Raw genomic sequence first — 66955 nt, 5'->3', positions numbered from 1 at the left:
CAGTCATCCTTCGGGAGAGCGGGGAGCTTCTACCAAAATAACCATGAAAGTAAGTTCAGATTTGTCGTCTGCTTTTAATGTCTCAGATGGTCGAAATAACCAGTTAGTAAAATCCAGTCTTTGCGACTTTTCGAGCCGCGGAAAGCTCAGCATGTGTGACGGCTGGATGAAAAGATAGAGGTCAGCAGCATTGAAATGACAGCTCAAGGGGAAGTGAATCTATCAATGAATCCTGTGTAGTTGCTTCACACCTACACGTACATTTCTCACATCAGCATCTGGCAGGAGCTCTGCACAATACAAGCTTCCACTCTTGGGAAGCTGCGCGGCTATATTGCTTTGCATGCAGTTTGGATCTCTGGGTTGAATGTGGTCACTGACCTTCATATGAGAACAGAAGTCTGTTTCCCACGATCTGCTGTTAAACATTCATCTGATTTATGCCACATTTCTTTTTTTTTTTTCATTTTCAGGCTTCTCCTTTGACAGAGATCCCCAGCTATTCTTTGATGATACCTGTGTGGTCCCCGAAAGATTAGAAGGTAAGACTAAAAAAAACCACTTTCAATAGAAAACCATGGCTGGAACAAAAGAACTAGATATCGTATGCCCCTAAAGTGGGCTACTGTGAGCTTTTTGAGGCAGACTTCAGTCCTTTTGCTGCACATGGTACATAAAGAACAGCAAGTCCACTTCACAGTCTCCATCTGGCAGGAATGTCTCACCACACTGTGGCCGTGGTGGAGTACAGTGCTGACTGACACTTCTGCCTCTTCGTCCCTGTCTGTCCTCTCTTCTCCCGCTCTTTCCTTCCTCTCCCGCCAACAGGCAAAGTGAAACAGGAACCCTCTGTCTATCGCGACGGTCCTCCCTACCAGCGCCGCGGCTCCCTGCAGCTCTGGCAGTTCCTGGTCACTTTGCTGGATGACCCGGCCAACGGCCACTTCATAGCCTGGACTGGTCGTGGCATGGAGTTCAAGCTCATCGAGCCTGAGGAGGTTAGTCCCCGCTTAGCGCAGCTGGACTCTCAACTTCTGTCTGGGTTTTTATTTTTATTTTTGCACTTAAAACATTTGAGATTTCCACTGTAGATTTTGTAATTCGTGGATTCTCTCTCCACAGGTTGCTCGTCGCTGGGGCATCCAGAAGAACAGACCGGCGATGAACTACGACAAGCTGAGCCGCTCGCTGCGTTACTACTACGAGAAGGGCATCATGCAGAAGGTAAAGGCACGTTCACCCTTTTCTTTTCTCTCCAACCACCCTCTTCCCCCAGCAACGGTGTGCTGTTCTGGGGGCGAAAGTGGTGGTGTTTGATTACAGCCGGGGGGGGGATACTAGCCTGCAGGCCACATCTCTTCTTCTACTAATCATATAAGTCTATTAATGTTTGGCGTTTGCTGCCTCAGAGTTCAGCCAGATCAAAATCAAGAGAATGTGTCTTAAGCTTGATCGGACTGGATCAGTCAGGGTGATGTCCTGGAATCGCACTACTTTACCTGCAAGTCCAGAGCCTGTAAAGGAAATTACACACGTGTCATGCATGTGCATCGATAAGAAGTAATACTCGGGAGGTTTCAAATGTGAGTCAAATATGTGTGTTGTCTTGTTTCTCAGGTGGCTGGAGAGAGGTACGTGTACAAGTTCGTGTGTGACCCCGAGGCTCTCTTCTCGATGGCCTTCCCCGACAACCAGAGGCCCAACCTGAAGGCCGACCCGGACAGCCTGCCGGGGCTGGACGACGACACCGTGCCCCTCACCCATTACGACGAAACCGCTCCCTACCTGCTGGACGCTGGGGAGCAGTGTGTGGCAGGCCTGCCCTTCCCAGACGGCTACGGCTACTAGCAAGCCGCGGGGTCCTGACGCACGACACACACGTACACGCAAACACTCCCAAAGTCTCTCGACGCCCACTCTTAAAATCCAGAGCTGGACCTGCTGAGCCGCTTGGAAGGGAAACCTTGCGCTCTGCTCCCTTATGGTTCCCTCTCCTGCTCCCTGGAAAACCTTCATAAAACTCTGTAAGCTCCCCAGCTAAGAAAGAATGAGGGAAAAACCTGCGACAGCTCTTCTACTGCAACATCGTATGAACGAGGGAGAGAGAGGAAGGGAGAGGCTTGTGAAAACCGGCGAGGGTGAACTGGACTCGGTAGCTCTGCCCACCTTACAAGCTTCCCAAAGTACGGCAAGGGGGTGCTGTTGCTATGGAGACCAAACAAAGCGCGGCCACTGCCCGCTAACTTTAAATGAACCGACAGCCCCCCCCACTTTGTACAAGACTGCAAGAGTTGTTACGTTTCCGGTTTTGTGACAATCTGCTTTTCTTAGAAACAATCGAATAACCAACAGAGTAAAATCATTGAAAATCTAATGAGATATTCGAAATGCAGCATTATTCTATAGTTGCCTTTTTGGGTCCCCCCCCATTTCCATGTCACCACGTCTGAACTACAAATCCGTGAAAGGGCTTTAATTTGCAGAAACGGATCAACAAAACACACTACATATTCTAAACCCACAAATTGGCTTGTTTTCTGTAGATAGGAATACTTTTTTTTTCTTTTCTTTTCTTTTCTTTATTTGTATTAAGCCAGCTGTTCTACAGTTTTGTTGAGACTTTTGAGACCCAGAACTCTCAGGTTTCTGGGGCGTTGCTGTATTTCAGGCTAGTTGTTTGGGCTGCTCTCTTGTGTAAATGTTAATGTTCTTTAATCGTTCTGCCCTCGTAAGAGATTGTATCTGCTTCCCTTTAGAGACTGCACCCCACAATAGGAGCCCACAGTCTGTACAGTACACTCCTCTCATCTCTGTTCATCGCTGCTGGGTCTTGTAATCGCTCAAGTTTAGAGATGGTTAGCACTCCCAGCTCATCCATTTCAAAAGGGATACGTAACACAAGTACATATTTTCCCAGAAAGCGTTGGTAATTCATAAAAGCCTAAGAATTTATTCTGTACGATAACTGGTCACATTGCTCCTTTTATTTTATTTTTTTGTTGTTTTTTTTTGGTTTTTTTTGTATTTCTGTCTGGGTGCTTAATGTTTCCTTGGCACTGTACTAGTTCCTCTGATGCACCAGTATGGCAGGAGCATCAGGATGTTGCATGCAAAAAAAAAAAATTAAAAAATAAAAATAAAAAAAAGAAGAAGAAGAAAGGGGTGAAATTTTGACACCTTCTTTTGGACACATCTCTGCCAATCACAAGCTGTCAACAGGAGACCTCTGCTTCTCTTTGCATGGTGTAATCAGTCGAGACTGTGTGTCCACTAACATATCGCTTTACTGTCTTTGGACAAAGAAGATATTTGTGATATTCTCTGCATTTTTTTTTGTGTGTTCATTATCTCTGTTTCTGAATGGGGGCAAAGACAAACTTATATAAAGTATATATTTTTGCTATAAGGCTGCATTTGTTTTGATTTTAATGTATAAGCTGTATAGTTCTGGCTCTAATAGACATGTACCTTTTTAAAAACCAATCTCGATACTTACGATGCTACTACTGCAGACTGTTTCTTTAAGAGGCCTCTGTATTGGGATGGAGAATGGATGAAAAGATGTTATTATCATGCCTGTAGAGGTGTGTGTGTGTGTGTGTGTGTGTGTGTGTGTGTGTGTGTGTGTGTGTGTGTGTGTGTGTGTGTGTGTGTGTGTGTGTGTGTGTGTGTGTGTGTAAAGGCCAGAGTTCCAGCAAAGGCCACAGTGAGGACACACATCATTGTGGGATCCACCCCAGGCACAAGGGTTGTCTGCACTTGTATAGGCTTCAATCCACTCCCCTCACAATGTGTTTCTTACACTGCTGAGTTTATAATAATCTGTACTGGGTACAATAAACGGTCCTCTATGCTTCACTGCCTGCAGTCCTGGTGTGTTTCATCATTTTCTCTCCCACCCCCTCCCAACTCCTGCTTGCAGTCAGTCAGTCAGCTGACCAGCTGCTGTGGTCTGGCACTAACTGTACTTGACCTGGCTGATTTCTGAGTCACATGCTTCTCCTGACTCTTTCGAATACGTTTCTGGGTAAATGATTACTCTTTTTTAACTTGCTGGAAATGTGCTTGAGCAACATCTGGGTAGCTGTGTACAAGAGGGGGGAAAAAAACACTCATTCCATGTGTTTGATGTTTCTTGGCACTGTAACTGGTGAGCATTTTGACAGTCAATAGGTAGTTTTTTTTTAAATGAATCCACATGATGACAAGATTTAATTTACACCAGCTACATACTTGTACTTTGGGAAATAAAGCCACAATATGTTCAGTGCTTTTGTCTGCTGTCAACACACAAGTGTAAGAGAACAAGAATGACATCTATTCAGTATTTTAATATTTATGGATTAGTTACACGTTTATGTTTTCATGGACATGAATCCTCAGTAAATAACTCAGTTTGACATTAAAACCTAGCGTGAGCTCCAAAAGTATGTTGCAGTGGAAGACATTTTTGACGCCGTCGTTCGGTGCTTGTTTGAGTCTGTAGAATTATTCATGAGCTCAAGCCTTAGACTTGACTGAGAGCACAGAGTAAGCCATAAATATTAAAACATGCAATACATGCACTCTCCCTGTACAATGATTATGAGGTTAAAGTGTAATCTACAAGCCGAGACAACACCACGATAAATGACTATAGGTACAGTATATGACTTTACATCTAAAGTTGTCATAAATGAAAGTTGTTCAACATTCTCACATTTTACACTTACATGGTGCATACTGCTAAATTAATATCACTATTACATATCACTGCATTCAGTGCATCCAGAAAGTATTCAGACCCTTTACTCAGTACGTAGTTGAAGCGCCTTTGGCAGCCATTACAGCCTCGAGTCTTCTTGGGTTTGACGCGACAAGCTTTGGATTTGGGGGTTTTCTGCCGTTCCTCTCTGCAGATCCTCTCAAGCTCTCTCAGTTGGGATGGGGGACCGTCGGTGGACAGCCATTTTAAGGTCTCTCCAGAGATGTTGGATTGGGTTCAAGTCAGGGCTGGGCCACTCAAGGATATTCACAGAGTTGTCCCTAAACTACTCCTGCGTTGTCTTGGCTGTGTGCTTAGGGTCATTTTCGTCTTGGCCCAGTCTGAGGTCCTGAGCGCTTGGGACCAGGTTTTCATTAAGGATATTGCCGTACTTTGCTTTGTTCAGCTTTCCCTCCACCCTGACCAGTCCTTCCGTCTTCGCAGCTGAAAAATAACCCCACATCATGATGCTGCCAACACCATGCTTCACCGGTGAGATGATATTAGGCGGGTGATGAAGGTGCCTGGTTTCTTCCAGACATGACACTTAGGACTGAGGCCAAACAGTTCAATCTTGGTTCATCAGACAAGACGGTCTGAGAGTCCTTTAGGTGCTTTTTTGCAAACTCCAAGCGGCCTTCGTGTGTCTCTCACTGAGGAGAGGCTTCTGTCTGGCCACTCTGCCATAAAGCCCAGATCGATGGACTGCTGCAGTGATGGTTTGTCCTTCTGGAAGTTTCTCCAATCCTCACACAGGAACTCTGGATCTCAGCCAGAGCGACCATCAGGTTCTTGGTCACCTCTCTTACAAAGGCCTTTCTCCATCGATTGCTTGGTTTGGCTGGGCGGCCCGCTCTCGAAATAGTCCTGGTTGTTCCAAACACTTTTTCCATTTAAGAATCATGGAGGCCACTTTGCTCTTAAGAGCCTTCAATGCAGCAGATTTTTTTTTTTTTTGTAGCCGTCCCCAGATCTATGCCTCCACACAATCCTGTCTCTGAGCTCTGCAGGCAGGTCCTTCGACCTCGTGGGTTGGTTGCCGCTCTGATGTGCATTGTCAGCTCTGAGACCTTTATATAGACAGGTGTCTTTCCAAATCAAGTCCAGTCAATTGAATTTACCAAGGGTGGAATCCAATCAAGGTGTAAAAGACATCTCAAAGATGATGAAGAGAAAGGGGAGGCGCCTGGGCTAAATATCTAGTGTCATAGCGAAGGGTCTGAATACTTATGTCAGTGTGATATTTCAGTTTTTCCCTTTTTAACAAATTTGCAAAAATGTGTAAAATTCTGCTCTTGCTTTTTCTTCATGGGGTATTGAGTGTAGATGCATGAGGGAAAAAGTGAACTTAAACAATACGAAACTTAAAATGTGTCACTGTCCAAATACTTATGTACCTGACTGTATCTTGCGATGTTTGTTTTGTTTTAACGACTCATTGAAGATTTCCCAACGTCTGAAGTGCTTCCCCGAGCCATGTCTTTTTACGGTGTCTGGCTTGTAATATCACTTGGGTGTTAAATTTGTCTCGAACTGAAATACGCGGCACAATGGTATCTGATATGTGATAAAACTGTGAAGCTTTAGACTCAGGCCAGCAGCACTCTGCCTGTTGTTGAGTCAGAGCCTTATCAAACCACAGAGTGTAAAAGCCAGCCGCTGGTCTCCAGTAACACAGCCTGGCAGGCAACTTTCCATTGATTGAGAGAGCAGAGTGCCTTTGAATGCTATGAAAAGCCTTTTAGTGTGCTCATGGGAGGTGCCCTGCCCTGATATTGTGTGTGTGAGCTAGAGTATGGAGTACGCCAGCATTCATAACAGATGTTTTCTGTTTTTCGTTTCGTTCTCCTCTTTGTTTTTTCCTCTTTCACTGAAAGCAGTTGGCAGAGGTGTATGGGTGGCCTGGAACATGACACATTTAGAAAAGTCCACGTCAGATTGACAACCATGAATAGTGTTGATATTGTCAGTCGCGTCAGTTTTGTTTTTTTATATCACTGCAGCACTGTGGCAGAAATTCAAGCATGTTATGCCCCTTCATCCGCTGCATTCAAAACTTCAGAAAAACCTATCTCCTCTCCTCTCCTGATCATTTATTTATTGAGCAGTGTCTGATGGATAAACAGCAAAAGTGCAAATTATTTTAAAAATCAAAATATGAATATTCGCACCTTCGCTGTGAAAGTCCTCTCGTCCGGATTGAACAGCAGGTCGCTGTCCCGAACGCACTTTGAGACTGTTCAGTATCCTGACTCTGAAAGTTCATTCCTGACCTTCCGAACAGTAGTTTGGCGAAAATCTTAACTTCAAGCCCACCTTCCAGCTTTTTCAACTCAAGGTTTATTCACCCACTTTTTCCAGAGTAAATACACTTAGCACTAATATTTTTTGTCGTATGTCCAGTATCTCTGCATTGTCGCACCCTTAGCAATCACTGTAGGTTGTAGCGCAGTCCCTGATTGAACAATAGTCTACAGCCATGCTAGCAGCTCTGTAAGGCTGTGCTCAAAGCTAACATGCTCACAATAACAATGCTAACATACTAATGTTTAGCAGGCATAATGTGTACTGTGTTCACCGTCTTAGCTTAGCACATTAGCATTCAGACATTGGGTAAAGATAAACTCGCCCACAGCGGAGGAGGAAGGCAATGTCATTATTTTGGCTACAAATCAAAGTATTGCGCAAATTAAAACCTGATAGTGGCACTGGAAAAAGAAAACAAAGGGCGTCACCAAATTCAAACCATTAAAATGAATCCAGAGGGGAACATAAATGCTAACACCAAATTTCATGGCAATGCATCCAATAGTCGTTGAGATCTTTGACCCAAAACCAAATGTCCAAATGTCAACCTCATGGTGACACTAGAGGGAAAGTGTGAGGATCATCAAAGTCAGTAAGCTTTATCCTCCGGGAAACACCAACGCCTGCACAAAATTTCATGGCCATCCGTGGGACAGTTTTGTAGATATTTCTGTCTGGACCAGCTAAACCCATCGACTGACACTGCCATGCCTAAAGCCTTGCCGCTAGCGTGGCTAAAAATGACCACCTCCATCCTTCATATCTCCCTCTGTATACGCCCCACCCCATCTAGAGATGAGATTAAGCCATGAGCCCAATATAATGATCCCGATCCATCTAACAGGAACAAGTGAGGCTATGGAAATGTCCCGTCACCTTTCTCAAACACTCCATCACCAACAGAGAATGCCTCCCCCTTGTCCAGCACCACTCTTTGACCTGCCAAAGGTTAACAGTGAGGTATGGACAGAATGTATACCTGTTGGAGAGATGATTTAGGGCTCCACACATATGAAACAAACAAGGCTGCATCATAAACATCGCTCTAAATCGATGCATACACTATTATAGAGTACTCGATACATGGCCCCCGGGGCTCGAGCAGGGAGAAAAAGTGGGCAAAAACCAAATGGGTAGTCCTTCAACATACATTACACCGCGTGACCACTAGCTGCGTCCGAGTAAATTATTGATCCGGATACAAGACAAGGCAGCTCAAGCATCATACGGTTTCCTCTTTAAATCTTAAGACCGTGGCAGGCACTCACACACAAAGCCTCCGTCCGCCGTAGTTTTCACTCTGTTCTGGCTACGGCTACAAGAAATGTGGGTCACGCTGCTGGGAAGGGAACAGCACAGATTTTTCACATTATTTGGCCAACACGCTGTGTTCGCACTGCGCTAATTACCATGGTGAAACCTTGCTCCTAAAACTCTGTTACATAACTGATTTCTCACAAACAAACACACACACACACACACACACCACCCACAAGTCATTATTTATGCCAGAGCTCCTATGTATTTTAAACTAAGCGTGGCTGCCCTCTAGTGCATGCATACCTTAACTACCGGAGCACGAGCACCGGGCTGTCCTGCCTTGGCTGTAAAACAAAGGGGATAACAGGCTCAAACGGCACAGTTTACCTTAGAAAATGTCACTGAAGACCATGCCAGTTTTAAAGAGAAGATTTTGTTTTTGTTATTTTTTTTGTTGTATTTTGTTTGTTCATTTATTGACCTGTTGTGATCCTGTTTCTTCATGTGGCACCGCGTTCTGATAAGGCCCCTTTTTATAAAGGGTTTATAAGCTGTCAGTGTTTAATAACTGTTACTAAATCATTTACTAATGCTTTACAGATCGATTATAAGCCATTAATAAGAACAGCTTTTGGGTCGCCAGGTTGTGGAAAATCCTCCTTCAGCACAACACTGTTTGTCTTTTCAGCTCTTTTCGTAGTTAGTGCGATTTCTCCTGCGGACTGTTTGAACACATACCTTCTGGGAAACAGCTGCAGGACATCTGGGACTGTAAACATTTACAACTGCAAATGCATTATGGTATAAAATGTGAAATTGTGACGGTAAGGGCAGTTTCTATCACAAGAGAAGTCGCCGGTCTGTTGATCAGATAAAGACTCTCTTGCATCACTGTGCTCTGTTTAAATCTAACATTTTGGTAATAACTTGGCTTTGTGTTTCCTTTCAGTTCCTTTAGCTAGAAATGTTGGTAAACTATCTCACTTTCTAATAAGCCGTCAGGTTATACGTGTTAGTGTGTTAGGGCCCCCGGGTTTCCAGATTTCTAATGAGCCACTAGCAAAAATCACTCAGTCGCCTTTAATTATAAATGCTGATAAATCATTTGAGAGAGGGTTCTGTAGTGCAGTTGCTCTTCCTGAGCCCCCCCCGCTCCTTTTGTCCTGTTGAATTTTGTTTTTTGCCTCATCGGAATCGAGGGTCTGAGGATCGAGTTTGTCATTTGCTGTAAAGATTGTAAAGTCCTTTGGGGCAAGTTTGTGATTTTTGATTCAGGGTTATCTAAACACAATTTACCGACTTAAAACTGGTATTAGTAATGTATCCGACCCAGTCCGGTGAGATAATACAAACCAAAACTGCTTTTGGTCCAACAAGAAAAATGTATTCGAAAAGCCCACAATGTTTTTTTTCCCTTTTGTTGAGAGGAACCTGCGAAACTAAGGTGAGATGTTACGGAATCATCCTCCCCGGATAATCAGCTTTATTTTTGCCAACACATTTCAACAAGAAGCACTCATTGCCGTGGGGCTTTTTGCACTGCACGTCCCCGAGGTTGTGTTGTCAAAGTACAGCCAGTGCTGTGAGCCAGCTGTGTGAGCCTTTTTTTTTTTTTTTTTGTTTGTTTGTTTTCGGGATTTTCAGCTGATGGAGTTTGAGTTTCATCATGTGATGCTCCTCAGTCATGGCAACTATCACTAGTTACCAACCGACCCAGTAACTGTTTTGTTTATTCCACAAACAGCATGTTTACAGCACCACCCGTGTGCTTGATGATTTTCCTGCATTAACGACTGTACTGTATAGTGTGTTCTCGTCAGATGCCATGAAACAACGCCATCGTGCGCTATGCATTCCTGTGGAGGGCATTAGGGACCACTGTTTGCTCACTCCTGTGTATCGGCTGATTGGACATCAGTCACAGGGCTGGTTGTCAGCCGCTGCCTCCCTCTGTCAAAATGTTAAAGTGTCCGTGACTGAGCCGGACACTGACCCCCCGAAAAGACGCCCAACGTGTCATGCGTAGGGCAGAAAATGTACGTTGCTTTGGACGAAAGTGTCTGCCCATTAAATGTAATGTAAGGTACAGGGGTATTTGTAGTGCAAGGAATCGCTTTTTCTGGATTTAGATGTCACGTAGAAATGATTCTTTCAGCATAAAAATCTCATTTTGAGTGAAGTTCTCCTGCTCTCTTCCAGCAGGCTTTTGCTGAGCCCATTCACATCTGGTGCGACAGAGGTGGCAGCCGTACCAAAAACGGCGATGATAACAATGGCAGTGAGCTGTTTTTGCAGAGCATGCTGATAAAACGGAGATATAACAGCAGCCTGGAATATAAAAGGCTGAGATATGCAGAACCCATTGTGATGCCGATGTTAATGTTGAGTGTGAAACGCTGGGGACATCGCAGTCTTCCTCAGCGGTCATGGTTTTTGCACGGTTGTCGTGGAATTGTAAATATCGGTTGGTTTGTTTCTTTTTCCGAGCGCTTACAGGAATTCTCATCCTTGAAAAGTGCGTCGGACTTTCAATTGAAGGTTTCCGGGAAAATTCATTTGATTCTTGAGCTTGAACGAGACAATCACACGACCTTCCTCTTTCTCAGAACAGCCACTAAATATTCTAAACTGAATGAGCTGAATGTATTTCAGCATCTGGGTTTTGGGACTGGATACATATCACTAAACAGATCATTTCCCACTAAATGTAACAGATACACAAGGGGACAATCTGCACAGGTCCATCAACGCTGAATTATGTCATCAGCCAAGTATGAAAAGTACTTCATTGTTTTGAGTTTTTTGTCACTTCTGAATCAGTTTAATAGCTCCCCCACTACTACTGCAGCGGCAAGCAGAACTGTAGCCTCTTACTGCCGATGACTGTTGTACAGAGAGCCGAGGAATAGTGTTACAACTGTCAACGACACGTTGCGATGGATGGACAAACTGTTCCCGATTGCAGCTGAATTCCTCACAGGCTGCGGCTTTTTCTCTGTCGTTCTTTTCCTGTCTGTAAAAGGTGGGTGTAGTGTGGGAGCTGAGCACAGAAGCTTTTGTAATATGTGCTTTTGTTTTTTTTTTTGTTTTTTTCACTCCTAGCCACACATTGAATTTCCCCCGACAGTACAGCAAAGGTGCTGCGCCGAACTGAACTGCACAAAACAAAACGTAGCACTCGCCAGTCCGGGAGGGACACGAATATGCCCTGGTGGCCACCGACAATACTGTCACTTTACCGAATCCTCCGGCCTTTAAACACGCTGACGTCAGTGTTATATAATCGTCTTCCCTGTGGCTGCTGGGAGAGAACTCAACAACAGGCTCCTTTAATGGTGCACACAGGCACTGAGCACTAACAATAAGCCTATGGAGACTGAAACTGTACTACTGACTTACTTCATCCCACGTATGACCTTCCTTTTCTAGCGAGCTAAATATTATTGAAGCTCATATTTGCACTGATTTTTGAATGTTTATTACGACGTATACTCTTCATTGTGTCCATTCAGTGTGTTTATACACGTGTTCTTAAATAACACCGTCAAAGTGAGTGGCACTGCGTCATAACTGCTAGTCATTTCACCACCACTGGCCTGCGTTCATTTCCTGGAAATTACTGGCAAACAAACTAATGCATTGAGTTTGGTGTCATCTAAATTCTGTAAAAAAAAAAAAAATGTTTTGTGTATTTTCTGTTTGGCAGAAAATACCCTAAATGTATTCTCAATTGCTAAACTTCATTTAAAATCAGTGAAAATATTGAATGTTTGGTGTCCGGTGTCTTTTTTTTAAATTGCATGCTACAGAGATTTTAAGAGAAAAAAAATTTAGGATCTAGCATTTTGTGTTACTGTAAGAGTTTTGTGTTGAAGCTTTGTTGTGAACATTGGGTCGGATCAGTAATATGCCGTAAAACAGGGTGTTCCGCAGCACACAGCTGAGGCTACAGCAAGAAGGGTCTTATAGGAAGACTAAAATAAAGAAGGAAAAAGTTGGAGACATTTTTCTTGTAAATCAGGAACTACTTGAGGACATTTTCAGTTGGGCTGAAACTGTGAACAGTGAAATGATAGGAGACGCTAAAATACATTTAGTCTACGAAACCTGAATAAAAAGTGATAAATAATAGAGGAAGAAAATACACTTGTTATCAATCATTCAAAGTTTTATATTGCAACTTTCATAACAGTCAAATGCAAGTCAAAGTTCTTTACAAGTCACTGACAAACGGACAGGATGGACTGGGAGACTAATAAGCACCAAGATACAAAAAACAGATGAATAAAAAAATAATATGAACCACTGCACTAAAACTGTACAACATAAAACTAAATACATCAAATTATAGACAGCTATAATTTTTTACAGGATGTTGTTACAACTTAAAAGAGCCAAAAAAATAAAACGAAATAAATCAGGAAAATACTCCAGACAACAATGGGATATGAAAGAAATATTAGTACAAATGCTAAAGACGGACGGACTGTTTTGTTCCAAAGGGAGTGAGTTTAGGTTGAACAAACTACTACGGACATTAAAAAGGACATTGTGAATGAAGAGGCAGCTGTGGCAGTACTTCTTGATATGTAAAAGACACAGGATGTGCTGCGGAAGGTGGGGTTAATGATAAAAATGTATAATACTGATAGTGAGGGGAAGATTTGTGACTGAATCGGAAACGTCTTGTGTGAGCAGACTCTTCGGGTTAGAGCGGGGAACTCCCCGTCTGATGAGGTCCTCCTGGAAAACTAGGTCAATGTCATTAAGCCCTTATTTAATATTCTGTTCAGTGGTTTGTTTAGTGGAGTTGGAGGAGAGCGGGGGTTTCCCCCCGTTTTAGTGGATAATGGGCCTGCGACAAAACAGGGACAGAACTTTTTAGTCAAGTGGCCCCAAGAACAGGGTGTTCAAATATACTGGAATATTTCTATTATAGTATTAAAATATAGAATATTTTACTTTGCTTTAGTAAAAGACCTTAATATTTAGTTGAATTCGAATATAAGACCTTTGTAATACGACAAAAAAATGTAAATTAATCACAATCATGAAAGTATGATGGAAAGGAACATGACCAAGAATTATAATAATAATAATAATTATTATTATTATTATGATCATTATTATTAGGTCACTTTTTTTTTCATTACGTCCCTTTAAAGAGTCGATGATTGTAAATAAATGAATAAATCAGTAGCGTAGTGTTAGAGCTCCACAAATGACAGTGGCCGGGAAACTTGGACAGGTTAAGCCAAAAATAATTACCCGGCTGTACTGGATACCATTAGACGGGAGGGGGGGGGGGTTAATTTGGTTGAACTGGTCCTTTAAACGCCACAAGAAACCAACAAGTTGTCGATTAATTTCATTAGCAGAGGTCCACGTAGCCCCCTCCCCCCCCCAACGGCTAACTGAAGCCCGCTTTTTGTTTAATATGTAATAAATATGTATTTTTTTCTCTTTTTGTAAAGAAAATTGCAGCAGGTAACAAGCGTTTAACATTCAGGTAAAAGGCTTATTTTTTTAGATAAAGTGGTCGCATTCCTTCGTGCTGTGATGTGTGCTAGCTTTCGTTAGCTAGCTGGCTAACGTTCATCTCCTCAGTCGTAATGGAGTCGCGCCGTGTCGCCGACCTCGGTGACCGCTCATTTCGACTTCTGGAGGACTGCTCAACCCGCGGCTGCCTCTCAGACGGTCGTGGCCTCGCTTTTTCGCTCACCTTACCCTGCGAGGTGACGGCTCCCGGGCCTCCGTACGTGGCCGGCGGCTACGCGGCCGCGGCGGTGGCCACACCCCGCTTTTACTGTACGGTGATTGGGAAGCGAAGTCCGGGTCCCCGGAGAGATTCCCATACAAAAACAACGCGTCTGCGAAAGGTTAGATCCAACGGCGCAGTGAGGTTAAGTCCTTATTTTTAGGTCGAAGGTACAATGGCAGGCTACAAGGTCACCGTGGTCTCTTCAGGGGACTTTGAATGGGTGAAATTGTGTCTGGCTGGGCTGCAGATTTCCTCGCAGTCACCGCACGTTTTAACGCCTAAGGCCTCGGTCACCAATGTTGAGCGGGGCCTCGGGGTTGCCGTTGACGTTCGTTCATCTCACTGTGGTTTCTACGCAGCTACACATCGAGTAACATCGCTGCAAATACACGTGTATAATCTGCACCGGTCGCCATTTCTTTCCGTCGAACAGGTTCAACGTTGGAGTTGGCGGCTGCTCATCCCTGCCTGGCGCCAACCGACCCAAACGGGGCCGGGCCGGTGCCTCTGTTTGTCTCCGCAGGACAGAAAGATCACAGGAGGTGTGTTTCCGAGGGCACAACTTAATGTCACACAAAATGTGTTGGATGAAAGACATAATAGATATAGATAGGTAAAGAGATGGAGTAGATAAATACTTTGTTAATGCAGAGTGAAATTTAGGCATCTAGTGGCTTATTCACCACAGACGAAACAACTGAAGTGAGAACAAGTAAGGCGATAAAAAGGCCGTGATAATTAATAACAAGCAGAGAAATAGCTAAATAAAACAAGCAGGAAATATGAAGTTAGATTAATGACAAGCAGATGAAACACGACACACTGACCACCCTAACAATTAAATGGGATCTGTACACGAGTGTGCGGGAGGTTAAGTGCAAGTGGGGGTCGCGCAAGGAGAGGTAAGGTTCAAACGCCCAGCTAACCATTCCTGTAAAAGAGTCTGAGGTTAAAGAAGAAGAAGAAAGTCCAGCACAGTAGCCCGGGCCGGCAAGGCTCCTCCTCCTGCGTACGGGAGAAGCATTTCCTCAGGCTTTTTATGGAGCAGGTCGGCAATGGCAGCCTGGCACTGACCGTACCTTCCCTGGCCGACCAGTGTGCTGTGCCCGGAGTGGTTTGCATTGCCCATTACGTACAGGAGTTAGTTCACGGCTATACACAACAGCAGTCACACACAGAAAAAGAAAAAAAAGGACATAGTGTTTACTGGACATTTCCCATTGGGACTGTGAAAGCGTGAAGGGCTGATCACAACTTTACAGCGACAATAAATAAAAAACAGAACACAAAAATAAAACGGTTACAGATTGAGATAATCGTGGCCCATTATATTGAAAGAAGCGCTAATGTGCGTTTGAATGCAGACACACCAGTTGGCTTGACACAATGCCAAGTCCCTGTTTTGTGTTTATGGGAAAATCTAGGCTTCCTGAATGTCTGTGTACAGTCAACACACGTACGTGTATGACCCTGTGTTATATCTAATATGGGAATATGGGAGTGGAATGGGGCAAAAGGGATGAAGGATAAGAAATAAAAAAGTTCTCAAGTGTGAGTTTAGATTCAAGCTATTTCAGTGTCATCATCTTTCTCTCTCTCTTAGATGAAGGAGGGTTTCACCGGTTTCTGCTGTTAAAGTCCGATAAGATGCTATAACCTTCTAATAGCTGAGCACACATTACGATCAAACAATGACATTTTTTTTTAATGACAAATGCAGATAACATTGGAAGTGGCAGTCCTGTATCCAGCCAACCATGACAGCCAACAAGCACAAGTGACGTGCAGAATAAGACGTGCAGATTTGGTAACTTGCAGATCTCACACACGCACGGTGGTGCTCCTGTTTTATGTCAAATTTTTAAAAGCGAAACAGAGTTATGAGGTTCTAAATGAATCGGCTTGTCAGAGAGAGACTGGGGCTAACCCTTCTAATTAAAACACAGAGGCTTTGTGTGGAAAGCTGATAGCGCTCTGTTCCACAGATCACCGTCCGCCGCCTTTCAGTCTCCCAACATCAGTATCGCTACCAGTGAGAAACATGTAACACCCTATGTCAAGAAATAGTTTCACTTAACAATTTTTTCTGTGGGTGAGACATTTACTGGACTGTAACAGAAATCTATGACTCATGTGACATGTCTACAACTAAATCCTTGTGTCTAGACATTGTACTACCAAGATGAATAAACAACATGTAGAAATCAATGAAAAACATTTTAGTCTAGAACAAGGCTTATTTCTTGTCTGGGAAACTGCTCCCTAATCTAATGAAGTAAGATTTTTAGTAGACAGTTACATTAAAACCTAACTTTCATACTAGAGGAGCTTCAGCTTAACAGTGCTTGTTTGTTCGGGCCCATTCACATTTAGAGTCGGAGATGCTTCACAACAATGTGAGGGAGGACGTAACCCTAAGAGCGGGGATGGATATCAAAAGCAGCCACATGAGGAAATCTGCCCCACCGAACAGCTGATCCACCCGCAAGACAGCTTCCATACAGCCGTCAACCGCCCCATCACTGCTCCATACGTGCTGAAATCAGTCCATTATATTTGTTCATTTAATTCAGTGTAGACTCGACCATCCTGGTTAAATTAAATTTTAAGTATACATTTCTGGAAATTATAAATTGTCATTGTAATTAATCACCTTGAAACCTAGTTTAAAACTGATGCGTAGATGGACCTGAGCAAACCACATCATACTACTAAGATATTTTATTTATTTTAACCTAATGCCAAAGCTCTGGTTTGTCCATTTCGTAGTTGAATAGCTTTTAGTTAATAAAAGCTGTAAAATTAGTAAAAACTTGGATATCAACTGTTACATGTCTGTATTTGACATCAAGGACGAGTTTTAAGTGAGATCTGTCCATATGTAAATGTACATTTTTGGTGGAACTTTTCATGTCTGTTTTGTGTTTCATCTCATTGTGAAATATGAATACATATTAATGTGAGCAATACTGTTTCATGTTACAGGTCAGAATGGTCAACAATTGAAAAAGAGTCTCCTTCTGAGTATTACAGCTTTGACGGTATCGAAATGGATGGTAGAGAGTACAATGACAGGGGCGTTATCCAGGCAGCGCATCTAGAACCGGTCAGCTGTCCTCTGGGCCCGGTTGAGGGAACCGGGACAAAAGAAGGGTGCCAGGATTACGTGGTCTGTGGAGATGAGTACACCGTAGACAATGATGAAGCTAGCTTAAGCCTCGCTAATCAGAATGACCACGTCCATAGCCTCATGGAGGAGGATGAGAGCATCCTCGTCTGCCTGGCCAGCGAAGGACTGAAGGCACGTAATAATGGCGTTCACTTGGGCCCGGTCACCATTAATAGTGAAGCACTGGCAGACACCACTGAGACCGTGAAGTCTGCTCAGTCTCTCACGAAGATGAGCACTTCAGAAAAGTACACCTCCCCTCTGCCCAGCGTTCCCAGCTGTGACCTTATGGTCGGCAGTGAGCTGGCTCCACGTGCTTCAGCTCTAACCCGTCCTCTGGATCCAGAAACTGCTGACAAGCACGTCATTACTGAAGTTCACATGGCAGATCTGGACTATCTTGCCGAGGTAAGGTTGAAACCGGAGATCTGTAATTATAAAAGCTCCAGAAAAAAAGTCAGCAACTGCTTTTCAACATTTCAGGAATTTATCAAACTCAGGACGGCTCAAAAGGAACAGAGAGAGCGAAAAGAGAAAATGAAAAGGTGAAGTACCAGATACAGGCAGTCCTACAGTAAACTTGTTAATATATTTTGCCCCGAAGGAGTTTCCATGGCAGTTGTTGGACTGATATCTTTCATCATATTATTTTTTCCAGGTCAGGTTGTAAATTGAGCGAGGAATGTGGCTGTATCCAGCGTGCTCAGCAGGCAGAGTTGGGCCTCCTGGCCCTGCAGTACAGCGTGTGCAGACAGCACTGCTGGAGACTCTACTATACCTCTGCTGAGGGAGAGCAGCTCACCGCACTGCGTGGAGATATGGATCAATACTGGTCAGTTGTTAAGCTCTGTTTCAAAGTATCAAGGTTGTTCTCTCACTGCTGCAGTTAATGGGTGTTAAACTCTAATGTAATCTGTTATCCAGGTTGATGTTTCTAATGCAGATCAACAGTGCAGAAGGAGGCCAGCTGTTTGAGCCGACCACTACTAAATTTTATTATTCCCCCGTCTCTTCAGGCCAAAGGACCCTCCTGCAAACATTTTAAGTGTTCTGCAAAAACTGGAATCTGACTATAATCAGATGAGGGATGAGATCCTGGAAGGGGTTCCCCTGGAGCAACTTAAGCCTCTGTCTGTTGACTCTGAGAAGATAATCATAGGAGCAAGTTACATCCCTGCGCAGGTAAGACTCAGCCGACCAACCAAGTAATGTCAGAACACTTAAAACTGATTTCATATGTTTTAACCACGGGTGTAACAGCAATGGTCTAATGTTGTCCCTGCTTAGATCACGGGTGGTGTGCAGGGAAATCTTCCTTCTTGGTATGTTAGAAAGTATATGCGTGTGTGTCTGATGTCATTCAGTTACAGCAGTTTAGCAGACTAGGCATTTGCCTTTGTAGACACTGTAATGTTGTCTTGCCTGATCCTAAGGTGCTCCCTGGAGCCACAGGAGTGTCCTACATCAGGTGAAGAAAGTGGATGTCCCGGTGATCCAAACAGCAATGGCTGCCAGGTATGCTTACAGACCGAGATGTAAAAAATCCTTGAGCTGCGCGTTGATGCTTCACTGCTGCTAACTGGGCCCAATTTGGCATCCAGTCCTCATCAGTTTTAAGAGCTTTAGCGTGTGGTTCATTTGTCTCCCAGGACAGTCGGAGACTGGAAAAACAGGACAAGATGGAGAACAGCAACTCAAGAAGAGCAGTCTCCGGTGTCCCCCAGGACAGAGGTGCTAATTGTGATGCACACAAGCCGGAAGACAAGCAGACAAGTACGCAAAGGCATCTCTCTCACATTTTTAAATAATTACCTGGAAGTAGCTGATTAAATCAAAGATGTGCCATTCTCTGTGTGGACAGGTGCCGCACGCAAAGAGCTAAGCACGAGCGAGGAATGGTACGATGCAGAAGAAGACCTGGAGCCTGCAGGACCTGCAGTAACTGCTGAGACGGGACAGGACCCAACAGTGATTGCACAAGATAGGACCAATGGTAAGTGGTCAGTGAATGTAGCTTAAGCTCAACAGCTGTGAATGTGGGGGGGTTTCAAATTTATTTTGGATCAGATCCTTAGCGTTGAATTTGATGTAACCACAGAGTCTGCGAGTGAGGAGGCCAAGAGCTCAGTACTCTGTGTTTCCAACCTACCCAGTAATGTGACCGAGGTGAGTGTGTACATTTCTGCTGCGTGCTGCTAAAAAATAACCACCTAGAAGTAATAATCAAGAGAATAAGTGCCACCATAGTTCCGATATGCGATTCAAAGGGCAATTCTAATATGGTAATGTACATTTCTTTTAACCGCAGTGCATGGTATGGTGCCATTGTGGCCAGCAGAGGGCAGTACAGGCTTTAACTAAAACTTTGTCTTTGCCAGAGTGATGTGATGCTGTGGTTGGAGAAATACCAGGCCTCTGACGTTAGTATCTCTGTTTTAAAGAATGACTTGAGGTGAGCTACGTGAGACCGTCTATTGTTAGCACACATTACTTGCGACATTACTCCCACCGCTCTGTCCGTGTATTATCTGAGCCAAACTCTCCATGCAGCTGCTGTAGCAGAAGGTTCTAATGTCAAAGCAGCAATTTGTTTCCCAAATTGACTCATTATGGTCAGCGTAATGACTTTCTGTCTCGCTGGCTGCGATCTCTAGAGTTGCCATAGCGATGGTAGGTGGCCCCCAATATGCAGAGGCTGCAGCGAGAGAGCTGAGTGGCTTCAGCGTGGAAGGCCATACTTTAAATGTGGAGCACATCGGTGGGGCTGTAGTCGGGGGCCGGGGCCGGGGCCAGACCTCAGCGTCCATTAGTGAGGCTGAGTCCTCACGGGATGCCACCAAACCGCAACCGCCCAAGACTGACCCCAGTGGCACTGAAAGGAAGGTGAGAACACGGGAGGGAAAAGTACGAGCTCTTCTCCGTGTAGCGGAGTGGTGGGCATAGTGGAGGTGATGAAGTAAAAAGTCTGGCATCTTGGAATGGGCCCCTTGAAACTGTTTACTTTACATGCTGTGTTATCAGCTGTAGCGTTTTTAAGTCTGCACTTGGAGCTGTCAAGCAGATACAGCTGTTTTATATCTATCCAGAAAACCCAGGACCACTGACAGCTCTTGCCGTCTGACAAACGCTATATAAAGCATATCTGAAATAATTGATATATAGAAAATCAATCTGCAACTATTGAAATAATTCATTTGAGTCAATTTTCAAATAAAAATGCCAGAAATTCTCTGATTTCAGCTCCTCACATGTGAGGATCTGTCATATATGAAAGTGAACTGAATATCTGTAGGCTTAGACAAGCGGTCAAATAAAACAAAGACTCAGTTTTCACTATTTTCTGACATTTTATAGACAAAACAATTCATCAATTTATTAGGAAAAAATAATTAGCAGATGAATCAATAAAGAACAATAATCATCAGTTGCAGCCTTGAAATTAAATATAATTACCTTTGGATTATTATTATATTAATCTTACACAATCCTGGAAATTTTAAAGAGCTGTTTGCTCTTTTTTATGCTTTGGAGTTGATCATGTCCTGCTCATCGTTTTGTCGTGAAAAATATATTCTCTGTCTCTCTCCAGTCGATGTCTCGGCCGCCTCGTAGCTCCAGCATCAAGAACAGGAAGGTGGTCTGCATCTCGCCCACGGCGAAGGGAACCTGCGTGCCCCAACACTACGGCACCATGGGCAGCTTTGATACCCTGATGGCGGAGCTGACGCAGCGCCACCCGGGTATCGGGAGGAAGAGGATTGTGGATGCCCTGTCGGAGCTGAGGGCCAAGCACCGGGGCGTCCTAAGCGGCCTGCCCCTCAGGACCATCGGGGAGATGGCGTCCGAGCTCCTGACCAGGCCAGCGAGCGCCACACAGTCATGAGGAAGCGCGGCTCAGTCATTGAGAATTTAAGTCTTACCAGTGATTTGTTGTTGCAAGTTTTTGTTAGAATAGAATCACAACCCCTCAACCCCTTTTCCTTACAACTCAAATATTCCAAAGAAGGGAGAAGCAATTAATCTAAAAGCAGTAAGATGTTAACCTCAGCTGAAAAAGTTAAGATTGCCTTAAAAAGTAGTTGTAAAACTTTGTCGCAGTTTTCCATCGTGTCCGTGTTCATTCCAGGTAGCATCAGATTGGTTTCAGATTTTTGGTTGATTAGGAGGTCGGGGTTTGTTGTAGCAGTCAGCTGATACATCTGGAGTTTGAGGGTTTCACGCAGCACCTCCTCGGCCAGTTATTGGTCAGTTAAATTAGTTTTAAAGAAAAGAGTTCAAAGAGACTTTCTAAAATGGTGTTTAGGTTTCAGTGGAGTTGTATTTTACATCCAGTATCAATAAAAAGGACACGCATTGAAGTATTTTCTTAACTTTTGTCGTCTTCCCTGCGAGCCCCTCTCTGTGTTTCTTTGACTAATAGTCCTACCTGGATTGACCAGTCTACTGGGGCTCAGTTAACAAGGAAAGCCAGGTGGAGACGGCTCCCTCTGACCCCCAGATCTTGGTTTGGACGAGGACCCGTCCCGTACATTGACTCCTGTACCATCTGTGAGCACCTGATCACCGTTTCTCTGACCTGCCTCCTAAGGCTTTTTCATGCAGCCAGTGAAAGGAGAAAAACGAGGAAAAGAGAACCGGTCGTGTTGCAACCAATCCGTGGCACCAGGACGGGTTCTGGGACCGATCCCTTGGGGAGCCGCCACTAGGTGTGCGAGCCGAGTGCGGGCCGCCCTGCGCGGGGGTCAACCACACTGCGCCGCCGACGCGTCAGCGGAGCCACGAACGGGTTAATGTAATCCCCAGTCTGGGAGTGGGCGGAGATTGCAGCTGGGAAGCGAACCGGCCGAGCAACGCTCAAATCCGAGAGGCCAAGTCGCCGTCGGGAGTCGTGGGCTTTCGTCCGTGTATCTTCTTCCCCGCCCCCGCTTGTTGGCCTTTTGCGCATATTTTGATCGCACCGGACCGACGAGTGCCATGAAACCGACGGAGAGGCTCTGTGGTCGCGGTCAGCCGCGGGAAAAGTAGCCGAGGCGTGGAAGGCTGCAGAGGGGTCCGAACGAGAAAACTCGGACGCGGACTTGAGTTCGAGGAGCAGAGCAGCAGGACGGTCGGTGTGGGGAGCTCGCTTTCTGCACGCCTTTGGACGATGGAAAAGTCCCCCTCCTCACACGGATCCTTCATCATGAGCCGAGAATAGGCGCGTCGGTGGATCGAGGATGGTCTAGACGCACTTCGCTGTTATGGTGTTCACAGATCAACAGGGCTAAATCCAGTGGGAAAGTAATCAATCGGCGCCCGCCGCGAGTAGAGATACAGAGCTGGCACACAGACCGGAAAGCGTTGAATAAACGCGCTGGGTGACACCATGTGGACCCCGGGGACGTGGATGTGGCGGGCGGCTCTTTGCTGCGTGCTTCTGGAAACATTACTGCACGCCGCCAGAGGTAGGACAAAGCTGGCTGGTCCGCTTTGCAGTAAATTCTCGGTTATCGGCCATCAGCCTGTTTTTTTGTTTGTTTGTTTAGCAACAGCAACATCGCCCAGTGATCCCGTGTTCGGAGCGTACACACCGGGAGCCTCTGTAAACTGCTGCCGCATGGAGGGGGAGGGAAACGACAACATTTGGTTGTTTATGTTTACCGGAGGTTTACAGCACAGTTGGCAGTGGCAGAGATGTGAGGAGGGGGGGAAGTGAAAATGCATTCAAAACCCCTTCCTGAAAAACAAACCAAACGTAGTTTGGCTTTTCTTTTTCTTAAATATACCACACACGCACCTATAGGCTTTAATATTAAATGAATATGACAGTTATCAAATGCCGCCAATTATGAAAATGTCACCATTGTGTACCACAGACACGTTATACACTGACCACAAAAATGGAAACACTTGTGCAACCTCGGGCATGTTCTTCCTTTGTGAATTCCTGATGATTAGTTGTCGTCGACACTGTGCCACAACAATGGTATTCGATTTCTGGCTTTGATTTTGTTTTTTGGGGGGGGGGGGGTAGAAATACTGGAAGCGTCCATCTGTATAACACAATCCAATGCAACACCACAAACTACAGCTTCAGACATTACCATAGAGCTGAATAAACACCGCCGAGACACGTTGCCAACAAAAACTAAAACCATAACAGTCGCATAGTAAGTATTGGACTGGACCGCATTACTGCGCACAGGGGTTTCTGTTTGTCCGGTCCCTAATATTAGAAAAAGTCCTTACCGAAATACATTTGTGACCGTTTTCCCATTTCTCTCTGTGGTCTCTTTCCCACCCTTTCCCAGGTCTCAACGTGTGTATGAGTGGCAGTGCCACGTCCTGCGAAGAATGTCTCCTGATTCACCCCAGTTGCGCCTGGTGCGCGCAAGAGGTACAGCTCACCTGCTGCGCTTTTTCTCGGGACTTACGCGGTGTGCGGGTACAGAGTGGGTGCAATGCGCGAGCGTATGTCAAGGCTCTCTCTGGGTATCAGCAGTTCCCGCAGTTTCCGTGATCGCGGCTCACGTGTCATTACATTTAAACGTTCACCGTTCTTTCACGAGTTACAACAGTGAGTGATGCAGGGTTCATCTGTCCTTCAGGATTTTGGAAGGGGGCGCACTCTTACGTCGAGGTGCGATTTTAGTCCAAACCTGCAGAAGAGGGGCTGCGCCGCTCAGTTCATTGAGTACCCCACCAGCAGCATCTCGGTCCTGCAAAACATGATGCTGAGTTCCAAAGGGTCCGGGGCCACCCAGTACGACGTCGTCCAGATTATGCCCCAGAGAATCTCCCTCAGCTTGCGGCCAGGTAAGTAAGAAAACCGCTGCACAGGCATGAGAAGAATTTAAAAAAAAGAGAGGTTTTTATGAGGAAACCAGCTAACAGATTCTGTCCACCTGCACCCGCCAGGAGACCAGACGTGGTTTGGACTGCAGGTGCGGCAGGTGGAGGACTACCCGGTGGATCTCTACTATCTGATGGACCTCTCTCTTTCCATGAAAGATGACCTGGACACCATCCGTAACCTGGGCACCAAGCTGGCCCAGGAGATGGGAAAGCTTACCAGCAACTTCAGGCTGGGCTTTGGCTCCTTTGTGGACAAAAACATGTCCCCCTTCTCCTACACAGCCCCCAAGTATCAAGAGAATCCTTGCAATGGGTGGGTAGTGGACGCGGGGTTTACCGCATGTTTAAATTGGGATTGTGCTTCTGGACTAAAATTCAGATGGAGAGACAGATACTTTTATGCAAATCCAGTTTAGAAGTAGTGGGATCTCATATTGTAGCTCTACTAACTAATAATTAGATTGACGAGACTAAGAACTGCTCTTAGGCGACGTGAATGATGCAGTAGATGAAAGGGAAATCCTGAAATAATGATTTACTCTAAGCCAAGGAATTCTGTTTTTGGACCTTCGTGAATCATGCACCGTTGCAAGAATGAGAGATTTTTTCATATTTGAAAAAGCCGAGTGAATACGCAGTCCCTCAAAATGGCCCCTCTCCTCCCACGCTCCTCTGGGTTCTTGATGAGGACAGCCTGAAAGGGAACAGAATAGATAAAGGGTAAAAAAGCTGTGGCACACGATGTTTGCCCTGGAGGTGAGGCTGCACTGTGCTAACTCGCTGCCCGCCGTCGCGCATCACTTCCCATCTAGGTTATGGCCTGGGTTGTGTGTGTGTGTCTGTGTGTGTGTGTCAGTCACACACACACAGTCCAGCACGGCAGGGAAATGTTAAAGGGATAGATGACAACATTTTGACCCCTAATAACCTGTCTCACTCCTGCCATTGCTCATCCCCATTAATACAAGACAAGAAAAATTACTTACTTTTTAAGACTTGATGCAAAGTTTCCATTTATCTCGTTCAAATCAAGTCAGCTTCACCATGTTTATTTTAAATAAATATGCATGAATAAAGACAGATAAAACATGGCCGAACCTTTTGTGCCGCTTTGAGTATTGTCCCGTTGTGACGTTCCGAGGAAATACCTGGATCTCCGCTTCTCTCACCCTGCACAGATACAAACTGTTCCCCAACTGTGTCCCCACCTTCGGTTTCCGCCACATCCTCTCGCTGACGGACAAAGTGGACCGTTTCAACGAGGAGGTGCAGAAGCAGATGGTATCTCGCAACCGGGACGCACCGGAGGGCGGATTTGACGCCATCCTGCAGGCCGCTGTTTGTAAGGTGACGAATGTCTCATTTCTTAATCTCTTTTTCCAAAAGGGGCTCAAATTCATCCGCTGTTTAGTGCCCTTTTGAGATTCTGTGAATGCTCCCTGTCAATGAACCCCGCCTTGGCCGCATTTAGTGACGGCACGCATTTGGTTTAGATGGAGGGGAAAGCCGCTGTGAAACCAGGGAGATGCCCCCGTGACAAGCGCCTGGCCTATTTGCTTGTTAATTAAAAGCACCATGGGGGATAGACAGGAAGTGCAGTCTGGTGCAGCTGGTTAAACATGAGGACGAGTCGCTCACAGGCCCAGTCTTATCCCCGTTTTCCTCTCCAAATGTAATTGTTTTCTACAGGAAGAGAATGACTCCCCGCAAATAGCTGCTGCCTTGTAATTTACTCGGGCTGCACTATTTCAAACACACTGGTTAGGCGACCGGGCTGATCCAGTTTCATTCAGTGTTGGTCAGGTCAGACATTTGACGTGAAGATAATTTCAACATAAATATATGACTTTAAGTAGTAACATTGGGTCTAAAATGGCCATGAATGCGTGGATCTTACTGAGGGAAATGCTAGAAGCAGACAAATGTTAGATTTTTCATCTCTTATAATGTAAAATTCCCGCTGGACATTTTTATAACTTCAGTTTTCACTTGGCTGGGATGGGTTTTTTTTTTTTTTTTTTTTGGTGGTGTTTGTTTGTTTTAATACACATGCCTTGTCCATGAGTTGGACACAGTTTATTTTTCTTGCAACATAATTGTTTCCTTTTTTACCGCAACAACAGGAAAAAGTCATCAGTCTGCGTCGCGCCTAGATGCAAAAGCTAGGCCTTCTCTCACAGCATGTTTTCTGTTTTGCTAAAAAGTGTCTACAGTTTACTCCTCAAAGAGGCCTCTGATAGGAGCACAGCTCTGGTGTGTACTGTACAGGCCAAGTAATGCACAAAAGGATTACAAAAGCCCTCTTCTCTCACTGGTGGAAATGTTGTGTTTCTTTAGTGTCGTGCATTAGTCAGCACTCTGTTGAGCGCTCACTCTGCTGGTGCCTGTTGTTTCCTACTGATAATGGCCAGACCTTGGCCTGCCACAGAAAACTCTGGCTGTTGTTACACTCTCACTGTTGTTGTGCGGTTGTTTTTTATTGTTGGTTCTCAAGCTTCTGGAAAGTTATATGGTATCCATAATAAGTTTTTAGTTACGTGACCGTGGCTGTAGAACCCAGGATATAAATCCATTCACTAATGTGTTGATATCTGTACTGAAATGTACTTCACACACAAAGGCTGCAATGACTTCTGCAAACCATATTTAGGTGTAGTCCTAATAATAAAAACAAAACAAAACCATAGTAGAATAGTAGCACCGTTAGATTTTAATCACCCCACACAAGCAAGAAAGATGCAAAAAAACATCTCTCGTGGGTCCTAACGTGCTGCACCCCGTTAACAGGAGAAAATAGGTTGGAGGAAGGAGGCCTACCACCTGCTGGTGTTCGCCACAGACGACGTACCTCACCTTGCCCTGGACGGCAGGCTGGGAGGCCTCGTCCAGCCCCACGACGGACAGTGTCACCTCAATGACAAGAACGAGTACAGCGCCTCCACGAAGATGGTAAGAAGAGCCGCTCATTCTGCCGTTTGTCTCACAAAGAAAGCAGTGTTCAGGGTTTGGCGCAGTACTTCATATCAGAGGTAGGCAGACTCAGCCCAAATAAAGACACCTCTCCTATCTCTTTTTTTTTTCCTAATCTTTCAAAAAAACAAAACAAAGGGACACAAAAATGTTGTTTGGTGTTCCAGTACGCACAAATGATACTTCAGGGAACAGCTTAACAACATTAACAACAGCAGCTCCCACCACCCTCCACCTGCTAGCACAGGAAAATAAAAGAGAGAGTAAATCAACAACAAAATAACTGAAACACTATTGACAATGGAAAACTGAGGGAGAACAAACCAAGCAAACAGAAAACCTGTAGCAATGTGTTGTCACGACACATCACATCTTTTACCATGAATGTCTTCTTGCAACAAATATACCGTTGTCGGTTTTGCTGCGCATTTCAGAAATATTCACATCCAGACCCGATCGTGCTCAAAATGCAGCCTTCTTCATTGGTGATGAACGGCTCCCAGGCCTTTTTTTATAAAACTAAACATCTAAATTGCTGTAACTGAATAAAAACTTTGTTTTCCGTGGAGTTCTGATCCAGTGCATACGGATGTTTCGTCCCTCTGCTTAAGAAGAATCCGTCCACTATCATTTCAGAAAATTGAAAGACCTTTATGAAAGAAAACACCGCAGTAACCTTAAGAAAAAGCAATGATATTTGAGAAGAATTCAACCTGAATATCAGTCAGGTGTAACTACTAGCTATTCATTTTAGCCCGAGGGAAATGATCTCCGATCTTGCAGCAGCAAATTCACCCTACGGCTTTTTCATCCCCTAAGAAACTTAAAACCTGTAATTCACTGTAATACAGTACAAATCAGCAATGTTCAATAAAAACCTCAGGTACATTTCCTTTCAAAATCCAGCTGTGAATGGATGTTGGAATTTCCAGTGTTTACTCAGAGAATGACTAGAAGATACGCCTGATGCCCTCTTTAATAACAAGGGGTTTTTCTATGATCGTACGCTAACCTGTTTAAGCATTTCTGGCTCCACGTGGCTCTCATCCACGTCTAGGTTAGGGATTTGATTTCCTTTTATTTCCAATGTGTTAGCTAAAACCGTCCTCATTCCAAAGAAAAACTTGAGTGAATTCAGTTGGAGTAAGATGGGGCATTTTTAAAATGCTTATTTAATCACGGAACCTGAGTGAGAACACATGCCTACGACAGCCTGTGATGGTAATTGCCGAGAGGAGGGCAAGTACACGCTTCCAAACCTGGAGGCTACGATTAACAAACCACAGAGTAGACTGTCGACTTGTAAATGCACAGCTCAACAACATGTAATCGTTCAAAAATGTAAAAACATTTCCCTTTGGCATCTCTGGCTAGCAGCTCTTCCAACTGACCAGATATCACGGATCAGTTTTGATATGAGTTATGCCAATCAAGAGCCAATGGATATTTTTAAAATTAAATTAAGGAAAAGAACACAAAGAAAGTCTTTCAATAATCATAAGTTAGTAGAGTGTTGGGAAATGCCAGGGGACTAACGCTATGAAAGATGGACCAATATCATGTGAATGGTACTCTGCTCTCATTTAAAAGGGGATTTTTTTTTCATTTGTTTTCCTGGTTTATTTTCCTCTAAAAGCAGAATTTCAAAGGACAAATTGATAGCCATGTTTATCATATAAGAGCTACAGCTTAGGACTACTTTTGTAAAAGGAAGGGATTTATCTTGAACACGCTTTTATCTTTGATTTAATTCCTATTACGCCTTAAACAAGTTCGAATGATTTCTCTTTATGTTTGTGGGTCACATTGGTTCACAGTTTCTAGTAAGAGCATTGGATTGGTAATTGACAACAAACCAACAAATGTTTTTGGTTTTTTTTTTCTCAAATAGAAACCTCTAAAGGGACTATATTGCATCCAGCGAAAATAACCATATCTCAAAGTGCGATCTGGAATGCTCAGACTCTTTATTTGTGATACTGTAATGTGATAACACAGGCTTTTCTCAAGAAATAACACACAAAATGACACACAATAACACAAAACTGGGGTCAAAAGAGCGTCAACATCCGTTAGCTAACTTCAGTACAGCAGTATAGTATGTGTAGACAGAAATGCACAAATTGCCTCTTGCCATCTCTCTCTCCACAGGACTATCCGTCTCTGGCTCTTCTGGGGGAGAAACTGGCAGAAAATAACATCTTTCTCATCTTTGCAGTCACTAAACGGCTGTACGTTATTTATAAGGTACTCTGAATTTGCCCTTTTATCTTCCGTCAATTGAGGACAACAAACTTTTTGCGTTCCTTTTTATATTAAAGCAACTAATGCTGTCTCCTATGTGTAACTTTGCAAAGAATTTTACCGCACTCATACCTGGAACCACAGTTGAAATCCTGGATCAGGACTCCAAGAATGTCATTCAGCTGATCATCACAGCCTACAATGTAAGTAAAGAAAAGTCTGTGCTGCTACGACTGTCGGCGTGGTATTTCCTGTTAGTGTGTTGTTTGAGAGTCAAGTAACAATGCGGAGGGATTTGAGAAGAAAGATAAGAAGAGGGGGCAGAGGAAAATTCTCTAAGTCTTCCCACTGCAGCGACACAGTTAAGTCAGCCTTTCCCTAAAATGTTTTTCCTGTGTGGGTGTACGGATTTTTCCTCGCCTCAGCCAGGAGGAGCAGCATCTTGTTTTGGCCCATGGCAGTCTATTCTCTGCGACAGACACTTGTGTCAAACGCAGACTTGCCATGCTCAGTGTGTGGGAGCGAGCTTGAATGAAGTGCTTTGACTAACGATCTTATTAACATTCCAGCTGCCACGTTATATCCACCCCTCTGGGGTCGTTAGATGGATAGGCTTTGCCAAACACTGTGAGGTTGTGTTGTGTAACCAACTCATTTTTCCTCAAGTTTGACTGTGGCGCAAAGCTGTTGCTTGCTGTGATTGTGTTAAGGGTCATAAAGGTGTAAGTATGTGTGAGAGAGAGCGAATGATGATCGCATGATCGCCCCGGTGCACCAAGTACGATTCTGATTTAGCCTTGGCGCAGTTAAATCACAGTAAATGTCCATGAATGACTACAGACGGGGTCCTGCGAATGTTGCACGGAGGCAGATGCAGCTGGCATCGCAAACAGCCGTAGTATTTCACATCCACAAACGTACAACCTGCATCCATGCATATAACTTGTGGTTGTGGTAAGATTAACGATAGAAATGAGCCCAACCAGGGCAATGCATTTCCCCCGTGTTTCACTCTTTTCCACTCTGTTACTCTACCAGAGTTACAGCCATGAAAAGAGAGACTGAGGCGGTTTTAATAAGTGTCTGTGTGGGAGGTTTCATGTTAATGTTGCTCCAGTTTCAGGACATGGGAAAGTGTTTATGTGCACACTGGCAACTGCTAGAAATCCTCCCTGCCTTGTTACAGAGAGATCCTGTAAGGATTTATTTTACTATGCAAGAAAAGTGATCTGTTTCAAGCCCCTGGTTTACCAACCACCTATCAGCAACCTCTGTGTGCTCTTCTCAGAACATCCGTTCTAAGGTGGAGTTGACGGTATGGGACCACCCAGAGGACATCAGCCTATCCTTCACCGCCACCTGCCAGGATGGAAAACCGCTGCCAGGCCTCAGGAAGTGTGCAGACTTGAAGATAGGAGACACTGTGAGTACCTGTCCAAACTTCCCTCTCCCACTCACCTCACATTTTAAATGTTTCATGCATCCTGCCGGCTGAGGAAAATTGCAGTATTCTAGCAGACTGCTTGTCTTCACCGACCTCATTTAATGTTCTTTTGAGTTATGAAAAAATGATCAGTGGCTTTAAGATCTCATGTCATCTTCAGGATGCCTGTTTCTGAATGAATCTGACTTTCTATGACCGGATTTTGCTAAATGATCTTCTGAAAGCAGCGGCCTGGTTTTCAGTTTTCGATTTTGACCTATGAGCCGTTCAGGGTATAGCTCTGTCCTGGAACGCATACACTTATGTGACATTTTTTTTTTTGTGAATAATGATGCCGTTTGCGTGTAAATAAGTTTGCTTGTAGTATTGTCAGTGCATAAGGTAATTGGCTCCATTCTATAAAGGTATTTTCGCAGCAAACCTAAGCACCAGTGCAATGGAGTTTGTGTTTGTGGCATGAAAAAACATCAAGACACAGGATAAAAAGTCCCTGGCTTGTTCTGCTGTGGATCAAATCAGCGTTTGTATTAAAACTGGAAAACCACCGTTTGAAAGGTTGAAGGATTCAAGCAGTTGGAGGTGGCGACTTGCATTTCTGCTAGAAAAATATTTATTCATGTATTTTTGAACGAATTAATTCTTTAAGGTTGGTACTCTTGTTGCTACGTTCATATGCAGATACACAGTATATTTTCCCACATGCTTACAGCAAGTTATGTAAAAGAGATGTGTGTGTGAATTCAATAAATTGCTCTTGATCTTAGGATTGAGGTAATGTGTTTCGGTTGGTGTTGCTACTGTTGATTAAAAAGGTCTAACCCTTACTGCTTTAGAGGTCAGCAAACTGTCTTTCTGCTTGGTGAAGGCTAAAGATGTTAGGTTAGGTGTATGTGTGTGTGTGTGTGTGTGTGTGTGTGTGTGTGTGTGTGTGTGTGTGTGTGTGTGTGTGTATATATAATATAATATAATAAAAAAAACTGGGTATAGCTATGACAACCAGCATGTTCAGCCATCCAGTCAGCCCAGAGTCCAGTCAGAAGACCACAATCTTTAACAGTTCATACTGTAATCAGAAGTGAACAACAAAAGAGAGATTTTCCCACTGATGTATTTAAGAATAGTTAATTGTTACAAGGGTAAATCTGAAGATTCATTCCAATTTCGATTTTTTTTTGGTTGTATCATTCAGCCTCAATCTTTCTTCCCTGCTCACAGTGAAATTTGGAATCAAAGCCATGACTAAAGAAAGTAAGTTGTGACTTGGCAGTCTTGGGCAAACACCTTCTGACCTTTCAATCCTCTTAGAGTGAGTTCCTCTCTGATGAAATCAAACTGAGATGGAGGGGGAGGGAGGTTTATATTGCTTCTCACAGCAACCAAAGAGACACCTGTGAAGAAAAGGGGCCACAGTAATGAAAGTCACTCCGACTGGCTGAGTTTCTGACACTGTCTCGTTTACTCCAGGACACTAATTTAACTGGTTTATAAATTGTGTTTTAGTTCCTAGATAATACTTATGTTCTATATCTAAGAGAAGGAAAGATCCATCTGTCATCACACACCTCTCTTGGCAGAGACTGTTAATTTCTCAGGGAATATTTGATCTTTTGCCTTTCAGCCAGATTCAATCAAAAGTGGATATAGTTGTAGCAAAAGCTTTACGCCTCAGCCACTGTTCTTAGAGCGTGTTCGCACCGACAGCAGCGCTGCAACAAAAGATGCGTGGTCATCCGGGAAAAACGTTAAACCCGACTGACCTTTTGCCTCATAATCATCAAGGTCGAGATTAAAGTCGATTTACCTCTGTGATCATTTTCCAGACACGTCCCATAGTATCTCTGCTGTGCAGTGCTTTTTGTGTCTGATAAGCCTCCAAGCTCACACATGTGTTACTCAACCTGACTTTTCTGGATATTGTCATCAGTACCTGAAGCAACATGCCCATGTTAACACACACCCTTGCATTTATTAAGCACAGTTTTTATTTTCAGGCCGAACGTGTCCTTAGAGTTGTCACAGGACTTTGTCCTTTTGCCTGGCGCGCTCTTTAAATCTGCTTCAGTCGCTCAGTTTGGGATTGGGATTGTGGTGTTGTAAATGTAGTTGGTGGCAAGACAGGAAGTGAGGCCAGAGGTAGATGACCATACGAACCTGGATCAAAAACGTCTGAACAACCTGATTATCAAATGATCAACCTCTTACATACATTTGGCTTTTCCCTAACGCAACCCCAGAGTTGACTGAGCCAGTTCATAACCAGCTTCATGATCCCAGCTATCCGGGATCACCTTTGTCAGGCTTAGTGAGGCCACGTGGTCCAAAGAGAGCCAGACTAAGTTGAACTTGCCTGTGATACATGCCCCTTTTTTTTCTGAGATCCCAACCTGGGTATTACTACTTTTACATTCAGATGGCTTTTCTGGGTGGTACTCAGTGGTGGTACTGATGGATGAGAGAGTGAGAGAGAGAACACAGGAGCAGGTAGAGTACATCTTGTACATGATGATGATGATAATGTCTGCATGTCTGTTAGCATCATCTGCATTCAACCCAGCTGGAAAGATTTCTCTCTCGCCGTCTCACTGAACAAAAGCAAAGATCAGGTGGAACAGGATGACGGCACATCTCAATTGCTTTGAATGTAGCACAGACCTCTCCCTGGTGGTCCCTTTGTATTCTATACAGACCTCAATTAAAATTTGTATCAAGCCCTGAATCCATTGAAAATGCTAGTAGGGGGCAGCTTCATACATGCTGTTGCATAGTGAGCTTCAGCGCAGTGGTATTCTTCTGCCAACCCCCGCCCCCATGCTCTTCTCTCAGCTGCTTTCTTTTCGTTGGATGGTTTGGGGATGGGAATGGGTGGTGGAGGAGTTGAGGGTAGTTGAGGCAGAATAACACCGGGGAATGAAAGGGGGCTCATGGGTTGTGGGCCTTGCTCATGTCTTTTATCCTCAGCACTGAAAGGAGGTGGAGGACAGCAGCTCAGTCTGCTGGGTGCCAAGCTTCTCAGTTTTTTGCTGAGGATATGGCTCAGTCCACAGCCCAGGTGTCAGTCACTGCGTCCGTGTGAGCTTGCCATGGAGCCCGATGCTGCATCTCAATGACCTCACACAAAAGTTGGCGGGAGGAGGCCTGTGAAACTGCAAGCCATGAAAGGAATAAACTGGCAGGAGGAGAAATGCCTGCTGCGAGTGTATATAGTTCAGCCGTCATCCTTTTCACTGTAACACTCACGGAACTGTATGACTACTGAATAGGCTCATGCATATGAATAAAAGCAGCTCTGCACTAACATACCAGAAGTCCTTTTATAAGGGAAAAAAGAGAGAAGCAGAAGCATTTGAATTAGGTTATGTGTTGTTTTGTTTGACCTTCTCAATGGATTTTGTCCCAGTTAATTGAATTTCAGGCAGTCATAAGAATTCCATCATCCAAAATAGATTGTCCATGGTAACGCAGATTTTTTTTTTTGTCTTTCATGAAGAAAATCTTTGTGAAAGCCTGTGTGAAACACAGTTCTCAAAGTGTTTAGACTCATTGATGTTATTCTACTGTCTACAAGTTGTCCCACCTCCTTCACCATGCCATAGTACACACCATAGTGTTTGTCTCTTATCCTTCCTCGATCTGATTCTCGTTGAATTACATTACTTGCCCATCTGTGTGTCATAGCATTTTCTCAAAGAGGTTGATCTCCTCACTCCTTCATCCCCCAACCCCCCCCAAGTGTCCTCTACTACGACTTCCTCCCAACTTTTTCCCCCCTCTGTTTTTTCCACAACCTCATAGTTGTCCTAACTAGCCACATGATTGGGTGAACCGGCCTCCCCGTGACTCACATTTACAGTAAATTTAATTATGTCCCTTCGTTAACTGGTTTCCCGCGCAGAAGTGGGGAGGGGGGCAAAGTGATGTAGGCTTTTTTCCTGTATCGTGAATCATCTTGTGTTGTATGTGGCACTGAGGTAAAAACGAATGCCCCACATAAGTGCCCTGTCCTGTGATACTGAGCTAAAATAGATTGATGCATTAGGAGGGTTTTTTAAGCAACATCTAAAACAGTCCATACTGCAGATTGAGCTAATGTCCATGGCTGGTATAGAGGCTGTTTCAGAACCTTTTGGGCCACAGCTATGAAAGTTGGGCGCCCTTGGTTTTGAGTTTGACTGGGAGACAGACAGCAAGCTCTGCAAAAGTCTCAAGAGTAGGGATTTCAGAGTTCATGAATACATCTGGGGCCAGATTGTGTTGAGGTTTTTAGCCATTTCACTGGCGGCCAATAGAGTGAAGACAGGATTGGGAGGTGTGAGTTCTGTTGCATAAGAGTCTTGCGTCAGGATTCTGGACCAGCTGCGTTTCCGTCACTGATGATCTACTTAAGCGGGTAGTCAATGAATTACAGTAGTGCAGGATGAGAGAAGAGGGGGCATGACGTTGGGTCATAGTATGATGAACAACTCCGGCCCCCATTAGAGGTTGTGATGTTTTGCATCGATGCATGACTGAGAACAGGTCAGTGGTATTTTTACCCCTCTATTTAACTTCTGTTTCTCTGTTAGAGTTAATTTACACAGACTATAACAGTGGAGGTTTTACCCAACTTCCATTATTTACAGCTTGGTGTCGGTCCAGTTCATATGATGTATTTATAGTGTGATATTTCCTGGAATGATTAGTTGATTAAAACTTACGGCTGCCAAGGGTTCACTGGCATAGGACAGGCCCTGCCCAGGTTATGACACGTTTGGTCCTTAATTGTAGGAGATTGCAGGGGATAAGGGGGTTGCTCTTTACTTAGCAGATCCAGATCCAAACGCACAAATGTTCTCGCCAACAACAGCAGGTGCTGTGAGGTGTCAGGTGCTTTTGGTTCGAGAGGTCAGTTTGTCTTCTGAGGGTCAAGTGCTTCTAGTCAGATCTTCAAAGCGTAGAGTGTTGCCTCCCCCTCTGTGACAGTTTTGATCTCTGAACCAAAAAAGATATTCAACCTCACTGCCTGCCTGTTTCTGTGTCTTTGTCTGTGTCGATCCAAAAATCACAAGGGTGTGTATAAAAATTGTTTATCTCATATGGATAATAAACCCATAAAGTTTAAATCTGGCCCTTTTAACCTAATAATTATTGTTTCATTTCCAATCCGGTGAGCTGAGTGTACAGAGCCGAACCAGTCGGACACGTGTCACTGTCCACTGTGTGCTTTTCTTGTCAGCGCCCTGTCATACTCTCACACAATATGTGGTGTTGAGTTGAAAACTAAGGTTCTTTCATTATCCAGATTATGCAGGTTCATAGCAGCATAATGTCACCTGTTGTGGTCAAGGCAACATCGAAGAAAAAAAGCACGAGCTCTGCCTTCAACGAACAGTATTAAGGATGGTCGCTGTGATTGAGTAAATATGAGGAAAATACCAGAAGAACAGCAGGAGAGACTTCCTTCCTCAGAGCAATCAAATGGGTGTAGGGGCTTATGTCATCTCCCACGTTTTTTTTCTGAGCAGGCAAAGCCACGTCGGCTGCACACTGTACACTCCTCTTGGGGTTAAATAAGCCCACTGATGTTGACATAACAACACAGGGTCATGTGTAGTTCACGCCGACAGACTAGCTGGCAGCTGCCACGCATTTGTGGGGTGGTTGTGTTTGCTTAAATGAAAAGATGTAGGGTGGGATCAGGTCTCTTGAGAAATATAGGAAACAAAAGATGTCTCAAGATATTGTGGTTCAAAGACTATCTGATGTTGCTGCTGTTTTAAAACTTTAAACTTTTACTTCTCATCTGATCATCTGAACTTGACACGAACCCTTCTTAATGAACAAACAGGGGGGCACTGTGCCAGTTTTTGTCCTTTTTGCTTTGTAATTACACGACGCCGCCTTTTTCTGTGCAGGTTTCGTTCAACGTGAGTGTGGAGGCAAGGAGCTGTCCTCCCCGTGGCGGTGAGCAGAGCTTCACCATCAAGCCGGTGGGGTTCAAGGACCGTCTGGAGGTGGCTGTGGATTATCGCTGCGACTGCGGCTGCAGCCGGACGGCACAAATCAACAGCAGCATTTGCAGCTCCATAGGTAGCTCTGCTTGCAATACATATTTTTTTTTTCGTTTATTTCTGGATATCTTATGTGGATTTACGGGGAGCTAAATGTTAAAACAATAATAAGAATAATAGGCCGATCATATTAGACAAAGCCTTTTTAGCTTTTATATGCTTGTAGGGTAAATTAGCAATGTAAGGTTTATTTTCTTTTTCCCCTGAGATCATGCCAGGAACTTATCTTGAGTGATTCTGAATATTTAAGAATGCTGAAAAAGAGATGTAATTAATCAATGACATTAAAATTTGGGCGAAAACCAGATTTTAGAGCTGGTACTTGCTGCACGGACAATTTGTAGTTTACAATTAATTGTGTGTCTGTTTGTTTTGTTGCGTTAGTTTTATTTGTTTTTCTTTTTACATCAAGGGACTAAGCTCATTTGTGTTTTCCCCTTTTTTTTTTTCTCTTCACTTTCAGTTGTTAAACAGTTATTGGAAAGTTCTTGCAGCTGTAAACACATTCCTGGTCTTTTGGTCTTTTTTTGGTGAAAATTGGTCAAAAAACAAAACAAAACAAGAATGAATGGCCTTTGTGAATTATGTAGGACAGAAAACCGCCCCTGCGCTGCTTCCTGTGGGTTGAAACTCTGATCCAGGTTCTACACTTCAATCAGTGATGTCAGACCTGGTATTTTGCCTCTAATAACTGAGGAGAACTCCTACTTTTCTTAATTGGCTACTTTTTTTTTTTTTTTTTCTTTTTTTCTGCCATGATTATGGAGAGCCTCTCACTTGTGGTTGTTTTTTGAGTTAATGACGGCAATAAAACCTATTTTTAAAGCTTGAGATATATAGACGTTTGAATTAACGAAGCTTTGGAGTTACATCAGTTATAATCCCGTTTTTTGGCAGGAATGCATTAAATAACTTTTGTACACGTTTTAGCTGTAGCGAGTGCCTTAAATGACTAAGGGGGAAAGTGCAACACAAGCGTAAGCTGACCTGAAACATTTCAGATTCGGGAATTACTTAAGGCTCTGGAAGGCTTGAAATGATCATAGGGGCTAGACACTGAATTTGATAGGTGCAGCTTAGTAACCCTGTAGACTAAATTAAGAGGTACACATGGACATTCGTGATCAGTCAGTAGAATAAAGTTAACCCCTTGCTCCTGCAGGTACCTATAACTGTGGGACTTGTCGCTGTGAGCCGGGCTACCTGGGCGCCCGCTGTGAGTGCCAGGAGGGTGAGGCCAGCAGCATGTACCTCAGCGCCTGCCGGGAAGCCGAAGGCAAGCAGATCTGCAGCGGGCGAGGAGAGTGCAGCTGTAACCAGTGTCTGTGCTACGAATCGGAGTTTGGCAAGATTTACGGCAGCTTCTGCGAGTGTGACGACTTCTCCTGTGCCCGACACAAAGGCATCCTCTGCTCAGGTAGGAATATCGTCCACAGACTGCATACTTTTTATTTCCACTGAGGCCGAGTTGGCCTGAGTTGTGTATTTGAATTCTGCTCTCAGGGTGATGTTAAGAGAATACTTGTGTGGTGGCGGTTTGGACTACAGCTGTTGGGAGGCCGCACCCCCTAATGGGCATTGAACCTAATGAGAATACAAGCCGACATCAAACACTCTGTAAACTTTCATGATGTTGAGTCATGTCCCATACCTGCTCTGGGTGGGTCTTTGTACTTTGGCCCTCTCCTGACTCCGCTACAATCACCCCGGGTTTTATTTTTCTGATTGAGCTGAAATGGTCACCTGCAGGGCTGCTGGCTTCGCTCCCAAAAGAAGCTCAGAGGAGCAGCTGCAAAAGTAGTTGTTCAGATGTTCAGCTCGTGCTTTGTTCTGTGTCTGCCTCGGAGGGCATGTTTTGATATTATACTCATCTTAGAACGATTGAAGACCTGAGGGGGGTGGAGAGGTTTATTTGCTGGAAGAGGAAGCAAAGTAAATATCCAGGATGAGACAGATTTAGCATAAGAGATGTGACACATTAAAAACCAACAACACTGAGATTATATAGTAATCCTCAAAGCTCGAGCTGGAGCTCCATTCTGCTGCTCTGTTATGCCACACAGACATAAATATGCTCTGTTTATCAGTGAATCATGTGCCGATGCCAACTTGAAAACCTTGTCCTCTCGCTGAGCCGTCCCTGCTTTATTACGAAGCCCAAAGAGCACCGAGGTTTGGTATGAAAAGGATTGGCAGGTTCAGCTGAGTGTCTCTGCTCAGCTGAACCGAAGAGGCCAAAGCTGTTGTGTTCCCAGAACATCGAGTCCAAGACTCCGCATTCTGGTGCGAGACCTCCTGACTGAGGGGGGGCCCACTGGCTCGTCCCCAAGCCAACAACTGTTCCTGTGAAACCACAGTGAGTGCTTTGTGACAGTGGGGCCAGCTTTGGCGCGATCCCATAACACAATGCCTGCCTCTATTTATTTATACCCAGTAGAAACAGAAGTCTTTCGTTTAGTCAGGAGCAGGGCTGGACACACTGAATGCACAAATGCAGGATGGCTGTTTGCTTGTGCCGATCATCCATAAGCAGTCATTAAATCTTAACAGTCCACTACCTTCTGCTGCTCTTCTCTTCTCTTCTCTCCTCCTTTCTCATCATGGCTGTCCAGACCAAACAACCCCCCCCCCCCTTCCTCTTAATCTGTCGATTAATTAATGTGGAGTGCTGTAAAAACTAATCTGTGCCGGGACGTTTCTAAAAACCCACGGGAAATATTATAAAGGTCTGTTTCAAGCCCCTTTGCTTTCAAAAATATCTTGTAATTGCATCGTGCTCCAACTGAATTCATCATGCTCCACTGAGAGCTGCTGATTTGTAATCTTTTGTCGGGGAAAATCTGGAGTGTTCAGACTGATAAACCGCCTGAAGGCGCAGCAGGTATTATTAAAAAGGAAATCAGCTGGCATGAAATCCTCGGAGATTAGTTTTTCCTTTTTAATCACTCTTCGTCTCCTCGAATGTCTGAAAGTAGTTTTCTCATGGAGCCCATTAAGGTGTAGCGATCATCCTGTAAATCTGAAATGCTGGTCGGAGAGTGCGCCTGGGTCACAGCGATCAGGTTCAGTTCATGACATTTTGATATTTCTTGTAATATTCCCGTCTGGGCCACTCATTAACTCAAAGGCAGACAGTGTGCACTTCTGTCAATGTGACTGGATACATTGAGAAAATAATCAATATAAAAATATATTGTCACACAGTCCCTTGTGATTCGGCATTTCTGCTCTCTGGAGGTTAAAATATTTCGTCATGTATGACCGTTGAAATTGAAATATTGGCACACGTGCTCATGTTGCTTCGTCTGCATGGTAAAAGCGCTCTGAGCTTCATCTGTTTAGTCTTCCCCTCAGCATATGTCAACAGTGTTTTATATGTTTTTGGGTGAAATGCTGTGTAGTTTCTTCCGTTTTATTGCTATATTGTCATTCTGTCAGAGCTGTACTGTTCTCCCCCTCCTCTTCCTCCTCTCCCCCCCCCTCCTCCTCCTCCTATGTTTTGCCTGAGCAGTATTGAACCGTACTTTGCTTCAGTTTAAATCTCAAACTTCTACGGAGTGAAATTGAGTCGTCATGGCTGACCGGCCTCATTTAATTGCGTCGCACACATCACTTTGCTTCATTTTTCACTTTTAATTGATTCCTTTTTCAAACCTCAGGAAACTAAGTTGACAAGACAATCTAAGCTCAAAGTCTACCAACTACCTTTTTTTTTTTTTTCACAGAGCTTTTAGCCGTATCACATGGTCTTCATCACTGGATAGACTTTTCCCCGTTGGTGATATGCTTACACCAAAACTCAGTAGCTGTTGCGATCGTATCAACGGCACTTTGAGGACTTCTCTCAACGGTGAAGCCTTCTGGTCAGTTCTTGACCTTGGAGATAGTAGTTTGACAAAGCAGTACCAATGCAAGGGCCAGTGAGTAGCTTTTCCAGAGCTTAACCTATCAAGGGGAAGGATCTGTACACACAGGAGCTTGAGGAAAAAGATAGTGATCTTACCAGGACTTGATGCTGTTTTGTCAAAGCACATCTCTTATGCTTTTCTTAATCTTTGTGGTATTTGAACAGAGTTCATCATCTTAACACTGTTAAAAGGTCATTAAAGTGTAGTCAGATGAACAACTTGTTACTTTTATTTAAGTGAAATATGGTACCAACAATTTAATTCTTTTCACACAAGGTCTCAGTAAAAACCCAAAGTTCTTCTACACTAAATTGTAGTCCAGTTTCCACTCTTGGAAATCTGCTTAGTTGTCCAATCAGAGTTGAGGACAGAGTGCCAGAAGCGGGCAGCACTCCACGCACCTAGCTGAGGCACACACCTGGGCAGACTGCAGAGGTATAATGTGTGTGTGTGTGTGTGTGTGTGTGTGTGTGTGTGTGTGTGTGTGTGTGTGTGTGTGTGAGTGTGACACGACGCAGCCTAACCAGCCAAAACCACTAGAACACGCCGCTCAATGGTGTGCCTGTCTGAGTTTTATGCTGGTGTAACAGCAGCGTTGCTGCAGGACTGGGAAAAGACAGCCAAAAAATGATTGCAGCATTTTATATATACGGGCGTTCTTTTTTCACTTCCAAGTGAAACGTGACACAGTAAAACTTGATACACCTCAATTTTATTTATACAGCTAAAAATCATAACAGAGGTTATCTCAGGGCACTTTCCATGTAGAGCAGGTCTAGACCGGACTCTCTATAGTTATATATACAGAGACCCAACATTCCCCCATGAGCAGGCACCTGGCGACAGTGGCGAGGAAAAACTCTATTTTAACAGGTAGGAACCTTGAACAGAAGCCGGCTAATGGTTTTTTTGGGGGGGGGGTCTGCCCCGAGCGGCTGGGTTGAGAGAGAGGGAGAAGGGGGGGGCATAGCACAGTAGACGTATAACATAAAGATGTGTAATAATAATGAGACTAATAACTAAAAATAATAATTATAATAATAGAGTGAATAATAATAAAACTAAATATAATAATAGTTGATGATCATAATATTTGAAGCAGTGGGTGGCAGAAGTAACTGCAGAAAGCAACAGGAGGAGAGAGAATAAGTCAAGTGAGAGAGGAGCTCGGTGCATCATGGGAAGTCACCCAGAAGTCACCTAGGCCTATAGCAGCGTAACTAGGGGGTGGTTCAAGCCAAGCCTGAGCCGGCCCTAACCGTAAGCTTTATCAAAAAGGAAGGTATTAAACCTACCCTTAAACGTGGAGAGGGTGTCTGCCTCCCGGACCAAACCTGGAAGGGGGTTCCACAGTAGAGGAGCCCGATAACTGAAGGCCCTGCCTCCCATTCTACGTTTGGAAACTCTAGGAACCACAAGCAAGCCTGCGTTCTGGGAGTGCAATGTTCTAGTGGGGTAAGAGGGTACTACGAGCTCTTTAAGAAGTAATGGTGCAGGGCCATAATGGCTTCGTAGGTGAGGAGGAGGATTTTAAATTCTGTTCTGAACTTTACAGGGAGCCAAGGCAGAGAAGCTAACACAGGAGAAATGTGATCTCTTTTCCTATTCACAATACGATACTTGTGTGATCGTTTACGCAGTGTGTGATCGCTAACTCTTGTTTAGTTCCAGGTCACATCTTTTTGTGAAACTCTGCACCGAAAGCGATCAGTGCATCAGACCAGTGTTGATACGATATGGAGTGTTGCGTAAATCTCCAGCGTCCTGAACCATTCAGTGTGATTGTGTGAGAGATCTGAAAGTTTCTCATCTTTGGGCCTTGAATGTCTCATTATTAAAACAATATTTTCCAAAACCAACATACGGGAATAAGAGAGGGCGAAATTAAGTAAGGCTTGGAGGAAAAGTTCCACAATTTCAAAAGAAGAGTTTGGGATTTTCCCCAGTATTTTTCAAGCTGGCGTAATTTTTTAGTGACCTTTTGGAGGGACTGCTTTATTAAAGCACATCAGCACTGGCTTCAGCTTGGCTTCAACATCCAGCCGGTGGTTGTTGCTTGGTGTCAGTAGACCTCGGAGATATTAAACTTAGCTGCCTGTAAAGCCTGGAGGGACAGTGTAAGTTCCCGTTGACGTCGGGGGGAAGTGAACGTTTTTAAAGTTGTGAATCACAAGATCCTCTTGATTTTTTTTTTTTTAATTCATAGTATAAGTGATCTAGGGCTGGGTATCCGACACTTTTGGTACTAACGAACATTTATCTGTGGCACTGAGCAATGAAAACTGTCAAATACTGAAAGCTGACAGGAGAAGTCTGGTCAGATAGCCCCCGATTTAAATCACTTATTAGACTGTGTTTTCATTCAGACGAAGTCGTGGTACATCTGCTTGTGTTTGGACAACACAACCAACCTTTGACTACCCGGTTGTTCTTGTGAATGAATAAACAAAATAGGCCACTGCTGGAGACACCAGAGACTTTTCCAGAAATCATCTCGGTTACAGTAAACTTATCTGGAGTGAAAGGGGCATTTATCCACGTAATTTAAAGATTTAATGTCTCCGCTTCTTTGATCATCATATTTACATAATTGATTATTGATTTCTAATCCCCAAGTTAAATTAGAAATTGTATAAAACCAGCGATTAAAAAGTCAATTTGAAAAGCTTTACGTGGATAAAATTACATCTATTAAAGCTTGGACTGGGCAGTGATATTCAATATTCGTCGATAAACTTTCAGTGGAGTCCTATCTTGATGATATGGTGTGATATCGTGTTATGGTTTTACAAACTTCTGTTGTGCAAATTAATGATTTCTAGCACATTATAATGTCTGATGTCAATTTCCTCGAACACCCTTTTTTTTTTTTAATACATAATTTTATATAAATAAAATATAAATAAAAATAATTGATTTGATATTGGTATTTTGATTTCAGCCATATGTCCCAGTCCTTATTCAACACATTTTCACATTTTGAGCTCAGTGTTCTCCACGGGCAACATTGGACATATCCCAATTACCGTCACATCGTACATATTGAATTATCGTGTCCAAAGTCGTGGCTTGCGGGTCGGCTCTATTTAAGAGAGGTAGTTGAAAGCAGGAAGCTGGGAGGAGGATGTACTGTATCTGGGGTCAGATGACCAGTGCTGGTCTCTGATTGTTCCAGTAATCTTACACTCGGTATCTGCGCAGCCCATCCGTCCGTGTTTTATGTCTGCATGTGTCTGTGGAGCCCCGAGGCTACTCTAAGGAGTAGCTTCAAGGCGAGCGACGCACAGGCAGATGTGCGCTGTACGGAGACAGTCAGGATTTGTGTAGTTGTAGCAGCGACTGACCTGATTTAAACCCCTGTGGTGGTGGAAGTGGTATGTGTTTGTGTGTGTGTGTCAGTGCGCTTATTCACTCACTAGTATTTGTTTGTGTCTCATATGTTTCTCTTTAGTAGAAAACTCCTGCAAGGATAAGTCACCAGCTCTCTTCTAGAGCCTGACTGATATATCAACAGACTGATATCATTGGCCATTTATTGGCTTTTTACTGATATGTCAGTATCAGTGTATATGTGCAAAGATATGGAAACAGAAGCTGCAGGACATCAATGCTTTATACTTTTCCTTCTTTTATATGAATTCTAGTTTTAAATTATTTAGTTTTGCATTTTTATTTTCAGTTCTTATTTATAATTATTTGAATCTAGTTTATGGTTCAGAATGTACTGTTATATTGTCGCTTTTTGGAATTTTGCAGAGAAAGTGAATGATTAAGAGTTCCTTTACAGATTGAGAAATTTTTCTTTCTATTTGTCAAAAAAATGAGTAAACTTTCCAATTAATCTTTTTCACTGTACACTGGACATGTGACTGTTGTTTTAAGACAAATGTGAACCTTTCCTCTCCGCTATACGACCCATTTAAAAAGCCATTGTCTTTTACAGCTAGAAACACAGCTGTTTCTCTCAGCTCATTAATAGTTGACATTCTGGACCATGTTGTACAACTGTAAAAAATAATCTTCCTCAGGACTTATCTTTACACAACCAAATTTTAGAGGGTCATCACCAAAAATGTTTGTTTATATTAAGTGTTTGTGAAGGATATCAAGCATTGATATCATCAACGGTCTCAAAAATCCCGCGTTGCTCGGGCTCTTCTCCCCTGTCTGTTCGAACACGGCTTCAGTAGGTCTCGACTCCCTAGTCCTCCTGCCCCCCTGACCCACATCTCCGACGCCAGCTCTGCAGCTGATTCAAAATAATGATCTAAGCACTCCAGTTGCCAGAAATAGCGTGGCTCTATTTTCCAGACTAGCACAAACCCTCTTTTACCACATAAATAAAACTGCTGTCCCAGAGCTGCGTCCTGTGTGTGTGTGTGTGTGTGTGTGTGTGTGTGTGTGTGTGTGTGTGTGTGTGTGTGTGTGTGTGTGTGTGTGTGTGTGTGTGTGTGTGTGTGTGTGTGTGTGTGTGTGTCTTTCCTTATAGGGTAAATTGGAACATATGTGTCTATTCATGTTTGTGTCTAGCATTGCTGGAACCATGCGAGGCAGTTCTCTTCAGGCCCAAAGTGCCTTGGCTTAAATGCTCTGTTTATTTTGTCAGAGGACCTGTCAGTTAAGAACACGAAGTGAACTTTTCTTTGCTTTAGGTTTAAAACAGTCCAGCCTGACTCGAAGTTGTTATCCCTAGCAACGACAAAAACATGTTCAAACACAGATAATACTCCTGAAAGTCACTTTCGCCATTAAGAAAACATGTTCAGCTTCAGCCCAGAACTGGCATCATTAAAGAAATATTTCTCACATTTTTAATGAGAAAAGTATCTCAGTGTCACAAAAAACTTTCTAAACAAACCTCCCAATTCTACAAAAAAAATCAGTACTACATTAAAACAAGAAGTTTAGTCGTCCAGAGAAAATTAAAGCTCGTTGCTGCCATTGTACTCCTCAAATGTGTGAGCGAAAACTGATCGGGTCTGACTGCCTTCAGGAGGTAACACCATCTCCTCTGCAGCTCTGTCGGAGAGAAAGTCCTGCACTTCAGTTAACCAAAGTGAGATTCCAGATGTTGTATGTAACATCTTTGTTCTGCATTCTCTCTCTGAGATCCCACTGTCATGGAGGAGTGCACTGGAGAGTGCATTAGGATAAAAGTATCTTGTTTGATCCCGGTCTTTTTTGTACCTTGTTTCCTTTAGGTTAAATGAGATAATGTATTGGGGGGGGGTTTTTGTAGCTTGTCCGTTAGATACTGGTTGAAATGCTGTATGAAAATAGTTTTGAAATGTATTTTGAAAACGGGCTTAAATCATTTACCGAAGAGAAGCAAAATCCTCAGATTCGCCAGTGAAGCCTTGCTGTACGTCGGCTACTGTTTTCAGTAGGAAAGGAATGGGATCGTTCCTTTTGCAAAATAAAGTCTGTGGTTTACATTAGTGTTTTTTATGTGTCATTACTTGAACATTCAGCAATTAGTGAGTCTGCTCTTCATTAACGTTTGGCCGACAGCCACCCAGGCAGTCAAAGGATCACCAGCAACACCAGACTCGCTAATAGATTTCTTTTGTACCTCTCAAATAGATGAGCACGTTTTCCTCTCACTCTTAAATTTAAAGGCCCTGAACATTCGCAACCCCAAACTCCATTTACAAACAAGAACAACAAAAGGCTCAGTTAGGGAGATGTCGATGTAGCACAGTTTGTACACGCCCGAGCAGTCCTGGGATGTAATCAGGGAACAAATTTAAAATCACCTGCGTGGGCGAACCAGCGCGGTTAATGATTACGTGTTGCTGGGTGCTTTTCACTCGCTCCTTCCACGACTATGCATTGAACTTTATAGTGAAACATACGCAACTAGAAACCAAAACACATCAGAAATCCAAAAATGTAATATTTTATCAAATTTGCTGCATCAAATGAGTAAATTACATTAAGTCTAGGTCATAATAACTATTTAAGGGCTGTCGGGTATAAAGTGGGGAGATCTGGCAGGCATGTAAAAGAACATAAAACTAAAAAATTAGATAAGAAGAGGGACACTGTCTCTGAGGATGGTTTGTGCTACTTTTTTAAAAACCGCTGAAATCAAGTTTGTCACACACGTGATCATTTCAGTGTGTGAGGTCGGCGTTTGATTTGCCAAACACATCAGAAATATTTTCACCTCTCGCCTTCAGTGCAAGTATTCCCGTGCTGTGAATTTTACCCAGTGAAATCCCATGCTGGTGATTTCCTAGCAAAAACTATTGTTCCATCTTCACGGGAGAAAGGGGAATTTAGGTGTACTTTTACGTGGCAAGGCGTCTGACTCAACAAAGCTACCTGAGCAGCACCTGGGCGACTGATACTCAGTCCTTAGACCCCGAGGTAAAACAAACACCGGATGACTCCTCCCTCTCTGCTCATTGAGACTTGACTGAACTTGACCGCTGCAGACAAAGACCTGGGGTTTCTCTGGTAAAATACTGCAGATGCAAGGCCGCACCTGGATCCCGTCGCCGTGTGCAGACTTATAAAGTTCCCTAGAAACATCTAGATGTTTCTTTGCACTGGAATCGTGATGTTTTTTCAGGTCTCTGTCTTTTAAATCTGACTTCATCTGGGTGTATTTTAACTTTAAATTGGCAACAACAGTGAAAAGTGTTGGAAGTGTTTGGGTTTCATTTTTGTGGGCTAACCAGCTGTTTTTCGGGGGCTCAATGTGAAGTCCAGTAGGCTTACGGCCACCTCAGACTCTTGGGTGGTTCATCAGCATTAAGAGCCCCTGGAAGTTGCTGTTTCAGCCCCAGGATTTACATCCTTAAAGCTAAACAGCTGACTGTAATTGTTTGAGTTGGATTTTTTTTTTTTTTTAAAGGAAAAAAACAAACAAATCACAGCTGCAGGAATGCTGTTGGATGCGTGCTGTGCCGTCCACAGTGTGTTGAACCAGCGTGCCTATGAGAAAATAAATAAAGGAGAGCTCCTGAATTCAGCTTTGTGTAGAGTAGGTTTCAGGGAGTGGAAACCTTTCTTCTTACACTGATTATTTAATACTGGCAGAGAGAAGATTTATGGATCTATGAGTAATCTGTAACCAAAACAGAGCCAAAAAGACCATAAATATTGGACTTTCATTGAGTGAGTCACCAGAAACATATCTCCGAATGAATGCTAAAGTCCCTCTGTACCTGCTGGATGTGTAAATATACAACTGTAATAAACTTAAATGGTGATAAAATGTTAGTATTGTGTTTGCAGCTTGTTTGCAGTTTATTCAATTTTTCTTTGAAGATTAGTCATGTTTAGTGTAAAAAATGCCTCACTTAAAATCTTTGATTAAAGGCACACGTCTACTTCTGTATCAGGCTGTGTAGCGAAGGCGGTGTCCACAGAAATGGCAGGACCCGCACCGGAGGTTCTGCAGGAGCTTATGTGCATGTCCTCAGTAGAAGTAATGAGCTTGGCAAAGACATTTTTGGTTAAGTTTCCCAAGCCCGGTTGGGAACAGGAGAAAACTTCTACCCTACACCGTGCTTTTGTTTATTTCAGGGAAATAGCTAAAAGTAAATGAGCCACAATTTCTGCGGTGGCACCTCATTTGTAAACCTGACCAATACTGCTGCAGAGTGTATAAAAGGTTTTGCTCTTTTAACTATTTTGTACCGCTTTCCCCACGAAATATCACAAGGAGATCCTGTAGAACCTGCTCTTGAAACAGCGGCATGTAAGACCAAAATTTTGAACCAAATTGTCCCAGTTTTAACAGATGAAAAGCGGTGGAACTGAGGCTAACTAGCAGAGGGGGTGGGACTTGGGCTCTCTTTTAGCCGGAAGGAGATTCATTTTATTCCTTTCAATGGCATTTCTGCAGTGCCACCGACCCCACACTAAGGGGTGTTGAACCCTGTATACATTATCAAAAGATTATAAAGCTTTTGAGAGGGGGGAAAAAAAAGAGATAATTATCATTTTCCAGCAGTATATGGAGTGTCAACAGATAAAATGCTTACTCGGCAAATGTCAGTGTTTAACAAATAGCTGGTTGCCTCAGAGTCGTGAAACTCGGAGGTAATCATTGTGTCTCCAGGTCGCCCTTCTCTGATTGTTTTTATGGGCTTTTGTTTTTCCGCTTACTGTGAGTAATGTCGGTGGACGTCGAGGCATCCGGTGACCGCGGAGACTGAGGAGAATCTAAAGTAAACACTGTTTTCACGTCTGGTAATGACTGTTGTCTGTCAAACACGTGATGTTATTCGCATAAAAATCACACACGTCGGAGCCGCTGATACCTGTAATTTGACCCGTTCTGATCCGGCTACACGTCCTTTGAGTTTGAGAGAGCTTCATGTCGGCGCGCTCTGCAGGCTGGTTATTTTTAAGGTGGTATCATTCTTCTTTTACTGGCACACAAAGACAGCCTACCCGAAGAAGAAGGCGTTTCCCTTTGAAGGTTGTTACCCCCTGCGTCTCATACAAAGCTGATATTAGCTGTCTGTTTATTTCTGATGATGAGCTTGGCTCAGCATACAAGACAGAGCTTGCTTGTCTTGGCCTGCACATTGTTACAGCCCACATTTTTTAGCTTTTTTTTACCCTGAAAAAAACATGCGCGTGCACACCCGCACACACACACACACACACACCAAGAGTCAAGCTCACAGTTTCCTCTTCCTGAGAGAACAATTTGACCTTCTGCTGCAACAGTGAAAAACTGGAGCAGCTGGAGTTTTACAGCAGTGACCTAATCCACGTCTTCTACCAGCACCGAGCAAACTGCCCCTTTTGTACCACACTCATTAACTTGTTATCTGCCCTGAAATAGGTCCAACAGGAGGCCTGCCTTCAGGGAGTGAGCTGGACTAAGTTGAAACTTTGATTTGTCTCGGTCGTCTATGTGACCACTCTCCCTCTACCCCCGGCCGCTTTAAGACAAGAGGAGTCCTTGATGGAGGGAGGACAGCAGCTGTAATCAGGGAAGCATTACTTGACAGGCTTATTTCACACTAGTTGTTCCAAGACCCTCCACAAAGACCACAATCATTAAGCTGCTATCATGGATGGATAAGAGTGGACAGAAAGGAGTTGGGTACACTTTATCAAGGCAAAGTGGGTCAAATCCAAGGATTCATGGTCTGTATCAGAAGGAATTTGCAGAATAATAGCTGGGAGAAACATCGATACTTTAATGTGACGGACACAGAAGGGCAGCTGCTAAGCATGAGATCCTCCAAAAGACGGGCAGTGATGATCCTGAAGCGGGAACCTGTTCTAACAGAATTCCCTACTGGATCTGGACTGTTGTTTTTAAAAAAAAAAAACAACACAAAAAAAACACTATGTGGCTTCATTATGGCGCCTGAAACCCCCCAGTCCCTTGTGAAAACGACAGTGTTTTGGGAACATTCATTGATGTATTCTTAAAAAAAAAAACTGAACATCAACAGTCAGTCAATTAATCCATTTTAATGATGCAGAGAAAATTAAATGGCAACTATACTGATAATCAATTAATCCTTTAGGTCATTTGTCAAGGAAAATGCTAAACATTCCCTGGTTCCAGCCTCTTAATTGTGGGGATTTGCTGCTTTTCTGTGTCTTACGTGATTGTAAAACAAATATCGTTGGGTTTTGGGCTCTTGGTTGGACGAAACAAGCAACCTGAAGGTGTCACCTCAGGCTTTAGAAAGTTGAGATTTTTTTTTTTTAAAACATTTATAGAACCAACAACTAATAGAGAAATTAATAATCAGATTAATTGATAAGGAAAATAACTGTCAGTTGCAGCCCTACTTCTATGTAGGGCTGCAACTTTGACTTGTCTTAAGTCATAGTCAGTCTTTTTGTTTCAGACACTGGCAGTCACTATCATAAGGGAAATTATTCTAAGCTGTTTTATAAAAGAAAAAAAAAAGCCTTGCATTGCTCTGTATATCACTCCTGGTTTGAATAAGCAATTATATGAAATAGTTATTTTTCCAGTAAATGCCATTACATTTGCCTTTCTAAGCAGTTTCACTGGAACCGCAGTGAAGACAGAATTATGATCTAACGGAGTGAAGACTGAGGAGAAATTGGGTCACTAACAAATGAAATCACTGCTCTCTTTCTAGGAGGGGCTTAACAATAAGTAAGAACAATAAGATTATGCTGTCACTCAACCCCAGACACAGTGGCGAAGAAAAACAGCGCCTGTTATTAGACCCAGGTCCTCAGAAAGGTCACAGAGACTTCTCCAAGGGAAAAGGAAACATTTTTTTTCAATCATCAGGGCTGTGCAATATACTTTCTGGACAGACACATGCAAAAAAATACTTAATATTTTTTATAAAAACATCTCATTTCCTAATTATTGAGTGCATGTTGCAAAACTGTGCATTTTAAGGTGGAAAAACTGACTGATCAAATAATTTTTTTTTTTTTGTGTGGTCATGAGTCTGGAGCACCCCTCCCAAACCTCTGTAAGTGGAAGCTGCCGTGGCGAGTGGCTTGTGGCTGAGTCACGGTACCACCCATGGGAATGTGTCCTCAAATGACAGCACTGCTGCTCAGGCACTCAGAGGGCGAGAAGTGAGTTTTTTTTCCACGAGATTTTAGGGACGTTAAAGAAGTGCAAATGAAGCCGCTTTGACATGCGGTTATTTTTTGACAAGTCCTAGCGAGCTGCCACCAGGTCTGCCAACACTCTCCTCTGCTCATTACGTTTGTCTGAGAGAGATCACGTATGTCTGTGTAGTTTGGGAAGGAGTTTCCTAGTGTTCTGTGCTGTTTTCTGCGACTTTAAAGCTGCACTTATAAATATTTTTATATGAACAATGGGGTGGATCGACTACACGTCATGTGAAAGAGGGCTCTTGTAGTGAAGAACCGAAAAAGAATTATCCCCTGATTCTGTAGTTACTCTTCACTCTTATCTCAGCTCTTATCGACCATTTTAGCATCTTGAAGCTCATTGTTGTGGTTTTTGGTTCACTTTCACCCTTCTCTAAATGCATTTTTCAGCTGTAGCAGGCAACTGTTTTCCGAAGGATTGAGCTACTATACACTTATCTGCTCAGCAACAAATAGCAAATAGACATAACAGAACAAATAGCTAACCAAGAGCGAGATATTTCCATCAGGACTTGTAATACTCAAGGTGATAAAATGTCAATGTTGTGTTTACAGCTATTCGTTCTTCCTCTACATGGCCAGAAATCAGCGAATGCATGTTTAAGGCATCACAAGTTAATGTGATAGCAGGACATAAACAAATATCTGATCTGAATCTCGTGTACCACCTAGTCGTGTCATGTGTTTGAGTGAGAACATTTTATGCATTAGTGGGCCTAATAAACAAAAGCAAAGGCTGACAGTGCTTCCGCCGATGCAGCCAGTCCATTCACCGGGGAATCTGACAGCCACAAACTAAGCATCCTCTAATCTGCATGGCCTCTTACCAGCAGGAAAAATCGCAATCTACCGCTGTAATGCCCTAAACGAGAGATCCCAACAATCTCATGCTAATGGTATAAGAGCAGCTCAAGTGCGCTATCTTAGGTTTTGTCACACCATGAGTTAGAGTCGTCCCCACCTTGTCAAATTATGGTCAGGTACTGCCTCTCTATCCGCCAGCGCCATGCCTTGAAACAGATGTATGGAGCAAGTGCACAGGCTCTTTATCCCACCAATCCTTTTTGTTATTAAGCTGCTTAGTCGTTCCCTTTCTTTTGGCTGTACTGTCGGGCCATTTTGACTCACTGCTAAACCGTGAGATTAAACGCTGCTCATGATAAACACAGCTGTGGTCGAGGAGGAGATGTGGAATGCGTTCAGATCCTTCAGAGCTGTGACCTTCCTCTTTAGCTCGCAGCTTTTCCATGATGTTGCTGTAGACGTTCTGTCAGCCTGGTCAGGCAGCCAAGTTGAGGCAAAATGACACACAGGGAGGAGCTGTTTAAGACAAATCTGAGACTTTTACCTCAGACAGCAGGCTGTTTTCTCTCTCCTGAGCGGTGCAACTTTGACAGGCCATCCATCCCTGAAATTCCGATCCAGTATGTGACAATACAGCTGACACTTTCAGCGTTCTGTCGGCCATCAAGTGTACAAGAGAGTGAGCAAATCAAAGCGGGGAACCAGGCTGTCAAAGTACTCGGGCTGGTGAAGCAGGGTCTGCCCCCTGCTGCTCACTGCAGCAACGATTCCATTCCCATCTTGCATTGCCACTGCTGAGCAGGATGAAGAAAGCACCACTGACCATGAAATCCGCATATGTGACAGAGTCATTTTTTTGTGTCCTTTTTTGAGTATTTTTGAAAATCTGTAAACTGTAATCAGAGGCTGTGAAGGAGTAATGCATTATGTTCTTGCTGGCATGATGTTGCTCTGCCAGTATACACAGTATATGCCGACATGGTAATGCAATTTATTCTGTAGCCTAAAGGTGTTCCTCAGTTGAACAATCATAAATCATTATACAGAATTTTTTCTTTACCCCACCACCTTTTTAATATGTTAGTAAACGCAGTAACTTCACTACATTTTTTGACCTAATTCCTTCTTGCTTTTATCCAACTACATTTTTGGATAAAAGTACTAGAGTATAAGATTCTAGCACTCTTTCAATCCCTTTACATATATAAATAAAGAGAAGTTCTCATTTACTTAGGGGAAAATGAAAGACAAGACTGTATTGATATGATTGAAAGCTACCAAAGGAACCTCGAGGTTCAGCTACCAAAGGAACCTCGAGGGGAGACTGCTTTGTCAACTGCTCTTTCCAGCGTCTAGAATGAGCTTTGAAACTCAACAATTCGACAAAGGAAATGGAAATTTGAGCGTCTGAATTTCCAGGACAACTGGGAAAACTCCATTTGCTGATGAAGATCATGTGATTTGATCGAAAGCTTCTGGACAGTTACTAAATGGACCATGAAGAAAGACTCTGCTGTGAACGTTAAATCTATGCTTTAGAAGCACATAAAAAAGAGGAGTGATATGAAAATATAGCGTTTAAAATATACAATGAACCCAAACATGTGCTTGTTAGATTATTGATTCTCACACCAGTTTAATGCCAGCAAATGTCGTAGGGAATAGCTTTAGAAGAACTGTGTAAGACTCAAACGCTGAAAGGTTCTGAGATTACTGTGCTTCCTGTATATCGTGCGGTTGGCACCCCTGGCTAGTGAAGCATCAGCCTGCTAGAAATGTCATGTAAGCTGAATTACAGCCTGTCTGTCCTGTCAGACTGGCTGCCTTTTTAAAGACACAATTATGGGATCGAGTTTATATTTTACATTAAACCAATGTAGCACTAGATACAGTGCAGAGGCGGCCTGTAACTGCGTTCTAATATTTTCTGCTGGGGGACATACTGGATTTCAACATCACATTTAAACAGGCTCAAGTAAATACTTGGAGATAATATGAAGAGGAAATGAGCCATTGGGTAATTTTTGGAAGGATATTTGTTGCGCCATATCACGCAAGTGTGGTTAGACAACAAGGGCTTGAGCTTTAAAATCAAACGGGAGCTCAGCTAAAGCTGCCCCCTTTTCATAAAAGCATTCTAAGTAAACCAAGTGTTCACAGAGCAAATTATATCTGACATCTGGAAGCAACAGACCATTGTGCATAACCAAATATTTCCTGTCTGCAGTGATAGAGTGAACAAAGAAGCATTTCACACATTATTCTCAAGGGGAAGACAGGGACTGGACACAGATGTGCAGCCTTCAGATGTCTACAAACCGAGTCTCAGATGTTTTAGAGCAGCTGGACATCATGTCTAGCGTAATGAGTTTGAGGTACTCAGCTCTGTTTTCATGCGGTATGGAGAAAGATTTAAAACCTGCAATTTTAGAGCTACAGGCAGAATTTTAGCATGTCTAATTGTGACAGAAGCTTAGACCAACCATCCATCAGACGTAGTTAGACAAAATGTAGAAGCCTCTTTTAGATTTGAAGCTGACTAAGAAGCATATGAAGCGTTTTATATCGAGCCAAGGCTCTTTATCTGGTCTGGTGGAATCATTTTTCTGTAAAGCTAGAGAAGTTGTGATACTGAGTTTAGTAACCCTCAATAAGAATGCAGTGTCTGGTATGATGTGGTACTATTCAGAGGGACCGGATCGGTTCGCTTCCTGCAGTGGCGGTCACAGAGCTGCCTGTGTCCCAGAGGTTCTGGTGTGTTTGTGTGTGTATGGAAAGAAAATATGCCCTCTAACCTCCTACATCTCCAGTCGCAGTCTGAGGCTTTGCCCTATTTTCTGCTCTCAGCTGAGCCCGACGAAAAGCTTCGCTGAATATTTGAAATACTTGTGGTGCACCCGGATTTGCCCCGGCCCCATGACGAATTTGTACATTTGGGGGGGGGAGCAAGTAAAGAGGTAACTAGTCTGTCCCTAGAGAGGATGAAAAAGGCATACAGGCTTAATTTCCTGTGGGAAATCCTGCTGTACATAATTGGCATGTCTGCATGTAATTATTAAAAATATTGTTGCTACAAAAATATGCCTGAAGGAAAAAGTGCACCAAAACAGCAGGCTTACAGTTGAAACTAGAGACTACAACTTCCTCTGTTTCCATGGAAAGTGACAACTTGCCATTATTCAGATTATGGTTCTATACATTGCACTATGTCAAGTGTTTAAAATGTAGCTCAAGGTCATTCTAATTACTTTAAATCTTAGTTACGTCCGATCGCAGCCGTAGCAGACAAACCAAGGTAAACCAGACGTCCCTCTTTCTGCCCACAACCTCCAGCTCCTCAAGTGTGTCTGCTCAGGTTGGACATGTCCACAATACCTCAACAGCAGGACATCCTGGTCGGATGCTAAAAGCGCCTCAACTGACTCCTTTCAAAACAGAGAAGATCCCTCTGGATGTCAGAGATTCTCACCTTGTCCCTGAGGGAGACAGCATAGACATGCAGCACGGGAAACGACGGTCAGCCGCTTGCACCTGCAGATCAAATGCTTCGAGGGACACAGTCGTAGGGCTCCAAGTCCACAGAGCACATGCAGACTGGATGGGCCAAGGCCCATGATGAATCCTCCAGTATCCCTGTAAGAGTGGGCCTACGTTTCCAGACAGAAACCCAGCGCTTTGCTTAGCTCCTCCTCCTCCTCCTCCTCTCTCTCTAACACACGGATGTATACACGTGACCCACTCGTTCTCGGGGGGGAAAACTCCAGTAAATCACTGCTCAGCCGGAGGGTTTGTGAGTCTCCCCACACTTGACTAATGCCTCTTACTCTGGGCATTTCCAAAAAGAATCCATGTCCCATTCTGGGATCACAATTGGTGCCACACGCGGATGCGACTCTACGGCGTTTGTAGTTGTTACTGCTCAATCTCCAGCACTGTCCTCTGCTCCTTCCCCACTGCCACCAGAAAGGGGACACCGTATGTCCAAAAAGCCAGTTTTTGTTGGCAGAAGCCGGTTCGTCAGGGCTCCTGTCTTCCACCTGCCTCTCGATGGGCTGTGGAGAAGCATATTGTGCTGCAGAAGCTGCATCTTAATCTGGCCAATATTTTCTTGATTATTCTGGTTTTGCAGTCAAAAACCCAAACAGTATAAATTTACTATCATATAAGGCTAAGAAAACCAGTGGAATATTCTGACTAATTCTATGTTGACTAAACAAATATTCAAAGTTAAAACAGCCACTGCAGTTTATTCCAAAAAAAGAAGTATTTAAATGTCCAACTGTACAAAACCTAAGCATTGCAGCATGTCAGTTAATTCTACCACATATAGTATTTGTGGTGTTGCTTCTTTCGTCTGACTAAATTAAAAAAGCATTGTGCATTGATTTCCAGGTTAGACTAGACAAATCCCTCATATCGTGTAACCCGTCCCTGACCCTGGGAAGAAATGGAGAATATGTCTGTTTGATTTTTAAATGAAAGCTCTGACAGCAGAGCAATATCAACAAAACCCACTCAGCCTAATTACACAGTAGGCTGTGGGATAAGATTACCGTTTGGCCATAGGCTCAGACTGGCCCGGGAGTGTAATTCTGACTCTGTGTGTTTGAGTGAAAAACATACGGAGAAAATTTAAACAGTAGCAGCTCCCGTGGTGCCTTGCATTCAAACTCAGTCCAAGGTTGCAATGTGCCAAGATGAAGGGCTGGTTTGTTTGGACTTAGTTCCTCTTTGAGGAGAATTTTAGATACATTTACATGTCCAATAAAGGCAAACAAGAGCACACGGTTATTGTAACTTCAGTGGAGGGGACCGGTGGAGAAATTTCTGCCCATTTGTGGTCAACTCTCATTTCAGTATCACGAAACCGTTCCAGCTACACCTCAGCAAAGCTCTCCCCGTCAGACAAAAACTGCCAAAAACAGTGATGGAAGCAGAAGTGGTGCTTTCACAACGCTAAGAAAAACCACAAAAAACAACCAGCAGTAAGTAAGTAAATGACAGCAGCTTCTAAAAACAAGGGGAGCCGGCGCGCACGCAAACTGCTGATGAGGCAAAAAGTTTTGTTTCCACAAAACCTTCAGACGGGATCAAAGTTAACTTCAGGTTCACCAGAGGACACTGTCAACGTTTAAACACTCAGTCACATTTTCTGCCATTCATGAGGAACGGTTACACACAGAGGTTCCTCTGTCTGTGCCTCGAAACGCAGAGCTCTTGAAGACTTGCTACACAGGAAGGAAAACAAGCAAACGCGATGGCGGGGGGGGGACTGGTGGTACACGTCATCCAGTTTGAGGGACTAAATAGCTCTGGAGATCCACTGCGTCTAAAGAACCGCGTTGTAAACGTTAGAGCCAGATACAGCCAGTGGATGACGGGGCCTTGAGTTATGTCACGTGAGCTTAAAGAGGGCCTGTGATTCATCTTCAAAATTCCGACAGCACTGTCAGATTTATAGGCCCGCAGCACGCAGCCACACCGTGCTGCTTGTCCAGCCTGACTGCGGACGCCCGCAGCGCACCGCAGCACATCCGAGCAGGTGGAAGAAGGGACGCGGGGGCTGTTGGGGACAGGGGTCTTTCTGTGGGAAACTGATCTGACAGACTGCGGTCCTGTTCATGAACAACAATGAGCTCTGTTAGAGTGCCGGTTGGACTGACGGTCACCTCCCTGGCCCCTCTTGTCCACATGCCGAGTTTGGCAGGATGACCAGCTCTGGGAAGAGTCCTGGGTTTCGGACGTCTTCTGTTTTCACACCGATGATGTCCACTGTATTTGTGAGAGTTGGACAAGCAGGCTAGCTGTCTCCTCCAGCTTCCAGTGTTTATGCAAAGCTAAGCTAATCGTCTCTAGCGCCAGAATTAACACACAGACATGAGAGGTACCGATCTCGTCATCTGACTCTTAGTAACACAGCAAATAAGCCTGTTCCCTGAGATGGAAACAGTTTCTTTTAAAGCTTTGACAGTTACAAAGGCTGCACTTAAGAGTTTTGACAGAGTACTGCGATGAAACAGAATATTATGCTCTACCACACACACACAAACTGTTTGTTTCACTATGGAATACATCTTTTGAAACCGATTCCATGTGCTATACTTCAACCCAAACTTCAATTTGGGTCAAACTTGGGTCTGTGGTGATTTTTTTTTTTTTAAATGCTGATGTGTTCCCCTTTAACGAGCTGTTAAAACAATATTACTACCCTATCTGTGTGTGTGTGTGTGTGTGTGTGTGTGTGTGTGTGTGTGTGTCCACCTCATGTCACACTAGAGGAATGAGTTTCGTGGCAAATTCTTTTTTTTTCTTTTTCTTTTTTCTGTTTTTTTTTTTTTTCTGTTTTTAAACAGAGGGTTTTAAGAGAAATGTCTCAAAGACCAAAGATGTGATCACTGATTTCATATGATCACAGGTCAGGAGACCACGCGCACCGATACTAAGGAGACTGACCTTGATTATGAATATCTGAATACTGTCGACAGCTATTTATGGCACTTGATGCTTGTAGAATTTTGTCATGCATTGCATGGCCAAAAATATCTGGACACCCGTACGGAGACACTTTTGTGTACTTTTGGTCTGTGGGTTGTTTTTTTTTGTTTGTTTTTGTTTTGCTTGGGACCCTGTGGTGCAATTAAAATAAGTCTCTTTGGTACGGCGTGGAGGAAGTTGTTTGGCCTCCACAGAGCCCTGACCTCAACCCCGGCCAGCACCTTCGGGGCGAACTGGAACACCGACCTCACTGACGCTCTTGTGGCTGAACGGGAGTAGATCCCTGCAGCCGGATTCAGAAATTGGGTTTGAATCCCCTCCCAGAGGAACGGAGGCCATTGTAGCAGAATATTAATAGCCATGCTTTTAGAATGAGATGTTCAACAGGTACATATTATTGGTGCAATGTTCGGGTTTCCACACACTTTGGGCCATGTGGCGTGTTCCTTTGCACAGGGCTTCTGCAAGCGTTGTACCAAGTTTGTGGTTTCGAATCTTCCAATTGTGCTTTAACCCGTCAGAACATTTTCAGTTTGCGTTTGGCAGTTTTGCCTTTTTCCTTCTATAGTGTAAAATAAAAAATTCCCACAGTTTTCATGCAGACTAACGGCAGGCTGCTGCTCTCAGCTCTCAGAGGTGCGGTGTACATGTACTGGTTACTGTTGATATCACACAGTCTCTTTCTAGAGCTGCAATGTTTAGTTGATCTAGAGAAAATTAATCCGCAGCTATTTTGATAGTCAAATTATTGTCTTAGGTGTTTTGGTTTTGTTTTTTTTTTCAAAAAGAAAATACAAAATATTTGCTTTTTCCAGCTTCTCAAATTTAATGATTGAACACTTTGCTTTATCATACATGATGGTAAACTGAATCTGTTTAGCGTGTGGACTGTTGGTCGGACAAAATAAGACACCTGACACCTATCTGGCATTTTATGGACAAAGAAATTATTCGGTTAATGGAAAAAATACTCTGCAGATTAATTGATCGTGAAAATAATCGTTAGTTGTAGTGTGTTGAGTTTCTGGTTATGTTTATGGCAGGTCACACCAAGTGTGGTTATGCAAGTTGTACAGTTGACAGGTACCTCTTCCCACGCTCACGTGAGTATTGTTGGACGGTGTGTCAAGCCGAAACAGTGCGGAACATCCGAGTACAACAGTGGTTCCACAGAGCGGCCAGTGCTGACTTCCTCTCTGCTCTTGTCTTGTCCAGGTCATGGAGAATGTCACTGTGGGGAGTGTAAATGCCACGCCGGCTACATCGGCGACAACTGTAACTGCTCCACGGAGACGTCGCCCTGCGTCTCAGACGACGGACAGATGTGCAGCGGGCGGGGCAACTGTGTGTGCGGCCGCTGTCAGTGTACTGAGCCCGGGGCCTTCGGGGATACCTGTGAAAAATGCCCCACCTGCCCCGACGCCTGTGGCACTAAAAGGTAAAGTCTGCCGTGGGAACGCGCCACGCTACAATGAGCACGTCACACCGCTGATGGGGACAAGATGATTCAACAGCCAGTCAGTTTGACCTCAGGGATCCGCTTCAGTGATGAACGCAGTCAGACAGGCTGGCGGGGAAGAGGTCAAATCGTCAAACACATCCACAAGTCCAAACCCTCACATAACTCAGTCACTTCCAGACTTATCTAGGCTTGTTGTTCAGATAACTCGCATGCCATTTGTGACCCTGAGAAGTGAAACTGCCGCCCCGCCGTTTGAACTGGCATCACTCAGTGTGGTGGCTCAGGCTCTTTGAGGTTCGGGGGTTAAACGCCGTTCAGACGTCTAGTAAAGAGGACGGGCCTCCTCACATACACATGGCTCCGGTTTTCCGAGGCAGACGCAGCCTTTACAGGACGACCTCTGACCCCTTGACCAGACTTGAGCTTAGAGACGGGTCCTCACCGCCTTATCAGCAGTGTGTGCTACGATTGTCTGTCCAGTTAGATGGTCTCAAGTATGACGCACGGAGAGCGAGAGAGGGGCCAACTGATCATTTGCATTTCCTAGGAGAAGCCCTCCACCCTAGGCTTTTGTTTTAGTTATGTTTTAAAAAGACAGATTTGACTAAAGTAGGTCACAGGCTCACAGGCAAAAAGGTGTTTTGCAATTTTTGTTTGGATCCAGGAAGTTTGAGGGGTTTGGGGGTTTTTTTTGTTGTTTTTTTGACGTCGATCGTTTAATGTTCAGCATGTACCAATTCCAATTAAATATTATATCTTTTTAATATTTGTTTTTTTTCCTGTACAATCAGTACTTTTTTTTTTAGTTTTTTTTTTTTTTTTTTTTAACAATAGTTTGTAAAGTGTTGCGCAGAATTATATACACTCAGTTGTCAGTTTATTAGGTACACCTAGCTAAGCCTGACGCAGTCTGATACAACAGTCCTGTAAATGATCCTGACTCCTGACTCTGAACGTCTCCCCCTCTGGATCAGGGAGTGCATCGAGTGCCGGCTTTTCAATTCGGGGCGACTTGCGGACAACCAGACTTGCCAGCGCCTGTGCAAGGATGAAATCATCACCGTGGAGACCCTCAGTGAGTTCGCACTTTTTCCACACACACACACACACACACACACACACACACGCATGCACACAGACCAGCTGGCTGGCAGGGAGCAGTGTTCACATCTGTGGCATCTGCAGTAGATTCAGTTTTCACATTACATACCTCCTCGACTGTCACTTTTTGTTAGACCTTTCGCTGTTATTACTGCGGGGCCCTGCCAAAGTAGGGTGAGTCGCCCAGTGATTTCAGCTAATGTGACATATTTAACACCTCTGATGGGACGAAGAACATAAAAACATTCGCACTTGGGCCAAGCAGCGTGCTTATGAACTGACATTCCAACAGTGACCTTATTTTAAATATTAAACACAGGCAATGGAGGATATTTAAAAATGGCTAAATGTTTTAAGAGGTAACGTCACTGTAATCACATTAATTTCCCCTGTTTGATTAAAGCGGTTACATTAAGTACTGATCTGTAGAAAACTGTATTATTGCCGTTCAGTTATAACAGAATAATGCTTTATGTACTGAAATTAAAGTCTGTATTTGTAAAGGACAATTATTTTTGCCTTTGCTCGTTGGCCCTTATGAAAAGTCAGCATTCAACAGCCTCTGCTGTTAGTGGGAGTGGACAAACTGCTGTAAATAGTGTGCAGCATTTAATAAGAGGCTGGCTGCTGACAAGTGGGGAGACTGTACTGTGGTTTGAATCAATGTCACATAAAGATGAAATTTATCACTGTCAAAATGAAGTTGTCCGGAGCGGCTGTAGCTCAGTTGGAGCGGGGCTCAGCCATCAGTCAAAAGGCTGGTGATCCGTGGCCCCGTCTCTTGACTGTCCCTGCATCAAAGTGTCCCTGAGCAAGAGGCTGAAACCCAAATTTCTCCTGTATATATGCAGGACTTTCCCATTTACCATTATTAGGCAGAGCGCCCAAGCGTTTTTTTGAGCAGCGCGTATCTACACAGAAAGCGTTTCAGCCGTCCGTCTCACGCGCGTCTGACTGAACAGATGTGCAGCTCCGCTAACCTGCTGCTCCCGCTACACCGCTGTGCCGAGAGTTCAGTGCTGCTCCGGCGAGAGAGGATACTGAATACGAGACGACGTTTCTTCCTGGATATTACGTTTGAAAAAGTGAAGGTTTTCTTATATTTGCGGACTAGATAATAACATAATAACATAACATAATAAATGATTACATCAGATATAATTTTTTTTAATGGCGAGAGAAGCAGTGGTTCTACGGCCTTCTCACAGAGTTTTGCATCATGGGTTGTTTGTAGCGTAAATGTCACCAGGCTACCAAGTGTAATCAGTCCGTTTATAATAAGCGTTTCAGAAGAAATCAGTCCTAAAAGTGTTTACTGAGCCAGGGAGCCTCTGAAGGCTGGTTCGATGTGTTTTGCTGCCCCGGAGGAAATACATTCATGACAAGTTCACTATAGAAACAAATCTTTGCCATAATAATTTGAATTATGTCGGCAACCGAATACTAAATTTAAGTTGCTCTATTTCAGTAATCTCAATCCAGATCTAAAAATTCAAGTCGAGTCAAAAACTGGTTGTTAAAAATACGCTTGGTAAAATTCAGACGCTAAAATTTGAGATATCCAATTCGGATCTGAACATCTGGAGCACCAAGGAAAAGCAATCGAGCATGAATGGTGAGCGCAGTCACGCAGGAGAATGCGACGCCCGCCGGAAAACCAAAGGAAACCCTGACGTGTGGAAAAAGTATAAGTAAGTTGGGACGAAAGTGTGTAGCACACGGATGTAATATAAATTCCACAAGCGAACTGTCAAAGCGCTTAATGAGAAAACAGGCCGTTGTGAAACTGCTGGAATCATGATCAGGAAAACACCTCAGTGCCTGATGAACAGAAAATACCACCTTTTCGTTGACTTACACTGGAGGCCACTGCTCTCTTAAAGAATTACAAGACGAAGCACTTTGTGTCCGTACTCTGTTCCGGATAAGGACTGAGAACAAGTACCCTAAGGGTAACAAGGAAGGGGTAATGCAATGACTCGTAATCTCAATCCATCTAATGAGAGTAATGAGTATAAAGTAATGGATTACCTCTCTGTGTCACTTGCATCGGCACACAGTTGGAGCTCCTCTTTTAACCGGGCGAGCCGCAGGGCTCCATTGATGACACCGTCGCTCCGTCCCCACCACTTTGGTCCAGACTCCGATATCTCAGCGAATGTCGGCTGGATTGCCGTGAGATTTGGTACAGACTTCCATGATCCCCAGAGGATGAACCCCACTGGCTTTAATGAATCCCCCTGACCTTTCCTCTAGTGCCATCATGAGGTTGACATGTGCGGTTCGGAGCGAAATATCTCAACAAAAGCATCTGGATTTGACACGACATTTTGTCCAGACACTGGTGTTTATAAACTGTAAAAATTTCGGCGACCCCTTAACTTTCACTTAGACAACACACAAAGCTAAACCATAGCAAGGCTAAATATATCTGCTAAAGATCAGACCGTTAGCATCGTCACTGACAACGGCATGTAGCTGAGAGCAACTCTCTGCCTGAGCACAGCCTCACACAGGCGTTAGACTGGCTGCTGACTCTGTGGTTGTTTGGGGCGTCTGTGCCTCACATCTTCGCTTGTTTAAGATGTCAGACACCTCGGCGATTAGCCATGAAAGCACACCCTGTGCGCCGATGGTCATCTGTGTCCTGATGTTTATATTATTATGTGGCAGGTGTCGCAGCTCCACGGACACCTTCGCTCCACACGGCAGGAAACAACAGTCAAAAAAACCCCCCCGCTCATTTGGTTCACAGAGTTCAAAGAGTCCATTCAAGTAGAAAGGCCGGCACGGAGCTCCTCTGTCCTTACCTCTCTATAGGGAGAATCCACCCACTAAACAAACACGTGCCTGTTACAGAGCACTGCCTCTCTCCAGTGTCAGAGCTGGAGTTTGAGGTCTATCGACTGAATCCCACTGTGTTTACCAGAAGTGCTTCTATCGCTAAAGCTTCTTTTTACGTCCCTCGCAGCCTGGTGGCGAAGTGTCGGGAGATGAAGTGATTTCTGGCCTTCGTGACGCGGAGATGCTGCAGTGCTTTGCACAGAGGAGATAGTCTGAAGAGCCTGTCTGTCGTGTGTTTAGTTATAGAGACTATTATAAGAGCGTTCCATATTGGCCCAGCATGGCCCTGGCCCAGATCCGACATGTTTCATAGCATTCCCCGCTAGTTCAGCCATCTGACTGGCCTTAATAGACTCCACATGTACATTCCAGATACTTTGTGCATGAAATAGAGCAGGAGGGGCTGGCGGGGGGGGGGCAGGCAGTCTGACCTCACCCTCCCTCACGAGCTTTTGAGAGTCTTTGGGTGATGAAGACTGACTGAAAGCAAGGGCACCCAAAATATCAGCGTCTCAATCGGGGAACGGGTTTTATTATTTAGCATGACGACCAAAGTGTCCTCCGTCTCTCCCTGAGCGTGAGATTCCTCTTTCGATTTCACCTCATCTTTTCCTCCTCTCTCTCTCTCTCTGGTCATGAATCTGAAGCCAAACCTTGATGGATAATAATAATAAAACCTCCCTCACTATTCAAAAGAACCAGTTGTAAGTCGGGTCCCGCAGAATCAAGAAACAAAAATGTAGAAATGTAGCTAGTTCCTTGTCCAGTTAGAAGGATGTTTCGTACATGAACATAAAGAGCAAAGAAGCTCACGGGTGTTTAACAAAAGCAAGTCAATAAAAGTGAATCTTAGTCAACTGAACCCATTGTTTGGAGGCTGTTCTTCTTATCCAACGTGCTCTTGCCATTTGGTTTTGTTGATTATTTTTTGTAAGGTAGAACTAAGTGTTTTTCTGGGTTATGTCCTTGCATAATTCTCCATCTTTTTTTGTTTTTAGTCCTTTTTGTGGTAAAAAGCTTTATTAGGCCATCAGCTTTTCTTCTTTCTTTTTTGAAGTGATTGAAGCTCAGGGTGTTTCTCTGTTTTTCTCTCCTGCTTTTCCCTTTCAGAAACAGACGACCCCGGTGCCGTGCTTTGTCTGTATAAGACGGACAACGATTGTGTCATGAAATTCACGTACTCTGAGCACGCCAGCGGACAGTCCATCCTCACAGCCCTTAAAGAGCCAGGTCAGTACTGTTAAACAAGAACGAATCGGCTGTTCTTTCCTTTTTTAGCCACATTGATTTGTTTTTGTTTTGTTTTTTTAGGTCAGAATTTGACACCTGCTAAGAATCAAGTTCCTTTAGATCGTGGTGTATGATGCGTGAATCCACAATGGCTGCCCACCGCAACTTTTAAAGATTATACACATTTGCTCTTAACCTGACCTCAGAATAACCCATGCTGGCTACTGTCAGAGAGCGTGGCGATTTAATAAATGCACGTCAGCCAGTCACGTCACTGATCTTACAGCTCCGAAACAGCTGTGCCAATCAGAGTGAAGCGTGAAAACAACAGCTCAACAAATGGGAAGGCTTCTCCGGGAGATCAAAATGGTGCAGAGCAGCGAGACATGAACGCACAGCACCTAATGTGTTGTTGTTGTTGTTGTCGTCGTCGTTGTTTTATTTAAACGGTCGATTAGTACGATAAGTTTTTGAGGACAAAAATAAATAAAACAATAATTCGGTGAAGCGTTTTTTTTTTTGTTTTTTTTCCAGTCTTAATTCTACTTGATCTCACATTGCAAACTGCCACGTCATATCATAAAATCTGACGCGGCATCGTTTGCGCTGTAATGCATTTCAAGAACAAAGCATGAAATGCTGGTTGAATGCAAAAAAAAAAAAAAAAAAAAGTTCGAAAGGAGGTCATGATGTAGGGGATTAATGAGGCCTGGTAATCCCACGTAACAACAGAGTACAGAGGTGTAGCAGAGCAGTCTGATGTGTGTGTGTGTGTGTGTGTGTGAGAACAGTGAACTCTGGCGTGGAATGGGCTGAAGATTTATCAAAATATCAGCAAAAACAGCTAACGAGATGTCACTTTGCCTCTGCCTGTGTCAGAGTGCGGCGGCGGGCCGGACGCCCTGACGGTGCTGCTGGCAGTGGTCGGCAGCATCCTGCTGGTGGGAGTCGTGCTGCTTGCCGCGTGGAAGATGGTCATCACCATCCATGACCGCCGGGAGTTTGCGCGCTTCCAGAGCGCACGCTCACGTGCCAGATACGAGATGGTAAGGAGGATCTCCCTCGCCGCTAAAATTTTTTGTCTCGACCCACGGCGGCTTACCGTATCTGCTAGCATCGCAATTTGTGTCACTGCCCAAAATGTCGAGTAAAAACGTGAGGCTCATAATCGAGTTCCTTCTGTTTCTCTCTCAATCTCAGGCCTCCAACCCTCTGTACAAGCAGCCTGTCTCTACACATTTTGTAGAAACAGATTTCAACATGTACGGGAAGTCCTACAACGGAGGGGTCCACTGATCCCTCAGCGCAGGGCACGGCAGGACCGGTCCAACGAACAAGATCCCCGGAGGACGGGGCCGAGGCGGATGGCCGACCCAACGCGCTCATCCCCTCTGCACGGCGCAAGACTGATGACAGAATCGAACTGAACTAGACTTTGTGCGGGGGGAGGGGAGGGAGGGAGGGGGGGGTATATTTGCGGCCTTCATGTCTTTACAGAAAAGATTCAAGCCTACCGCGGAAAAGTGACCCGACTTCTTTTTCTTCTTCTGTGTGCTTCGCTCATGGTAGTAACAGACGGTGGAGGAGCAACGGAGCCGAACTCATCGGTCTCGTTTAGAGAGAGAGAGAAAGTAGAGTTAGTGAGTTTGTCTGCAGTTACACGAGATGAACAAACTCTCCAATGAGGTCCAGACCTCCGGCCCCGTGAGAACCACCGTTCCTTCCTTGTACAGAG

The 66955-nt window shown here is 44.0% G+C and overlaps 3 protein-coding genes across 5 annotated transcripts in view; all 3 read left to right on the top strand.

Annotated features, from left to right (window-relative positions):
* etv5a (ETS variant transcription factor 5a) overlaps window positions 1-3858 on the top strand; it is an 11783-nt gene extending 7925 nt beyond the window's left edge. The window contains exons 9-13 of one of the 2 annotated variants that reach the window (XM_040147599.1): window positions 1-49; window positions 474-542; window positions 829-998; window positions 1123-1224; window positions 1618-3858. The exon at window positions 1-49 is cut by the window's left edge and continues 14 nt beyond it. In XM_040147599.1, the coding sequence (XP_040003533.1) occupies window positions 1-49; window positions 474-542; window positions 829-998; window positions 1123-1224; window positions 1618-1848 (621 nt within the window). In that variant the 3' untranslated portion in view covers window positions 1849-3858. Of the gene's footprint in view, window positions 50-473; window positions 543-828; window positions 999-1122; window positions 1231-1617 lie in introns of both variants that reach the window. The other variant, XM_040147598.1, reaches the window with a different exon arrangement.
* A 9056-nt stretch (window positions 3859-12914) lies between these two features.
* rbm44 (RNA binding motif protein 44) lies at window positions 12915-21903 on the top strand. Its single transcript, XM_040148872.1, has 15 exons — window positions 12915-12928; window positions 14006-14190; window positions 14506-14614; window positions 17058-17649; window positions 17725-17786; window positions 17900-18073; window positions 18258-18423; window positions 18529-18563; window positions 18675-18756; window positions 18891-19014; window positions 19103-19234; window positions 19340-19407; window positions 19620-19693; window positions 19896-20124; window positions 20831-21903. Exons 1-15 carry the CDS (start codon window positions 12915-12917, stop codon window positions 21122-21124), a joined length of 2340 nt encoding a protein of 779 aa, XP_040004806.1. The 3' UTR covers window positions 21125-21903.
* A 180-nt stretch (window positions 21904-22083) lies between these two features.
* On the top strand, window positions 22084-66659 carry itgb5 (integrin, beta 5). 2 transcript variants are annotated; one of them, XM_040148159.1, is made up of 16 exons: window positions 22084-22685; window positions 23532-23617; window positions 23829-24036; window positions 24139-24388; window positions 25254-25422; window positions 26863-27024; window positions 29197-29292; window positions 29403-29492; window positions 30578-30712; window positions 36625-36799; window positions 37943-38197; window positions 59799-60021; window positions 61020-61120; window positions 65101-65220; window positions 66100-66266; window positions 66421-66659. In XM_040148159.1, the coding sequence occupies exons 1-16, from the start codon at window positions 22607-22609 to the stop codon at window positions 66514-66516; spliced, it is 2412 nt and encodes an 803-aa protein (XP_040004093.1). In that variant the 5' UTR covers window positions 22084-22606; the 3' UTR covers window positions 66517-66659. The 2 variants fall into 2 exon arrangements, with proteins under 2 accessions (XP_040004093.1, XP_040004094.1); XM_040148160.1 differs by lacking the exons at window positions 66100-66266; window positions 66421-66659 and adding an exon at window positions 65452-65628.
* The last annotated feature ends 296 nt before the right edge of the window (window positions 66660-66955 follow it).

The sequence above is a fragment of the Xiphias gladius genome, chromosome 16, assembly GCF_016859285.1.
Source record: "Xiphias gladius isolate SHS-SW01 ecotype Sanya breed wild chromosome 16, ASM1685928v1, whole genome shotgun sequence".
Lineage (NCBI taxonomy): Eukaryota > Metazoa > Chordata > Actinopteri > Istiophoriformes > Xiphiidae > Xiphias > Xiphias gladius.
The sequence above is the reverse complement of the archived record's forward strand: the minus strand, read 5'-3'. Positions and strand labels throughout refer to the sequence as shown.

What these genes read in the sequence shown, in the direction of transcription:
- rbm44 (XM_040148872.1), top strand. An exon ending in CGAAAAGAGAAAATGAAAAG is followed by an intron (nt 17,787 to 17,899) that starts GTGAAGTACCAG and finishes TATTTTTTCCAG; the next exon opens with GTCAGGTTGTAAATTGAGCG. An exon ending in TGCACAAGATAGGACCAATG is followed by an intron (nt 19,235 to 19,339) that starts GTAAGTGGTCAG and finishes ATGTAACCACAG; the next exon opens with AGTCTGCGAGTGAGGAGGCC.
- itgb5 (XM_040148159.1), top strand. Translation starts at nt 22,607, where the DNA reads ATGTGGACCCCGGGGACGTGGATGTGGCGGGCGGCTCTTTGCTGCGTG. An exon ending in CAAGAGAATCCTTGCAATGG is followed by an intron (nt 24,389 to 25,253) that starts GTGGGTAGTGGA and finishes CACCCTGCACAG; the next exon opens with ATACAAACTGTTCCCCAACT. An exon ending in ACTTGAAGATAGGAGACACT is followed by an intron (nt 30,713 to 36,624) that starts GTGAGTACCTGT and finishes TTTTCTGTGCAG; the next exon opens with GTTTCGTTCAACGTGAGTGT.